The sequence below is a fragment of the Pristiophorus japonicus genome, chromosome 9, assembly GCF_044704955.1.
Source record: "Pristiophorus japonicus isolate sPriJap1 chromosome 9, sPriJap1.hap1, whole genome shotgun sequence".
In the NCBI taxonomy this organism is placed as follows: domain Eukaryota; kingdom Metazoa; phylum Chordata; class Chondrichthyes; family Pristiophoridae; genus Pristiophorus; species Pristiophorus japonicus.
In genome coordinates, this window is record NC_091985.1 from 206875287 (window position 1) to 206937193 (window position 61907).

The window sequence follows — 61907 nt, forward strand, 5'->3', positions numbered from 1 at the left end:
AAATTCAAGACGAGGTTTGCAAGCGTGATGCTCTATTGACACATCGAAGGTGCGAGATGCTGTGGGGCACACGCAAAGTCCAGTAGCTGAAAGTGATTAACAGATTGGGTTTTGTGTTTCGTGATCCCAGGCATGTTACCGATATCATCGCTGCATCCCAAGGATAGGAGAGGTACTCTGGGAGGTATGGGGAGCTGGGACTTGTCCACGAAGTAACTGAAGGTATGAAAACTGAAATAATGTAGAGTTAGAAAGGAGAAAAGGCCCAAAAATGTAGCAGTCAGTAACAGGACATCAATTAGTCACCTCTTATCTTGGAGACATTAAATATTGACAAACTGTGTTATTTGAAATATCAAAACATTAAACTCCAGCTCAGTTAAAAGATTATCAACACCAGCAGAAACAAACTCCAACAGTCAGAATGAACATGATTCAATCCAGGATGTGATTAACAGCAGCAACAACAGCAGAATCCAAACCTTGCAGTCACTTATGAACTCGCTGGTGTTTCAGCAGGTGGGATGGCTGATTGAACCCCTTCCCACATTCAGAGCAGGTGAACGGTCTCTCCCCAGTGTGAACTCGCTGGTGTCTCAGCAGGTCGGATGACTGAGTGAAACTCTTCCCACATTCAGAGCAGGTGAACGGTCTCTCTCCAGTATGAACTCGCTGGTGTTTCAGCAGGCTGGATGACTGTGCGAATCCCTTTCCACATTCAGAGCAGGTGAACGGCCTCTCCCCAGTATGAACTCGCTGGTGTATCAGCAGGTGAGATGACCGATTGAATCCTTTCCCACACTCAGAGCAAATGAACGGCCTCTCCCCAGTATGAACTCGTTGGTGTATCAGCAGTTCGGATGACTGAGCGAATCCCTTGCCACACACGGAGCAGGTGAATGATCTCTCCCCAGTATGAATTCGCTGGTGAGTTACAAGGTGGTATGACTGAGTGAATCCCTTCTCACACACTGCAGGTGAATGGTCTCTCCCCAGTGTGAACTCGCTGGTGTGTCAGCAGGTTGGATGAACGAATGAAACCCTGCCCACATACGAAGCAGGTGAATGGCCTCTCCCCAGTGTGACTGCACTTGTGTCTCTCCAGGTTAGACGATAGGCTGAAGCCTTGTCCACACACAGAGCAAGTGTACTGTTTCTCCCTGCTGTGAACGTTGCTTTTAGCTTTCATGTTCAAAGGCCGATCATATTTCCGTCCCGATGTATCGAGTAACTCCATGAGATCTTGATATGAGATTTGGTTTGAGATTTCCGTCTGCAAATCCTCCCCTTTTGACACCCTGTAAAATTAATTTCAAACAGGAAAAAGGAAGCTTGAGAGAGAACCTACCAAAACATAAAGGCAGGTTGTGAAATTGAGCTTAATGAATTTGGTCATTTGTAGGGCTGGCACTGGAGAAATGTCACCATAAAAGCTGCCAGATTGTCGTACATCTCTATCAAATCTCCTTTTATCCTTTTTTGCTCTCCGGAGGAAACATTCTCCAATCTCTCCACAAAACTGAAGTTCCTCATCCCCTCCTTGCTTTGGAGGCAGTTCAGAGAACGTTCACTAGGTAGATTCCAGAGATGTGGGAGTTGTCTTATGAGGAAAGGTTGAGTACTCATTGGAATTAAGAAGAATGAGACGTGATCTTATCGAAACATATAAGATTGCGAGGGGGCTTGACAAGGTGGATGCAGAGAGGATGTTTCCACTGATGGGAGAGACTAGAACTAGAGGGCATGATCTTAGAATAAGGGGCTGCCCATTTAAAACAAAGATGAGGAGAAATTTATTCTCTCAGAGGGTTGTAAATCTGTACAATTTGCTGCCTCAGAGAGCTGTGGACGCTGGGACATTGAATAAATTTAAGACGGAAATAGACAGCTTCTTAAACGATAAGGAGATAAGGGTTATGGGGAGTGGGCATGAGACACGCTGTGTAACCAGGCGAAAACAGTCTGCACATCCCAGACATCACTTGTTTCCCACTTGGCATGAAATGAATATGTTACTTGCAAGAATACATTGGATTTGATTTCAAACTGAATCATGTTTCTATGATTGTTTTCCCAACTCATATTCAAGGCCTCTCTTTTTTTCTTTCTCTGTGTACAGTCCCAGGATACCAACCCTGGGACTGTACATGGGGATTCCAATCCTGGGAGTGTACATGGGGATTCTAACCCTGGGACTGTACATGGGGATTCTATCCCTGGGACTGTATATGGGGATTCTAACCCTGGGTCTGTACATGGGGATTCTAACCATGGGACAGTAAATGGGGATTCTAACCCTGTGACTGTATATGGAGATTCTCACTCTGGGACTGTACATGGAGATGCTAACCCTGGGACTGTACATGGGAATTCTACCCCTGCGACTGTATATGGAGATTCTCACCCTGGGACTGTACATGGAGATTCTAACCCTGGGACTGTACATGGGAATTTCAACTCTGGGACTGTACATGTGGATTCTAACCCTGGGACTGTACATGGGGATTCTAACTCTGGGACTGTACATGGGGATTCTAACCCTGGGACTGTACATGGGGATTCCAAACCTGGGACTGTACATGGGGATTCCAAACCTGGGACTGTAGACAGGGCATTCCAGCCCTAGGACTATAGAAGGGGACCCATCTCTGGGGCTCTTGCTACAAATGTGTGAGATGTAAACTGAGTAGCATCTTTCGGAGAGACGGTGAGAAATCCAACGTGTGGAGAGTGAGAGAAAAGTAACTGAGGCGGTTAATCTTTCCACGGGCACTAGGACCCAGTTGGGACTAAACACTGAAGCCCCACCCACACTTTGCTACTCACTGTTTCAAGATGGCGGAGCGCTGAACCGGCCTTCCTGCACAAAGTCTGGGCCTGTGACCTGGAGAAAGCCGCGAGCTGCAAACGTGGGGCTATCAGGTTATTTTCCGGGCTTGCGGTATACACCAATTGTTTAGGAACCCTCTCCAGCCACTCGCGGATCCATTACGCCTCTCCTCTCCGCTGAATCTTACCGAGTCGTCCGCAGCCGCTTGATACTGTCTCTATCCACCATTACACGCAGCGCGCATGCTCCAAACCAAGGCGAGTCCCGCGCTTGCACGCTGGGCTCCTGTAGGCTGGGTGCGGCACATTCTCCCCCGCGGTGAATGCTGGGGAAAAGCCCCACCATTGGAAGCACACGTTAGTAAATAGACCTGGATTTATCGTGATTGCTTTGAGCATGAACCATGTTCATTCTGGCAGCTAGAGTTTGTTTCTTCTGATCTTGATAACCCCTATACCTGGGCTGAAGATTACCATTCCTCATGTTGAGGCTCGATAATTCCCGAGCGGAGCATAAACGCCGGCATGGACTAAATAGTCCGAATGACCCGTTTATGTGCCGTATACCCGATGTAATTTTGCAGTCTCAGTGTAAGCACTGCGCAGCACATTCGTCTCTGAGACAGAAGGTCGGGGGTGCACTGCACTGTAAATTGAGGCCCCGGTTGCTCTTTCAAGTGCGCTAAACGATCCCATGATGCTACATTTATTTCGAAGAAGAGCGAGGGAGTTATCCCCGGTGCCCTGGCCAATATTTATCCCTCAATCAACATAACAAAAAAACAGGTTATCTGGTCATTATCACAATGCTGTTTATGGGAGCTCGCTGTGCGCAAATTGGCTGCCGCGTTTCCCACATTACAACAGTGACTACACTCCAAAAAGTACTTTATTGGCAGCAAAAAAAACATTGAGAGGTCCGGTGGTAGTGAAAGGCGCTATATAAATTGGTGTCTCAGTGTAAGTGGTCCCTGGATTTGGTGCTTCAGTGTAACTGGTTCCTGGATTTTGTGTCACAGTATTGGTAATCCTTGGATTTGGTGTCACCTTGTGAGTGGTCCCTGAATTTAGTTTCTCAGTGTAAGTGGTCCATGGATTTGATGTCACAGGGTAAGTGCTCCCTGGATTTGGTGTCATGGTGTAAGTGGTCCCTGAATCTAATTTATCAGTGTAAGTGGTCCATGGATTTGGTGTCATAGGTAAGTGGTCCATGGATTTGAGATCACAATGCAAGTGGTCCCTGGTTTTCCTGTCGGAATGTAAGTGATCCCTGAATTTGGTGTCACAATGCATGTGGTCCCTGCATTTGGTGTCACAGTATAAGTGGACCCTTGATTTAGTGTCATAATGTAAGTAGTCCCTAGATTTGGTGTCAACAACATTTCTTAACTGGGACTGAGGACAAACCCACAGCCCAACAATGTGTTCAGCACTGAATGTTCCCACACAAATCTATTCCCAATTAACACAGTCCACATTAATTCATCAGAAACAGCTGAGCACCCACAATTAACTGCAGTACTGCACCTAACTTAAATAAACACACAATTCAAGACATTTTAAAGAGAAAATAAACCCCATCATAGTGGTCAGGCCATCAAATCCAGTTTTCTTGTTGTTCAGTACAGGCAATGACACAAACATCTTGAAGAGAAATCTTATCAATTTACTACACTTCCCTGACTTTCACAAAAATTTGCATTAATACCAGATTGCACCCAGATGATTTATGCCAATTCACCCAAGAACAATGATTTAGGAAAAAATCCAAATTGATGGTGTAATTTTCCTGTTTTCACCTTACATCTTCACTCACTTCCTCGTTAACTTTGATACAGTGGTCACCATTTCATTCATGAGCCCCGGAGGAATTTTTACTGTCAAATACAATATTATCATAATATCTTTACAACATAGATCAAACATTCCCACTTGCTCCAAGTTATAATCCATTTTGTTTGTTTAATTTTATTTAACCATTTTTACTTAACTCTTCTTGGACATTTTATTCCACAAAATATGCCAGAGAGCAATTCAGTCTGCAAGATGAAGGAAGTTAGTTACTTTTAACACAACAGTCTCCCTCCAAAAACTTCTTTCTGAATATGTAGTTTGGGCAAGACCACATAGATTGGATCTTTTCAAAAACCAAACTTGATTATCCCCTTAAATTTCAGTTAACTTTCCCTCCTCATGTGCTTGAACAGCACATCAATTTTAATTTCACAAACAAATTATGTCCAGACTTTGTGATGTTACAAAGAAGAGCAAAGTAACAATTGCATTTGGATGCAAGTCATTTATCTCCACCTTCAAGCAATGTGTCTTGGAAAACAGGATTACATGGGATAGACAGCACAAAAACATACCATTCGGCCCAACAAGCCCATGCTGACGTTTATACTCCACTCGAGCCTCCTCCCGTCTGTCCTAATCTAATTCTATCAGCATAACTCTCTATTCCCTTCTCCCTCAAATGCTTGACTAGTCTCCCCTTAAATACTTCTATACTATTCACTTCAACCACTTCCTGTGGTAGCGAGTTCCACATTCTCACCAATCTTTGGGTAAAAAAGTTTCTTCTCAATTCCCTATTTGATTTCTTGGTGACTATTGTATATTGATGGCCTCTAGTTATGCTCTTCCCTACAAGTGGAAACACTCACTCTGTATCTACTCTATCAAAACCTTTCATAATTTTAAAGAACTCTATTAGGTCACCATTCAGCCTTTTTTTTTGAATAGAAAAGAGACCCAGCCTCTCCTTATAGAATAGATATACCCTCATTTCTGCTATCATCCTTGTAAATCTTCTCTGGACCCCCTCCAGTGCATCTATATTATTTTTTTTTAACATGGCAACTAGATTTGTATTCAGTAGTCTTAAGTACAGTCTAACAATGTTCGATACAGGATAAGCATAACTTCACTACTTTTCCATTCTATAAGAATTCAATTCTGTAACAGTTCTATAACAATTGATCCCGATAATTTAACCCAATAGCGTAATCTAATGTCCAATTTTGTCAAGACACTGTGACATTCGATGTCTGCAGATAACTGGAGATAAATTCTTAAAACTGCTGGATCTCTTGCTATGCCATCAACCTCTCAACAAACTGGAGCAGGCAGTACCTAATATAGTAGTCCCTGGCTACTACATAGTCCAGAGACACAAGTCTGCATTTCCTTCAACATGCATCAAAATTAGAAGCATGTAAAAACACTGTGGCCTTCCTGTGGCAAGCACAAACCACTGGTCTTTAGACATTTCTGATCCCAACATAATATTTCTAATCTAAATATTCTACAATGGAAATATACACGGCTAATTGGTTGCAAACACCAACTGTTGCTCAGTGAACTCTCTCTCTCTCTCTATCCCAATTATTTGATGTGATCAATTTACTTTTGCGTATTTATTTTTTTAATACATTTCCTGAGTGGAATCAAATTTAAATTGAAACCATGTTTGCAGGTGTGATGCTCTGTTGAGAAATCGAAGGTGAGACGGATGCTGTGGGGCACACGCTGAAAGTGATCAACAGACTGGGTTCTGTGTTTAGTGATTCTGGGCATGTTACCGATATCATCCCTGGATACCAAGACGAGGAAAGGCACTCTGGAAGGAATGGGGAATTGGGACTTGTCCATGAGAGTAACCAAAGGTATGAGAACAGAAAAAATATTGTGTTAGAAAGGAGAAAAGGCCCAAAATTGGAGCAGTCGGTAACAGGACATCAATTAGTCTCCTCTTATCTTGGTGACATCAAACACCGACACATTGTGTTATTTGAAATATCAAAATATTAAACTCCAGCCCAGTGATAGGGGCTGTTAACATCAGCAGATTAAAGCCCAACTATTAAAATGGGCACGATGTGATTAACAGCAGCAATAATAGAACACAGCCCCTGCAGTCACTTGTGAACTCGCCGAACCCGTAGGTTGTTGTTCGGGCCTGAGGCCCACCACACCGGGTGTTTACAAAGTGGATAATGTGGAGTGTTTTCCCTTGGGTCCTGGGGCTCGGGGCTCGGGGTCTGGGGCCACACTCGGTGCTTTTCTCCCAGAGTTTCTCTAACCCACTCCCTGGAGCTCGCTCACCTCCCGTGTTACCACCTGGTGCCGCTGCCCCACAGCGCACTCTCAGCTCACACTGCCTGGTGATTACTGCAGGTCTGGACCAACTCGCTGCGTAAAATGTTTTTCTTATGTTGCCTTTGGACACAATACTCCAGTTGAGGCCGAACCAGTATTTTATACAGGTTCATCATAATATCCACACTTTTGTACTCTAGCTTCTTCTTAAGCAGTCCCTCGGAGTCGAGGATGACTTGCTTCCACATTAATGAGTTCCCAGGTGACTAATGAGTCTAATACAGTCTCTGTCACAGGTGGGGCAGATGGTGGTTGACGGGATGTTATTTGAAGGGACAGGTGGGTGGGGTGCTTGGGTTGTCGTGTGCTCCTTCTACTGTTTGGGCTTGGCTTCCGCTAGCTCCAGGCGAAGAGACTCGAGGTGTTTGGCGCCTTCCCGGATGCTTCTCCTCCACTTTGAGTGGTCTTGGGCCAGGGATTCCCAGGTGTCTGTGGGATGTTGCACCTTTTCAAGGAGGCTTTGAGGGTGTCCTTGAAGTATTTCGTCTGCCCACTTGGGGCTCATTTGCCATGTCAGAGCTCCGAGTAGAGCACTTGTTTTTGGAGTCTCGTATCGAGCATGCAGATAATGTGACCCGTCCATCAGAGCTGATTGACCAGTCAATGCTTTGATGCTTGGGCTGTTGGCCTGAGCGAGAACACTGATGTTGGTGCGCCTATCCTGCCAATAGATTTGCAGGATCTTGCGGAGGCAGCGTTGGTGATACTTCTCCACTGCTTTGAGGTGCCTGCTGCACATTGTCCGTGTCTCTGAAGCATATAGGAGGACGGGTATCACTACTGTTCTGAAGACCATGACCTCTGTACCATGTTTGAGTTCCTTGTCTTCAAACACTCTCTTCCTCAGGCAACCGAAAGCTGAAGGCGGTGTTGGACTCATCATCGATGTCTGCCCTTGTTGACAGTAGGCTCCCGAGGTATGGGAAATGGTTCACATTGTCCAAGGCCTCATTGTGGATTTTGATAATCGGGGGGCAGTACTGTGTGATCGGGGGCAGGTTGGTAGAGGACTTTTGTCTTACGGATGTTTAGTGTAAAGCCTATGCTCCCCTACCCTTCTGTGAAGGTATTGACGATGGTTTGGTGTTCGGCCTCCGAGTGCGCGCAGACGCAAGCGTCGTCTGCGTCATGTAATTCAATGACAAGTATCCTCCTCAATCGCCTTCTCCCTGTGGTTGTAGAGCTCCTCCCAGAGTCGCAATGCAGATTCCGCCCACTAAGGGGCACAATGGACATGATCTTCACAGCGCGTCAAATACAAGAGAAATACAGGGAACAATACCAACCTCTGCACATGGCCTTCTTTGACCTCACAAAGGCCTTTGACACTGTCAACTGTGAGGGATTATGCCCTCCAAAGTGTATCACCATCTTCTGCCTGCTCCGTGATGACATGCAAGGTGTGATCCTGACCAACGGGTCCACCACAGACCCAATCCACATTCAGACCGGGGTCAAGAAAGGCTGTGACATCACACCAACGCTCTTCTCGTTCTTCCTTACTGCAGTGCTGCATCACACCCTCAGTAAGCTCCCCACTGAAGTGGAGCTAGTCTACAGAACAAACGGGAAACTGTTCAACCTCCATCACCTTCAGTCCAAATCCAAGGTCGTCCCATCCTCTGTCATTGTACCCTATACCTCGAGGACCAAGATCCTGTAAGTTTGTTTAACTGCTTTCTCAACCTGCGCTGCCACCTTCAATGATTTGTGCACATATACCCCCAGGTCTCTCTGTTCATGTACCCCTTTAAAATTGTACCCTTTAATTTATATTTCCTCCTAGTTCTTCCAACCAAAATGTATCACTTTGAACAACCTTTACCCACTACTCTGTTTCCTGTCACTTAGCCAATTTCGTACCTATGCTGCCACTGTCCATTATATTCCATGGGATTTAATTTTGCTGGTATTGGTAACAGGTAACAGGTCCAGGATAAATTTCATCTATCACGTGTCCGCCCATTTCACCAGCCTGTCTATGTCTTCCTGAAGTCTTTCACTATCCTCCTCACTGTTCACTATATTTCCAAATTTTGAGTCATCTGCAAATTTGGATATTGTACCCTGCACACCCAAGTCTAAGTCATTAATATATATCAAGAAAAGCAGTGGTACCTAGTACCGACCCCTGGGGAACACCACTGCATACCTTCTACAGTCTGAAAAACAACCTTTCCCCACTACTCTGTTTCCTGTCACTTAGCCAATTTCGTATCTATGCTGCCACTGTCCATTATATTCCATGGGCTTTAATTTTGCTGGTATTGGTAACAGGTCCAGGATCACAAAATATAAAACCCAGTTGGTTAATCACTTTCAGCTACTGGACTTAGCGTATGCCCCAACAGCATCTCTCCCTCTCTCTCCTTCGATGTGTGTGAATAGAGCATCACGCGAAGCTGGTTTACATTTATATCCATTCAGCAAATGTATTTAACAAAAGCCTGTAGGCCGATGAGACACTGTTAAGATGCCAGTATGCTGCTCTTTTGCTCTGCATTTTGCCTGTAATGGAAACTAACTGAACATTTCTCCCAGTGTTACCTTTGTTGCAATGAAAAGCGTGGCAAATGGAATATTGGCCTTTATTGCAAGGGGGATAAAAGTCGGGAAGTCTTGCTACAACTGTACAGGGCATTGGTGAGGCCAGACCTGGAGTACAGGTGGAACCTCCCTTATCCAGCACCTTCGGAACCTGGCCTGTGCCGGATGAGGGGTTGTGTCAGATGAGAGGAGGTCATTGGCCCAAGGGGTGGGAGGAGGTCGCCCAAGGTCGGTGGGGGAGGAGGTTGCCCGAGGTCGGGCTCTGAAGTGTCATCGGGTCCCGAGGTGTCGGTGGGTCAAGAGGGCCCTGAGGTGTGGGCGGGACCAGCGGGCCCAGAGGTGTTCTAGGTTGAGGGGCTTCTGCTACTGCTGATCACGTTCTTTCTAATAAGTGTGTTGATTTTCAGATTAGGTGAATGATTTCATTAAATCATCAAGGAAAGGCATCACTGTTGTGCCTAAAAAGAGAATGGAAACATGGGAGGGTGGGGGCTGGGTGGGTGGGTCAGAGTTCTGCGCATGCACCACCCAATGACTGGGAATGGTGCCGGACGAGGGGTGGTGCCGGATAAGGGAGTCCTGGATGAGAGGTTCAACCTGTACTGTGTCCAGTTTTGGTCTCCTTATTTAAGGAGGGATATACTTGCACTGGAAGCAGTTCAGAGAAGGTTCACGACGTTGATTCCTGAGATGAAAGAGTTGCCTTATGAACATAGGTTAAGTAGGTTGGGCCTATTACCCATTGGAGTTTAGAAGACTGAGAGTTGATCTTATTGAAACGTATAAAATTCTGAGGGTGCTTGACAGGGTAGATGCAGAGAGGATGTTTCCCCTCGTGGGGGAATCTAGAACTAGGGGGCATAGTTTCAGAATAAGGGGTTAGCCATTTAGAACTGAGATGTGGAGGAATTTTTTCTGAGCCTCGTGAATCTGGAATTCTCTGCCTCAGAGAGCTGTGGAGGCTGGGTCATTGAATGTATTTAAGGTGGAGATAGGCAGATTTTTGAATGATAAGGGTGTCGAGGATTATCAGAAGCGGGCAGGGAAGTGGAGTTGAGGCCAGGATCTTGTGGAATGGCGGAGCAGGCTCAAGGAGCCAAATGCCCTACTCCTGCTCCTATTTCTTATGTTATTTCTTTTAATCAGCCTCAGGCCCTTGCTCATGTTTGTTGTAATTGTACAGAAAGGGGACATGTAAAGAGATGGTGTTTGTATGGAGATGTGAAACAAGGAAACGGTATGTCTGTGTGGGATAGTGACACAGCCTTGTGGTCACAGTCAGAGTGATGCACAGATATCCTTGTGGTTATGGTTTGAGCAGGGTCAGTACACAAATGCTCAAGTTAAGAGATGCCAGGGGTCAGGAGCAATGGCAGTGAATAAAATCTAAATGTAAATTCCGATATATTTCATCTTAATTTATTCCTATGTTAATAACTTTTGCCGAATGTGGCCCACACCAAGTGCCAGGATATTGGATCAGACATACCACAAGAAATGAGTTTGACATCCCTGAGGTAGACAATGTCAACCGGATTCCCCCCATCCTAACAACTCCTTTACAAACTCAAGCTAGTTTGTAAGACGTGACCTTGTTTTGTGGAAGCCGTGTTCAGTATCTCTAATGGGCCCCTTCCCTTTCCCCATGATCGAAAACAGCATCTCCTAGAATCCCTTCAAGCATCTTCCTGGTGATCACGTTGATGCGCCTTTAGTTCCCTGACTCGGATTTGTCCCCAATCTGGAAAATGGGAAGTACGTGAGCTGCCTTCCAATCTCAGGGCACAATCCCTGACTCTATTGAGCTGTTGAAGATATGGGCAAGGGGTTCACAGAGCACCCGTCCCATCTCTTTAAACACCCTTGGGTGGATATCATCTGGTCCTTACACACGTCAAGATTAACCTACACAGAGAGTTTGCTGTCGGTGAAGAGAGACGAGAAGGACCAAAGTGCCATTTGGCCCTCTCAGTGTGGCCCTGAAGGACTGTGTCCAGGCTGAAGTTCTGTTCCCACTGTACAATCCCCCCCCCCCCACCCACCGACCCCCAGATTGTCCTTACTGAGCTCCAACCAGATGATGCGAAACACTCAGGTGGGAAAGACAAAAATCTACAGCAATGTGTTGAAAGTAACACGGATTTATTTACCTATATCCCAAATATTAATACTCCTGTAACTGGACTTTATCAGCAGAAACAAACCCCAACTGGCAGAATGAACATGATTCAATCCTGGATTTGATTAACAGCAGAATCCAACTCCTGCAGTCACTTGTGAACTCGCTGGTGTGTCAGCAGGCTGGATGACTGAGACTCCCTTCCCACACTCAGCAGGTGAACGGCCTCTCACCAGTGTGAACTTACTGGTGGACAGTGAGGTGGGATGACGAGTGAATCACTTCCCACACTCGGACCAGATGAATGGTCTCTTCCCAGTGTGAGTGCGCTGGTGTACAACAGTGAGGTCAGATAAAAGCCTGAACACAGTCCCACCTGAGAGCACCTGAATAGTCTCTAGTGAGTACGAATACGTTGATGGCACGTCAGTTCCCTGGAACTTTTATCACACTTCCCACAATCCGGGCATTTAAAAGACCTCTCATCAGTGTGAACTCACTGGTATGTCAGCAGGGTGGATGACTGAGTGAATCTCTTCCCACACCCTGAACAGGTGAACAGCCTCTCCCCAGTGTGAACTCGCCAGTGTCTCAGAAGGTTGAGTGACTGAGTGAATGCCCTTCCACACACAGTGCAGGTGAACAGCCTCTCCCCAGTGTGAACTCGCTGGTGTCTCAACAGGTCAGAGGATCGGTTGAAGCCCTTTCCACACACAGAGCACGTTTACCGTTTCTCCCGCTGTGAACGGTGTTTTTTGATTCCACGTTCAATGGCCGACGATATTCAGATCCCGATGGATTGAATAACTTCAGATCTCGCTGTGATGTTTGATTTGAGCTTCCAGTCCACAAATCGCTCCCTTTTACTACCCTGTAAAATGAATTTCAAACAGGAAAAATGGAGTGAGAGAAAGAACCCACAAAAACATAAAGACAGGTTGTGAAATTGAGCTGAAAGAATTTGGTCATTTGTGGGGCCTACACTAGAAAAAAAGTGACCATGAAAGCTGCCGGATTGTCATTAAAAACCCAACTGGTTCACTAATGTCCTTCAGGGAAGGGAACCCACCTCCCTTGACAGTTTGAGTAATTTCAGTACATCCATTTTCCTCTGTAGAAATCATGATCAAATTCTAATGTTCCATATCATGATCTAATTTTAACATTGTTGGTCCTACTGGGCTCAGAAGTACTGAACCCCCCTACCCAGCTGATAGAGATAGGGCATATTCCACCGCGCGGAGTACTCTGGGTATGGACATCCGCCATAATCATAGAATTGAACAGCATAGAAGGTGAACACTTGAGCGATCGGGATTGCATTCCAGAACACAACTCGCTGCGTAAAAAAAGTTACCTCATGTTGTCTCTAGTTCTTTTGCTAATCACCTTAAATCTGTGTCCCCTGAAGACCAATCATTCTACCATTGGAAACAGTTACTCCTTATTTAAACTGGAAAGAACTGGAAGAACTGCATTTGGAGCAGCGAGCCAGTGACACATTGTGTAACCAGGTGCCAACACTCCTGCACAGTCCAGACATCATTTGTCGGAACGGCCTACAAAGGCCAGCTGTTGCAGCTGCAGCAGGGAAAGAAGGCAAAAAAGTAGAAAGAAATCGAAAGGTGATGTTACAGCCAAGGGGGTAAGTGATTGGCTGGAGATTGGTGTGTAGTTTTTTTTTCTTTTCTTTATCAGTAAGTAACCTTTAGCATTATTGTTGCCAAATTAAGTTAATCTAGGGGATAAGTCATGGCAGGAGACCTCGGACATGTGTTATTCTCCTCCTGCACTATGTGGGAAGTCAGGGACGCTTCCAGTGTCGCTGACAACTACAGATGCGGGAAGTGTATCCGGCTGCAGATCATGACAGACCGCATTGCGGCACTGGAGCTGCGGGTGGATTCACTCTGGAGCATCCATGATGCTGAGATTGATGTGAATAGCATGTTTATTGAGTTGGTCTTACCGCAGGTAAAGGTTACACAGCCAGATAGGGGATGGGTGACCAACAGGAAGAGCAGTGGAAGGAAGGTAGTGCAGGGGTCTCCTGCGGTCATCCCCATGCAAAGCAGATACACCGCTTTGGGTATTGTTGAGGGGGATGACTCATCAGGGGAGGGTAGCAGCAGCCAAGTCCATGGCATCATGGGTGGTTCTGCAGCACAGGAGGGCAGGATAAAGAATGGGAGAGCTATAGTGATAGGGGATTCAATCGTAAGGGGAACAGATAGACGTTTCTGCGGCCGCAACCGAGACTCCAGGATGGTATGTGGCCTCCCTGGAGCAAGGGTCAAGGATGTCTCGGAGCGGGTGCAGGACATTTTGAAAGAGGAGGGTAAACAGCCAGTTGTCATAGTGCATATAGGTACCAGCGATACAAGTAAAAAAAACAGGATGAGGTCCTACAAGACGAATTTAGGGAGCTAGGAGCTAAATTAAAAAGTAGGACCTCAAAAGTAGTAATCTCAGGATTGCTTCTAGTGCCACGTGCTAGTGAGAGTAGGAATCACAGGATAGTGCAGATGAATATGTGGCTTGAGGAGTGGTGCAGAAGGGTGGGATTCAAATTCCTGGGACATTAGAACCAGTTCTGGGGGAGGTGGAACCAGTACAAACTGGACGATCGGCACCTGGGCAGGACCGGAACCAATGTCATGGGGGGAGTGTTTGCTAGTGCTGTTGGGGAGGGGTTAAACTAATATGGCAGGGGGATGGGAACCTATGCAGGGAGACAGAGAAAAGTAGAATGGGGGCAGAAGCAAAAGATAGAAAGAAGAAAAGTAAAAGTGGAGAGCAGAGAAATCCAAGGCAAAAAGCAAAAAGGGCCACATTATAGCAAAGAGTATTAAAAAGACAAGCCTGAAGGCTCTGTGCCTCAATGCGGGAGTATTCAGAATAAGGTGGACGAATTAACTGCGCAGATAGCAGTTAACGGATATGATGCAATTGGCATCACGGAGACATGGCTCCAGGGTGACCAAGGCTGGGAACTCAACATCCAGGGGTATTCAACATTTAGGAAGGATAGACAGAAAGGAAAAGGAGGTGGGTTGCGTTGTTGGTTAAAGAGGAAATTAATGCAATAGTAAGGAAGGACATTAGCTTGGATGATGTGGAATTTGTATGGGTGGAGCTACAGAATACCAAAGGGCAGAAAACGCTAGTGGGAGTTGTGTACAGACCACCAAACAGTAGTAATGAGGATGGGGACAGCATCAAACAAGAAATTAGGGATGCGTGCAATAAATGGGCGACTTTAATCTACATATTGACTGGGCTGACCAAACTGGTAGCAATGCGTGGAGGAGGATTTCCTGGAGTGTATCAGGGATGGATTTCTAGACCAATATGTCGAGGAACCAACTAGAGGGTTGGCCATCCTAGACTGACTGATATGTAATGAGAAAGGACTAATTAACAATCTTGTTGTGCGAGGCCCCTTGGGGAAGTGTGACCATAATATGGTAGAATTCTTTATTAAGATGGAGAGTGACACAGTTAATTCAGAGACTAGGGTCCTGAACTTCGATGGTATGAGACGTGAATTGGCTAGAATACACTGACGGGTGATACTTGATGGTGATGGTGGATAGGCAATAGCAGACATTTAAAGATCACATGGATGAACTTCAAAAATTGTACATCCCTATCTGGAGTAAAAATAAAACGGGGAAGGTGGCTCAACCGTGGCTAACAAGGGAAACTAAGGATAATGTTAAATTCAAGGAAGAGGCATCTAAATTGGCCAGAAAAAGCAGCAAACCTGAGGACTGGGAGAATTTTGTAATACAGCAGAGGAGGACAAAGGGTTTAATTAGGGGGGGGGGGGAAATAGAGTATGAGAGAAAGCTTGGGACATAAAAACTGACTGCAAAAGCTTCTATAGATATGTGAAGAGAAAAAGATTAGTAAAAACAAACAGATTCAGGTGAATTTATAATGGGGAACAAAGAAATGGCGGACCAGTTAAAGAAATACTTTGGTTCTGTCTTCACAAAGGAAGACACAAATAACCTTCCGGAAATACTAGAGGACTGAGGGTCTAGTGAAAAGGAGGAACTGAAGAATATTCTTATAAAGCGGGAAATTGATGGGATTGAAGGCCGCTAAATTCCCGAGGCCTGATACTTAAATAAGTGTCCCTAGAAATAGTGGATGCATTGGTAATCATTTTCCAACAGTCTATCGACTCTGGATCAGTTCCTATGGACTGAAGGGTAGCTAATGTAACACCAGTTTAAAAAAAGGAGAGAAAATGGGTAATTATAGACCAGTTAGCCTGACATCAGTAGTGGGGAAAATGTTGGAATCACTTATTAAAGATGAAATTGCAGCACATTTGGAAAGCAATGACAAGATCGGTCCAAGTCAGCATGGATTTATGAAAGGGAAAATCATGCTTGACAAATCTTCTGGAATTTTTTGAGGATGTAACTAATAGAGTGGACAAGGGAGAATGAGTGGATGTGGTGTAGTTGGACTTTCAAAAGGCTTTTGACAAGGTCCCACACAAGAGATTGGTGTGCAAAATCAAAGTGCATGGTATTGGGAATAATGTACTGACGTGGATAGAGAACTGGTTGGCAGACAGGAAGCAGAGAGTCAGGATAAACAGGTCCTTTTCAGAATGGCAGGCAGTGACAAGTGGAGTGCAGCAGGGCTCAGTGCTGGGACCCCAGCTATTTAACATACACATTAATGATTTATATGAAGGAATTGAAAATAGGTGCACGAGTAGGCCATTCGGCCCTTCGAGCCTGCACCACTATTCAATAAAATCATGGCTGATCATTCCCTCAGTACCCCTTTTCTGCTTTCTCTCCATACCCCTTGATCCCTTTAGCCGTAAGGGCCATATCTAACTCCCTCTTGAATATATCCAATGAACTGCCATCAACAACTCTCTGCAGTAGGAAATTCCATAGGTTAACAACTCTCTGAGTGAAGAAGTTTCTCCTCATCTCAGTCCTAAATGGCCTACCCCTTATCCTAAGACTGTGTCCGCTGGTTCTGGACTTCCCCATCATCGGGAACATTCTTCCCGCATCTAACCTGTCCAGTCCTGTCAGAATCTTATAAGTTTCTATGAGATCCCCCCTCATCCTTCTAAACGCCAGTGTATAAAGGCCTATTTGATCCAGTCTCTCCTCATGTCAGTCCCGCCATCCGGCAATCAGTCTGGTGAATCTTCGCTGCACTCCCTCAATAGCAAGAATGTACTTCCTCAGATTAGGAGACCAAAACTGGACACACTATTTCAGGTGAGGTCTCACCAAGGCCTTGTACAACTGCAGTAAGACCTCCCTGCTCCTATACTCAAATCCCCTCGCTATGAAGGCCAACATACCATTTGCCTTCTTCACCGCCTTCTGTACCTGCATGCCAACTTTCAATGACTGATGAACCATGACACCCAGGTCTCGTTGCACCTCCCCCTTTCCTAATCTGCTGCCATTCAGATAATATTCTGTCTTCGTGTTTTTGCCCCAAAGTGGATAACCTGACATTTATCCACATTATACTGCATCTGCTATGCATTTGCCCACTCACCTAACCTGTCCAAGTTACCCTGCAGCCTCCGAGCATCCCGCTCACAGCTCACACCGCCACAGTTTCAAAGCCTCATTTATTTTTTTCCTCTGAGCCCCTGAACCTCATCTGGCAGTGTAATGTTGGCGAGAGGTGATTGATTGCACTTGGAACCAACAGGGAGAGAGGCCAGAGGGCATGTTCTGCAACCAATCGTGGAACTTGAGGGGTGGAACCTGAGTCAGACAATCAGGTGAGTCAGTGTGAACCCATTAAACAATTTATGGTTTAAAAACTAACGCAAGATTTCTTTTGTCAACCAAACAGGTTAACATTTGTCACTATTTTGTTTCCCTGCTGCGATGTTAAAGCTCTTTCCACAGGCAGTGGAGTTTCAGACACTTCAGTGCCAAGTGGACCAGGTGTTGAAAAGATCATTCATTTCCCTTTTTCCATGTCGCTGTGAGTTAAAGGCAGAGATTGATTTCCCCTCATTATGCAGCTGTTTGAGGGCAAACAGTGACTGGGGCCTGAAACCCAACATCACGCAGTACCTTCAGGAGTGAAATGGAGCAAAATCAGAGCATGATTTGAATCTGGATTTCAAACAGAGGATGTGACGGGGAGAGTGCGCGTTGGAAGGGGGACTTGCAGCTTAGGGACAAGAGATGAAAGAATGTTTCAGAGAAACTAGAACTATGTGTTCAGAGTTTCTACCCTGTACTTAGTGATGACTTTTATAAATTATGAGGGCAGGTTGTAGAGACTCGGCTTGTATTCCCTTGCCTATAGAAGATTAAAGGGTGATCTAATTGAGGCGTAATACGATTAAAAGAGATGATGGAGTAGATTAAGAAACTATTTCCTACGGTGGGGGAGTCGAAAACAGGAGGTCATAACCTTAAAATTAGAGCTAGGCCATTTAGTGGTGATGACAGGAAGCAATTCTTTACACAAGCTGGAACATGTCCGAGAGTAACCGAAAGTATGAGAACTGAAATAATCTAGTTAGAAAGCAGGAAAGACCCAAAAATGGAACAGTCTAATCGGACATCAGATAGTTTCCTCTTATCTTGGAGACATCAAATGCTCGACAATGTGTTTGAAAGAAAGTTGATTTGCTTGACATATCAAAATATTAAACTCCAGCCCAGTTTTAGGGTTATTATGAGCAGAAACAAACTCCAACTGTCAGAATGAACATGGTTCAGTCCTGGATGTGATTAACAGCAGAATCCAACCCCTGCAGTCACACGTGAATTTGATGGTGTCTCAGCAGGTGGGATGAACAGGTCAATCTTCCCACACAGGGAGCAGGTGAACGGCCTCTCCCCAGTGTGAACTCCCTGGTGTCTCCGCAGGGTATATGACCGAGTCAATCTCTTCCCACACATGGAGCAGGGGAATAGTCTTTCTCCGGTGTATATGTTGATGTTTCAGCAGGTTGGACGAATCAGTGAATCCCTTCCCACATTCGGAGCAGATGAACGGCCTCTCCCCAGTGTGAACTCGCTGGTGTTTCAGCAGGTTGGACGAATCAGTGAATCCCTTCTCACAGTCAGAGCAGGTGAACAGCCTCTCCCCAGTGTGAACTCGCTGGTGTGTCAACAGGTGGGATGACAATGAGAATCCCTTCCCACACACCGAGCAGGTAAACGGTCTCTCCCCAGTGTGAACTCGCTGGTGTTTTAGCAGGTTGGATGACTGAGTGAATCCCTTCCCACACTCGGTGCAGGTGAATGGTCTCTCCCCAGACTGACTGCGTTGGTGTGTCAGTAGATCCCTTGTGCTTTTAAAGCTCTTCTCACAGTCAGAACATTTAAAAGGTCTATCATCAGTGTGAGCAAGTTGGTGTGAAGTGAGGTTGGATAACCGTGTGAATCCCTCCCCACACACAGTGCAGGTGAACGGCCTCTCCCCAGTGTGAACTCGCTGGTGTCTCAGCAGGTGGGATGGCAGTGTGAATCCCTTCCCACACTCTGAGCAGGTGAATAGCCTCTCCCCGGTGTGACTGCAGTGATGAGTTTCCAGATCAGACAGGGAATTGAATCTCTTCCCACAGTCCCCACATTCCCACGGTTTCTCCATCGTGTAAGTGTCCTTGTGTCTCTCCAGGTTGGATAATCAGTTGAAGCCTCATCCACACACAAAACACGTGTACGGTTTCTCCCCACTGTGAATGGTGCAATGTTTTTTCAGGCTGTGTAACTGGTTAAAGCTCTTTCCACAATCAGTGCACTGGAACACTCTCACTCGGGTGTGTGTGTGTGTGTGTCTCGGTGCTTTTCCAGTCACACTGATGTTTGAAATAATTTCCCACAGACAGAACAGACAAACATTTCTTCTTCCACATTCAAAGGCAGATGATATTCAGATGAATGGAGTAACTCGGTCAGATCTTGATGTGATGTCATGTTTGAGTTTCCCATCTGCAAATCCTCCCCTTCTAATGCCCTGTAAAAGGAGTTTAGAAAAACCATCACTGAATGCAGGATAGAAATTCAGAACAGACAATTCTAGTTTTCATAGAAATTTACATCACAGAAGGAGGCCATTCAACCCAGTGTGTGTGTGCTGTCTGACAAACAGCTGTACAGTCTAATCCCACTTTCCAGCTCTTGGTCCGTAGCCTTGTAGGTTATGGCATTTCAAGTGCATATCCAAGTATGTTTTAAATGCTATGAGGGTTTCTGCCTCTTCCACCCTTTCAGGCAGAGTGTTCCAGAACTCCTCCAATCTGTATGGAAAAAATTCTCCTGAAACTCCCTCTAAACCTTCTACCAATTACTTTAAATCTATGCCTCCTGGTTATTGATCCGTTTGCTAAGGTGAATAGGTCCTTCCTATCCACTCGATCTAGAACCCTCAATTTTATGCATCTCAGCCTCCTCTGCTCGAAAAAAAACAACCCCAGCCTAGCCAATCTTTCCTCATAGGTAAAAATTCACCAGTCCAGGCAACATCCTCATATCTCTTCTGTACCCTCTCGTTCCTGTAATGTGGTGACCAGAACTGCACGCAGTACTCTAGCTGTGGCCTAACTCATGTTTTATACAGTTCAAGCACAACCTCCCTGCTCTTGTATTCTATGCCTCGGCAAGTATTCCGTATGCCTTCTGCCTTCGTAACCACCTTATTCTATCTGTCCTGCTACCTTCAAGGATTTGTGGACCTGCACACCAAGGTCCCTCTGTTCCTCTACACTTCAATGTCCTACCATTTATTGTGTATTCCCTTGCCTTGTTAGAGCTCCCCATTACCTCACTGCATTACCTCACACTTCTTGAATTCCATTTGTCACTGTTCTGCCACCTGACCAGTTCATTGATATCTTCCTGCAGTCTGCAGCTTTCTTCTCATCAACTACACAGTCAATTTTCATATAATCTGCAAACCTCTTAATCATATCCCCTACATTCAAGTCTAAATCATTGATTATATACCACAAAAAGCAAGGGACCAAGTACTGAGCCCTGTGGAACCCCACTGGAAACAGCCTTCCAGTCACAAAAACACCCATCAACCATTACCCTTTGCTTCCTGCCTCAGCCAATTTTGGATCCAACTTGCCACTTTGCCTCAGATCCCATCGGCTTTTACTTTCGCGACCAGTCTGCCATTTGGGACCTTATCAAAAGCCTTGCTAAAATCTATATAGACTACATCAAACGCACCACCCTCATCAACCCTCCATGTTACCTCCTTAAAAACTTCAATCAAGTTAGTCAGACATGACCTTCCCTGAACAAATCCATGCTGACTGTCCCTGATTAACCCATGTCTTTCTGAATGAAAATTTATCCTGTCCCTCAAGACTTTTTCCAATAATTGAAAGTCCAAATTGGGGGATCTGAATTGTATTTTGTCATCCCATTGAGATTAGGGGCAAAGGGACAATAAATAATAATAAATTATTTTAAAAATCAGTGAGCAGACAGACCTGCAGTATGTTCACTATTCAAGCTGACCAAAATCAGGCCGTTTGGATTGGATTTGGAGACCAAAACTGTAACAAACCCTCAGTGGAGACTCACACCCCATTGAGTAAACTCCAGAAGATATTTTTTCTGGTGATTTCTATTAATTTCGATTTAATGAATGCCGTAACCGACAGGTTCAATTAATGTTTATTTTCCAAATGCAGCTTGTAAGAGCGAAAAACTTTAATTAGGGGTAAAGTAAATCATTGTAATTAAAATAAAGTAAGAACAACTGAGAGTAAGGTTTAAAATGCGTTCATGGGAGAATAGTTGAATTAGGCAGAATCACTATGGTCAGAGAAATTCTCTTGGGAGATAAGAACACCCACAAGATTTATGTAGACAGCTCAGAGAAATAATGAGAGGAGGCCATTATGTTCCAGCCACAGGAGATAACAGGGACAATGCCTCTTTTAAGCAGAGGGTAGCCATATGTCTGCCAAGGACATTAGTCTGAGAATTCGCCTGGGAAGACATTCCCAGAAATGTAACACATAACCTGTAGGGGGCTTTTCCCTAGCAACGGTCGTCAGAACTGAATGTACCAATGGAATCATTAGAAATGACTGTAACCAATAAAATTAATGTAACTGAAGTTTCATGTTCAGCCATGAACTCATTGAATGGCGGTGCAGGCTGGAAGGGCTGAATGGCCTGCTCCTGCACCTATTTTCTATGTTTCTATGTTTCTATGTAACTGTAGCACCCAATGAAATTGCAGTAACCTGTATTAACCAATGGAACACTTCCCCGCATAGTTCCATCATTTTGACTATCTAAACTGTATAAAAATGTAATTACACAGCTTGTCCTGTGAGATCGATGTTGAGAGTTGAGAGCACTCAGTAACAGTACTGATGAGGCCGGATCTCCCTTGATTAATCAGTTTTTAATAAACAACTCTTTTGCTCTATAAAAGACCTTTCATGTGAGTGTTATATTTTTAATACCCCACAACATTATGGCGCTGCAAACAGGGTTACAAGGGGCAGCCTACAGACAAACGTATACGAATCTATCACGAGTGAGTATCTTCAACTACCACTCATAATCTGACGTGAGCCATTACGAGACGTGCCTGTTTCCCCGGGGTACTTGAATCTGTGAAAGGTCTGCTATGGTGTAAAAGACTTTGGGGAATTGGGAAGTCACGATAGACACTATCAGAAGGCATCGATGTGGATATGGCCTCCAAGTTCAAGGGGAACCGGGTAGAGGAACCATCAGTATCTAGAATACAGATAAATCGATAAGGGTGTCAATGGGATTGCAGGCTCCAGGGGTAGGGTAACTGACTGGAGGGACAGTCAGTATCTAAAATACAGTTTAATCGATGAGAAGTCAGTGGGACTGTAGACACCGGGGTTAGGTGATAGAAGTGGGAAGACAGTCAGTATCTGAGAATACAGTGAAACCGATATAAGGGTAGACGTATCAAAAACTGAGTATGACGTGTAAAGATATGCTGGATACTGCTCCCTTATGGGGGGACTAGGATATTTTTCAGACGACCATAAAAAACCTGATAGTGACTATCTTAAGTGACGTATGGATCCAAAAATAGAGCCGGCCAAACAATTAATAAACTTTGTTGAATGAAAAGAGGCTTTTGTGAATGTCTGTCTTTGAATGAAATAGCTTGTGTGATTTTTGACTGCGGAATATTTGAGATGGGAATTAATGAATTTTTCATGTGTCTGAAAGCCTGTTTGGAAAAAATGGTGGAGCTGTCTGTTTGTTTTAGCTCCACCCACTTTTTCGGACAGTGAAAGTTTTTTTTTTAAACCCTTTGTAGTGTTGTCCTGTATGTGGGAAGTTTTAAGAAAGTGTGAACCTAGAATTGAATTACATTTTAAGTTAGAAGCACAGGTGCGGATTTATTTGGATGATAAGTTACGGAGCTAGGAAATTCACAAAAGATAGGTTTGTTGAGCAAAAGGTCTAAAATGCGTGGTCCCGTTGGTTTTAAAAGAAATTTCGACACACTCATTTACTTGTCAAAAGAAAACATATAATCATCGATTACATTGGGTTGAAAGACAATAAATTTAGTCTAGGAATGAGATAAAGAACGGAGAAGAGAAATTGTAATGCCTTTAAAAAAAAAAGCCTGCGTGGTTCTCTCGAGGCTGCAGGCTGGGGAACTACGCCCCCATTTTCCTTGTGCAAAACCTTGACATGAAAGCTTGTAGCTCAGTAAAAAGAGTTTTAAATAAAAGATTGGCAGTACAATATTTGAATTGTGATTTTGAGATATTTCAGGTGATTCTGCTTGATAAACATTTTGGTTGTATTGGAAAATCTTGGGTTTGGAAGCTTTTTAATAAAATTACACAACTACTGCGTCAGAAGCTGAAGCTTAAAAAGATGTAATTTATGAAATACTGTATCACAAAATTGAAGTTACAGAGCAAAAGATTAGAGTTTTTGATGTTCAGCTTCTAAAACAGAAATTGGGCACACAATTATAAAACAAGTACTTTGCATTCTGTGATCTGTGAATCACTAGAAGCATAAATGAGAAGTCCGATTAAAAAAACAGTATTACCATATTTGACATTTTGTAATCCAACAATAAATACAAATATTACAAAAGGGGAGCCGAGATTAGGATGGGAACAGTGAAGAGTTCATTTTGTTGTGAAGGTTTCAAGTAGCATGGGTTAAGAGAAGGCACAACAAAATACTGAGATACATTCAAAATAAAATGTTAAATCTGATCTCTTTTTGAAAAAAGAAATAAAACTAAAAGATTTGGAAACAATCTAGAAATACCTTGGGGGAACAGAGTAATTTTGACAGGCATGCTAATGTAGGAAGTGCCCAACTACCCGATAAAACCAGAAGCCGCACAGGCTGTGAGACAGATAGTGGAGGGGGTTACTGGAAAGCGGTATACTCAGAGGTAGAGGGAACAACAAATGCCCCTGTCTGGCCCATGCAAAAGCCAGACGGATCATGTCAGTTAACTATTGATTATATTGCCCTCAATAAGGTGACTCCCTGTCAACATCCCATCGTGGCCAGCCCAGTCACAATAGTTAATGAATTAAAACCAGAGCATAAGGTCTTCACTGTATTAGACATAGCCAATGGATTCTGGTCCATACCCCTGGCAAAATGTGTGTATGTTTTCTGTACCCGTCAGTTGCTATTATATGAATGTTGATTTCATTCTGTGCCTTTAAGTGTCTGGTACAGCTATGGTATTGTGGGTTTGACATTGAATCAGTCAGTCACTTTCAGGTGAGTGTTGATTTTGCTCTGTCACTCTCTGATATGTGTTTTATTCTGTATCTGTCCGTCTCTGAGAAGTGAGTGTGGGTTTCATTCTGTATCTATCAGTGTCTGATATTTGAGTAAGGGTTTTAATCAGTACCTGTAAGATTCTGTTACAGGAGTGTGGTTTTTAGTTTGTATTTGTCAGTCTCTGGAATGTGAGTGTGGGTATTACTCTGTATCTATCAGTCTCTGGAATGTGAGTGTGGGTATTACTCTGTATTTGTCAGTCTCTGGAATGAGAGTGTGGGTATTACTCCGTATCTATCAGTCTCTGGAGTGTGAGTGTGGGTATTACTCTGTATTTGTCAGTCTCTGGAATGTGAGTGTGGGTATTACTCTGTATCTATCAGTCTCTGGAGTGTGAGTGTGGGTATTACTCTGTATTTGTCAGTCTCTGGAATGTGAGTGTGGGTATTACTCTGTATCTATCAGTCTCTGGAATGTGAGTATGGGTATTACTCGAGCTGTCAGTCTCTGGAATGTGAGTGTGGGTATTGCTCTGTATCTATCAGTCTCAGGAATGTGAGTGTGGGTATTACTCTATCAGTCTCTGCAATGCAAGAGTGTTTTTTTTCTGTACCTGTCAGTTTCTGGTGAGTGACTGTGGAGTTCACTCTCTAACTATCTGTCTCTGGTATGTGAGTGTGAGTATTTGTCTGTAGCTGTAAGGGCCTGGTATGGGAGTGTGGGTTTCACTGTCAATCAGTCAGTCAATCTCAGGCACTGGAAGTGATTGCGATTCTCTCAATCTGTCATTCAATGTGTCTGAGTATATGAATCATTATGTTTCTCTCAGTCTCTGGTACTGTTTGAGAGTGTGGGATTGATTATGTATCTGTTCGACTGGTGATGTGTAGGATTGATTATGTATCTGTTAGACTGGTGTATGTGTGTGAGTGAGATTCATGATGTAATTGACAGTCTCTTGTACTGAGCTATTCTTGCTCTGTGTGACTGTTGGATTTGGTTCCTTCTCCACCTGCTGTAGGCGGATGATAGTTTGCGATTATCGATGACCGTCTCAGGAGGAGGTTTGGTTCAGTCCATTACCTCCGTTTCTCTGCTCTTGTATGTTAGCTGTTGGGTTTGAGAGTCATTGTACAGACACGAGTGTGAATTGACACTGTGTCAGTGTCTATCTGTTGTGTGTGTGAGTAAGGGAATGAAATTGGATCTGCCTTTCAATGCGATATGATTGGACATTGATTGTACTGCTCCAAGTGACTGTGGGATTCATAATATAACTCTGGGAATTTGGATCACTGTGGGATTGACAGCTTCTGCTGCCTGTGACAATATGATTGAGTCAGTTCTGTGTCTCTGCACTCAGTGATAATGTACTTACTGTGTGTGAGAAGGAGCTGCCTGCATTGTTCCTTGTGTTCCGGGTTGAGGAAAGATCAAATTTATTCTGGCTTGGTGAAGTATTTTGCACTGAGAATAATAATAGGAAAACACTATTAGTTATGATATGGACAGCCAATGGAGAGAATATAAAAATAAAGTTATAATTCATGTGTTTGTATTCAATAAAGTAAAGTATCTGGCGAGAGGAATCTGCGATACAAACAGTGTCATTGTCTGATCTCACTGCAGTACAGCGACACTCAGATTCCCCACACCAGGTGTATAGGACGGTTCTCTAGAAAGTTATCAGCATCCAGACACAACCCAAACCCAGCACTGGTCCATGAATGGGACCACCCGATGGGCACAATTCAGGTTGATATCTCCCGCTTCCATGGGACTACCTGTAAAATTCTGAATTGCCTCCTGAAATATAACCACAGGTACCTGGGCTGTACAACAATTGTTCTCACTCTATTGAAACAGTGTTAACGGCCTGTGTCATTAACAGAATGTCACAGTTACCAGATACTGATGTATCTGAGGGGGCGATAATGTATCGCTCGATCACCAGCAACATGGTTCTGAAGAATTCAATGCACCGAAACAAAATAACCCATTTTTGAAATGTCTCCGATCACATTCCTCTTCTGGTGCCTGCAATAGATGCACTTTGTGACACTCCTCACATCCTCACTCTCAGGCTGTGATTCCACTGTTCAATGTCCAAGAACAACAGGCACTGTGAGATTGGAACTGAATCAGCAACATTCACTACTGATTTGGGGAAAGAAAGCAACAATGATTTGAAAGAGCAAGGTGATTTACTTTCTCTGTTACCTTACACCGTACACACACAGCCCGAGAATGGGCTCCCCCTTCCCCCACTCACTCCATGTTCCAGAACTAGTTCCTACTCCACTCTGCCTCTTACAAACAGCCCCCGACTGCCGCTGAACTTACCCCGACTCAAAGCCCATCTGCGGACACAATTCCAATGTGATGAGCTGCTGTAAGGAGGCCGCTGTTTGCTCCCTTACTCGGGCCTGGATATCTCTGCTCCCTGATGTGTTCAACGATCATCAGCACAGCACAGAGGAAACGGCAGCCGCTGACAGAGCTGGAGGAGGGGAGCTCGCATGGGCCCTTCCTATCAGTTTAAACACTGTGTGCGGAGGGGAGGAGCAGCATGTATTTAGCGTATGCTCAGACCATCTTTTTGTCACAAATTAAATTAGCAAAAATGGGATTGTTTCACAAGTTGCTTTTATCACTAATTACATGGGCCACATTGAAAAAACGATTGTGAGAGCCTGACATTGGAGAAAGGGTGCCTAAACTGTTCTACTCGTTCCATCAGTCTCTGGTGTGTGTGTGTTTCCCCGTCAGTTTCCAATAGGCGAGTATGGGTTTTACTTGCATATTATTGCTCAGATACGTGGGTGTGGGTTTCATACTGTACCTGTCAGTTTCTGCTATGTGAATGTGGGATTTATTCTGTACTTGTCAAGTTTTGATGCGAGTGTAGGTTTTATTCTGTATCTGTCAGTTTCTGGTATCTAAGCGAATCTTTATCTGTACCTGTCAGTTTCTGTTATGTGAGTGTGTGTTTTATCATGTACCTGTCAGTTTCTGTTATGTGAGTGTGTCCTTTAACCTATATCATCAGCTTCTGGTATGTGAGTGGATATTGACCAGTATGTCAATTTTTCGGATCGGAGTGTGGATTTTATTCTGTACCTATCAGATTCCGGTATGATAGTATGGGGTTGAATCGGTACCTGTCAGTTTCTGATATGTGACTGTGGTTTTAATCTGTACCAGTCACTTTCTGGTATCTAAGTGAGGATTGCATTCTGTACCGTCAGTTTCTGGAATCTGGGTGTTGATTGTATTCTGTACCTGTCAGTTTCTGCTTTGTGAATGTGGGTTTTATTCTGTACTTGTCAGTTCCTGCTGTGTGAGTGTAGGAATTAATATGTACCTGTCAGTTTCTGGGATGTGATTGTGTTTTTTTTTCAGTTGTCAGTTTGTGGTAGATGTGTGGGGTGTCAGTTTCTGGTATCTGAGTGTGGATTCATTGAGCTCCTGTTTACTGCCCGATGCTATTTCCAAAACAACGGGGAAGAACAGTCCCTGGATCTGGGAACTTGAGGAGGCCTTTCAGCACATGGAACCTGTTAGAGGAACATGTCAGTTTGTGCAATGTGAATGTGGGATTCATTATGGATCTCTCATTCTGGGGTAAGCAAGTGTGTGTTTCCTCTGTACCTGTTAGTTTCTGGTATGAGAGTGGGGGATTTATTCTGTACCTGTCAGTTTCTGGTATGAGAGAGTGGGGTTTATCCTACATTTGTGAAATTTACAGATCAGAGATGACCCCAACAGACAATAGTTTTGCACATTATATTGGACGAATGCGATTCAGAAATATTTGGAGTAGAGACAAGCTATTAGTGCATAATATAAACGATATCTCTCAGTGATGCAGTGAGTGTGGGATTCACTCTGTATCGGTCATAAATGCAAGTGTTTGTTGTTGCTGTAGAAATGAAGATTTTCAGTTACTTACGTGGTTAACATTTAAGCAGAAGAAAATGTCAGAAGCAGCCTCTTGGATAACAGTCGGGAAAGTGCTGTTACTGGTGAGATCACGATTTGCTTGATGCAAACTTGGCTAATAACCCTAGAGGTGATGGAAAAGAAAGCAACATTTTGGGACGTTTGAGCGAGATGATAAAACATAATCAGCGTGAGGAGAACCGATCAGAGAGCTGGTGCACAAGAAGCATTGAGCTTCTGTTTACTGCCCGATGCTATTTCCAAAACAACAGGGAAGAACAGTCCCTGGATCTGGGAACTTGAGGAGGCCTTTCAGCACATGGAACCTGTTAGAGGAACAGAACTCCCTCCCTAACAGCACTGTGGGAGTACCATCATCACACGAACTGCAGCCATTGATGAAGGTGGCTCACCATCATCTTCTCCAGGGCAATTAGGGATGGGCAATAAATGCTGGCCTTACCAGCAACACCGACATCCAGTGAACAAATTTAAAAAAGGCAAATCATCCCTTCGAGCGTGTTACATACAGAACAGGAGGAGGCCCATTCAGTCCCTGGGTCCTGTTACATAGGAACAGTCAGCCATTCTGCCCCTCGACTCTGTTACATTAGGAACTGGAGTGGGCCATTCAGCCCTGGAGTCTGCTTTACAGGAATAGATGGACACCATTCAGCCCCTCAAACCTGTTATAAATGAATAGGAGGCCCTTCAGACCCTCGTGTTTGTTGCATTGAAACAGGAGGTGAGCATTCAGCACCTCAGCCTTGCGAAAAGGAATTAGTGGTGGCAATGCATCGACTGGATACTGTTACACAGGAATAGAGGAGGCCATTCATCCTCTGGAGCCTTTTACTTTCGAACAGGAGGATGCCATTCAGCCGCCTCGAGCCTTTCACATCGGAACAGGAGCAGGCCATTCAGACCTTCAAGCATGTTACGTAGGAACTGGAGGAGGCTATTCACCCCCTCCGAGAAAGTTCTAGGAACTGGAGGGGGCCATTCTACTCCTCGAGCCTGTTACATTAGGAACTGGAGAGAGTCATTCAGCCATTGGAGTTAGAAAGCAATAGGAGGAAGCAATTCTGCCCCTCAGGTCTGTTACATTATGAATAGGACAAGGACATTCATCCCCTCGGAACTGTTTCATGGGAACAGAAGGGCATTCAGCCCCTCGAGCTTGTAACATTGGAACTGGAGGAGGCCATTCAGCCCCTGGAGTCTGTTACACAAGAAGTGGCTTTTCAGCCCCTGGAACCTGTTACATAAGAACTAAAGGAGGCTATTCATCCCATTCTAGTCTGATACATAGGTACAGGGGAAGGTCATTCTGCACCTAGAGCTTGTTACATATGAATAGGAGGAAGTCTTTAAGAACCTCGTGCTTATTACATTAAGAACACGAGAAGGTTACTCAGTATCTCCAGTCTGTTACACTAGCAACAGGAGGTGGCCATCAGCCCCCTCAGGCCTGTTGCACAGGAATAGAAGGAAGCCATTCAGCACCATAAACATATTTAATTTGGATAACCTGTCTGTGTATCCGCGCACTATCGGTACCGTACCTACTGTGTGTGAGAAGGGGCTGGTTGCACTGTTCTTTATGTCTCAGGTGGAGGAAGCTTCACATTTGTTCCGGTTCCTTCAATTCCTTGCCTGTAGGAGGAGAAGGTATCTCTGATCATTCAAGAATAAGAGAGGTAGAAAAGACTAAAGTGATGAATGTAATCATTCAATTAGTAATCATTATGAACATTCACAAAGGGAAGCCAGCGAGACAAACAGTGTCAGTGTCTGACTCCACTGCAGTACTCAGCTTCTGCACACCAAGTGTGTTGGGCAGATTTACAGCAATTTACTGACATCCAGACACAACCCAATCCCTGCCCTGCTTCAGGAATGGGACGACCCGATGGAGCACGGACCTTTACACAGTTCAGATTGCTGCTCCCCTCATCAGGGCACTAACCGTTCAACCAAAAACAAAGAGCCGCTGTTTAAAACGTGTCCTTCACATTTCTCACCCGGTGCCTGCAATAGATGCTCCTTGTATAAATCCTCAGTGTCCGGCTCTGCTTCCACTGCTCACTGTCCAATGATCATCATCATAGTCAGTCCCTCGGAATCGAGGAAGACTTGCTTCCACTCCTGAAGTGAGTTCTTTGGTTGCTGAACAGTCCAATACGAGAGCCAGAGTCCCCGTCACAGATGGGGCAGATAGTCGTTGAGGGAAGTGGGGTGGGGGGGCGGGACTGGTTTGCTGCACGCTCTTTCCGCTGCCTGCGCGTGATTTCTGAAGGCTCTTGGCGATGAGACTCGTGGTGCTCAGTGCACTCCCAGATGCACTTCCTTCACTTAGGGCAGTCTTGGGCCAGGGCCTCCCAGGTGTCAGTGGAGATGTCGCACTTTATCAGGGAGGCTTTGAGGGTGTCCTTGTAATGTTTCCGCTGCCCACCTTTGGTTCGTTTGGGTTGAAGGAGTTCCGAGTAGAGCACTTGCTTTGGGAGTCTCTGACAACAAACACTGTGAGACTGGAACTAAAGCAGGAACGTTCACTACTGGTTTGCAGGGAGAAAGCAGGAATGATTGTAAACAGCAGATCCTTCCCATTCTGTCTCCCTTACCTGGGACACACGCTGTCCACACACAGCCCAAGAATGGCCTCTCCCTTCCCCCACTCACTCCACGCACTGAGACCAGTTATTGCTCCACTCCGCCTGTTACACACAACCCCCGACTCCCCCTGAACTTCGCCTGGACTCAGTGCCGATCTCTGAGCCCATCTGCGGACACGCTCCCAAAGCGATGTGCTGCTGTAAGGAGGCTGCTGCTCGCTGCCTTACCCCGGGGCCGCGGTGTCTCCATTCCCAGCTGTTTAAACCATCTTCTTCCGCTCACTGAGTGAATGGCGCTCACAGGCAGGGCTGGAGGAGGGGAGGGCGCATGTGCTCTTCTGCTTCCTGGAAATCCACTCAAGGGACGGGGCTGATCCGCGCATGCGCAGTCTATAATCAGCAAAGTGAACTTTCCCAATTCACGTTAATCAGAATATGAGCAAAGGAACTGGGCCTAGGGAGCAAGGACAGAGATTGTTTAAAGTCCCTTTGAGATGCTCAATTTGGGATCATTCCGTGCACATTGTTTTTCTATTCATGAGCCTGTCCTCACAAATCAATCCTGCTGAAACATCGGAGGGACGAGGGAGCAGGAGTGTTTGCTGGGACCGTGCAGCAGTTAATATCTGACAGAAACAGTCCCAGATTAATTTAATCAGAGTGAAACACTGGGTCACAGAGTAATACCGAACAGCCCTGAGCTGCAAGATTACAGAGAGTACAACAGGCAAGCGAGGGTTAAATGTGAGACGTTGTTTTTTTCACTCTCTGACACTGTCCCGCAGTGTGGGATTAATAATGTGTCTGTCTGTAGTACAATTATCAGTGAGAGACTTTAACTTCTGTCCCTCCAATGGGGACTTTCAGGATAAAAGCAGACTTCACAGGTCAGTCTGGAACTGATACTGTGCATGTTTCTGTGTCTCACCGTCCTGCCTCGATTTCGATCTCTCTCTCTCGATCTCGTACTATTTGTGAAGGCGGGATACTGTTATTTCACGTGATGTGGACACACTTGTGAGTACAACACTGGCACATAGAAACATAGAAAATAGGTGCAGGAGTAGGCCATTCAGCCCTTCGAGCCTGCACCGCCATTCAATGAGTTCATGACTGAACATGCAACTTCAGTACCCCATTCCTGCTTTCTCGCCATACCCCTTGATCCCCCTGGTAGTAAGGACTACATCTAACTCCTTTTTGAATATATTTAGTGAATTGGCCTCAACAACTTTCTGTGGTAGAGAATTCACAGGTTCACCACTCTCTGGGTGAAGAAGTTTCTCCTCATCTCAGTCCTAAATGGCTTACCCCTTATCCTTAGACTGTGACCCCTGGCTCTAGACTTCCCCAACATTGGGAACATTCTTCCTGCATCTAACCTGTATAAACCCGTCAGAATTTTGAACGTTTCTATGAGATCCCTTCTCATTCTTCTGAACTCCAGTGAATACAAGCCCAGTTGATCCAGTTTTTCTTATGTCAGACACTGTTTCTCTCTCTGGTGCTATACATGACAGTGTGGCACTGTTACTGAGCGTAATATGGAGACATTGATGCCAAGTGTAAGACTGATAATGTGTGTGCTCTCTCCCCCCACTGGTGTTATACATGAATGTGTGATACTAGTATTGACCCTAATATGCAGACACAGTTCGGGTGTTTAAGGCTGATACTATGCCTGTCTCTCTGCCGCTCACTCTGATAGCCATCTCTGGGTGATGAGGATGGGATGGATAGATCACTGTTAAATGTCCCTCAGTTTTGGAGGAGAGACAGACAGAGAGAGGCTGGTAGGGCGGTGAACACAATTAATATTTTCACGTTAATCAAACATATTTGCATATATGAAGGGGAAGTAATGTTTGACAAATTTGCTAGAATTCTTTGAGGATGTAACGAGAAGGGTGGATTAAGGGGAACCAGTGGATGTGATGTATTTGGACTTCCAGAAGGCATTTGACAAGGTGCCACATAAAACATTACTGCACAAGATAAAAGTTCACGGTGTTGGGGTAATATATTAGCATGGATAGAGGCTTGGCTAACTAACAGAAAACAGAGTTGGGATAAATAGTTCATGCTCTGGTTGGCAATCAGTAACCAGTGGCGTGCTGCAGGGATCAGTGCTGGGACCCCAACTATTTACAATCTATATTAACAACTTGGAAGAAAGGACCAAGTGTAACGTAGCCAAGATTGCTGATGATACAAAGATGGGAGGAAAAGCAATGTGTGAGGAGGACACAAAAAAATCTGCAAAAGGACATAGACAGGCTAAGTAAGTGGGCAAAAATTTGGCAGATGGAGTATAATGTTGGAAATTGTGAAGTCATGCACTTTGGCAGAAAAAAAATCAAAAAGAGCAAGTTATTTTATAAATGGAGAAAAATTGCAAAGTGCTGCAGTACAGCAGGACCTGGGGGTACTTGTGCATGGAACACAAAAGGTTAGTATGCAGGTACAGCAAGTAATCAGGAAGGCCAATGGAATCTTGGCCTTTATTGCAAAGGGGATGGAGTATAAAAGTAGAGAAGTCTTGCTACAGTCCTACAGGGTATTGGTGAGGCCATACCTGGAATACTGCATATAGTTTTGGTTTCCTTATTTATGAAAGGATATACTTGCTTTGGAGGCTGTTCAGAGAAGATTCACGAGGTTGATTCCGGAGATGAGGGGGTTGACTTATGAGGAAAGGATGAGTAGGTTGAGCCTCGACTCATTGGAAGTCAGAAGATTGAAAGGTGATCTTATCGAAACCTATAAGATTATGAGGGGGCTTGACAAGATGGATGCAGAGAGGATGTTTCCACTGATAGGGGAGACTAGAACTAGGGGGCATAATCTTAGAATAAGGGGCCACCCATTTAAAACAGAGATGAGGAGAAATTTTCTCTGAGGGTTGTAAATCTGTGGAATTCACTGCCTCAGAGAGCTGTGAAAGCTGGGACATTGAATAAATTTAAAACAGAGATAGACAGTTTCTTAACCGAGAAGGGAATAAGGGGTTATGGGGAGCGGGCAGGGAATTAAACCAGAGTCCATGATCAGATCAGCCATGATCGTATTAAATGGCGGAGCAGGCTCGAGGGGCCTCATGGCCATACATTTGCTCCTATTTCTTACGTTCTTATGTAAATTTGAGGTCATCCAAAACTCGGCAGCCCATGTCCTAACTTGCACCAAGTCCCGATCACCCATCACCCCCGTGCTCGCTGACCTACATTGGCTCCCAGTTAAGCAATGCCTCGATTTCAAAATTCTCATCCTTGTTTACAAATCCCTCCATGGCCTCACCCCTTCCAATCTCTAATCTGTAATCTCTTTCAGCCTCACAATGCCACGTGATGTCTGCGTTCCTCAAAATTGGCCCTCTTGAGCATTCCTGATTAGAACTGTTCAACATCGGTGGCTATGCCTTCAGCTGCCTGGGCCCTAAGCTCTGGAACTCCCTCCCTAAGCCTCTCTGCCTCTGGACATTTCTTTCCCCCTTTAAGATGCCCCTTAAAGCTACTCTTTGACCAGATTTTGGTCATCTGCTGTAATTTCTTCTTATGTGGCTAGGTGTCAAATTTATTTGCTTTGTCTTATAACACTGAAGTGCCTTGGGACATTTTACTATGTTAAAAGCGGTATATAAATAAAGTTGTTGTTGTTGAAAGCAATGGGAGCTCATACAACCAGAGCTCCCATTATTATCAATGAGAATACTAGATGTCCATTGGTGGTCCGGGTCCACGTGATCCTAGGATACAAATACATACCTGGAAGACATGTTCCTGTACACTGCACTACGAAACTCAGACTCCGACCACAATCCTATGTTCCTCTGAGACCACCAGGCAATTTTTTTTTAAATTCTGGACAGATGCGGTCACCCAAAAGAAGCTTCCAACCACAATTTTCCACCCAAAGTATTTGTTTAATTTCTTTGCCATTTCCTTGTTCCGCATTATAATTTCTCAGCCTGTAGGGGACTCACATTTACTTTTGCTAATTTTTCCTTTTTAACATACCTACAAAAGGATTTACATTCTGTTTTTATGTCTCTCGCTAGTTTACTCTCATTTTCTATTTCCCCTTTCTTGATCAGTTTCTTGGTCCTCCTTTGCTGAATTCTAAAATGCTCCCAATCCCCAGGCTTACTGCTCTTTTTGGCAACATTATAAGCTTCTTCCTTTGATCTAAAACTATCTTTAACTTCACTTCTTAGTCACGGTTGGACCACCTTTCCTGTGGGGGTCTTGTGCCTTAAAAGGAATGTAATTATTGTAAATTATGTATTAATTCTTTAAAGCAAGCCATTGCTTATCTATCTTGATACCTTTTAATGTAGTTTCCGAATCTATCTTAGCCAACTCACCCCTCATACCTAAAAAGTTTGCTTTGTTTAAATTTAAGACCCCAGTTTCGGATTTAACAAAATCACTTTCAAACTTAATGTAACATTTTATCATATTATGATCATTCTTCCGTTGCCAGCACGTCCCATGTACAAATAAACAAAATAAACAAGACTCACTGTTAAAAGTTGTTGCTGTTAATAATCACAAATCACTTTTTACAAATCACTCCAGGGCCTCGCCCCTCCCGATCTCTGGAATCTGTTGCAGCCCACAAGATGTCTGCACTCCTCAAATTCTGCCCTTTTGTCCTGATTATAATCGCTCCACCATCGGTGTCCGGCCCTTCAGCTGCCTGGGCCCCGAGTTCTGGAACTCCCTCCCTAAACCTCTCCGCCTCTTTCCTACTTTCAGACCCTCCTTAAAACCTGCCTCTTTGACCCAGCTTTTGGTCATCTGCCGCAATTTCTTCTTCTGTGGCTCGGTGTGAAATGTATGTTTTGTATCCGGCGCAGGCGCACGGCGAGCGGTCCCGCCCCACAGCACCGACGCCACCTGTGACGTCTCTAGGTAACGGTTAAACGGCCGCAATTTTTGAAATCAGGAACAACGTGACCCTCGAGCTGCCCAGCGCGCCTTCATCACAGTGGGCGGGGCTCTGCGGCGCTGCCGACTCCTATTGGTGAGAGTGGCTGGCAATCTGCTTCGTGCAGCCAACAGACGACCGGGAATTCTCTGAAGGTCATTAATTTATGCAGAACGCGCTCTGTGCTCGGTGCCACTCTCCATCAGTCCCCGGATGCCGGGCAGTTTACTGTAACCAGCGGTTGGACAATGTGGGGAACCGGGGGCAGCAGGGAACCGGACTGATGGTGGGCGGCTGGGGCCGGGGCAGAGCGCACGGCCGGCGGGCGGGGAGGGTGCGGTGAGTCTGTGAGGGAAAACATCGAACTGAACACACAGCCCCGGAGCTCGGTTTGGGGACATGCGGGAGATAGACTGAAACTTCCAGTGAGATCAGACAGTGTGTAACCCGGGGGCCCGGTGAGATCAGACAGTGTGTAACCCGGGGGCCCGGTGAGATCAGACAGTGTGTAACCCGGGGGCCCAGTGAGATTAGACAGCGTGTAACCCGGGGGCCCAGTGAGATCAGACACTGTGTAACCCGGGGCCCAGTGAGATCAGACAGCGTGTAACCCGGGGGGCCCGGTGAGATCAGACAGCGTGTAACCCGGGGGCCCAGTGAGATCAGACAGTGTGTAACCCGGGGCCCAGTGAGATCAGACAGTGTGTAACCCGGGGGCCCAGTGAGATCAGACAGTGTGTTACCCGGGGCCCAGTGAGATCAGACAGTGTGTAACCCGAGGGCCCAGTGAGATTAGACACTGTGTAACCCGGGGGCCCAGTGAGATCAGACAGTGTGTAACCCGGGGGCCCGGTGAGATCAGACAGTGTGTAACCCGGGGGCCCAGTGAGATCAGACAGTGTGTAACCCGGGGGCCCGGTGAGATCAGACAGTGTGTAACCCGGGGGCCCGGTGAGATCAGACAGTATGTAACCCGGGGGCCCGGTGAGATCAGACAGTGTGTAACCCGGGGCACAGTGAGATCAGACAATGTGTAACCCGAGGGCCCAGTGAGATTAGACAGTGTGTAACCCGGGGGCCCGGTGAGATCAGACAGTGTGTAACCCGGGGCACAGTGAGATCAGACAATGTGTAACCCGAGGGCCCAGTGAGATTAGACAGTGTGTAACCCGGGGGCCCGGTGAAATCAGACAGTGTGTAACCCGGGGGCCCGGTGAGATCAGACAGTGTGTAACCCGGGGGCCCGGTGAGATCAGACAGTGTGTAACCCGAGGGCCCAGTGAGATTAGACAGTGTGTAACCCGGGGGCCCGGTGAGATCAGACAGTGTGTAACCCGGGGCACAGTGAGATCAGACAATGTGTAACCCGAGGGCCCAGTGAGATTAGACAGTGTGTAACCCGGGGGCCCAGTGAAATCAGACAGTGTGTAACCCGGGGGCCCGGTGAGATCAGACAGTGTGTAACCCGGGGGCCCGGTGAGATCAGACAGTGTGTAACCCGGGGGCCCGGTGAGATCAGACAGTGTGTAACCCGGGGGCCCGGTGAGATCAGACAGTGTGTAACCCGGGGGCCCAGTGAGATCAGAAAGTGTGTAACCCGAGGGCCCAGTGAGATTAGACAGTGTGTAACCCGGGGGCCCAGTGAGATCAGACAGTGTGTAACCTGGGGGCCCAGTGAGATCAGACAGTGTGTAACCCGGGGGCCCAGAAAGATCAGACAGTGTGTAACCCGGGGGCCCGGTGAGATCAGACAGTGTAATCCGGGGGCCCGGTGAGATCAGACAGTGTGTAACCCGGGGGCCCAGTGAGATTAGACAGTGTGTAACCCGGGAGCCCGGTGAGATCAGACAGTGTAATCCGGGGGCCTGGTGAGATCAGACAGTGTGTAACCCGGGGGCCCAGTGAGATCAGAGATTGTGTATCCCGGGGGCCCAGTGAGATCAGACAGTGTGTAATCCGGGGGCCCGGTGAGATCAGACAGTCTGTAACCCGGGGGGCCCAGTGAGATCAGACAGTGTGTAACCTGGGGGCCCAGTGAGATCAGACAGTGTGTAACCCGGGGGCCCGGTGAGATCAGACAGTCTGTAACCCGGGGGGCCCAGTGAGATCAGACAGTGTGTAACCCGGGGGCCCGGTGAGATCAGACAGTGTGTAACCCGGGGGCCCAGTAAGATCAGACAGCGTGTAACCCGGGGAGGATGGGCCCAGTGAGATCAGTTAGTGTGTAATCCAGGGAGAATTCTGGTGATTTTCTGTAAGTCCAGACGGGCGGGACAGGAATCTTGAGGAATAGGATAAAATCAAACAGAAATACTGGACATAGACTTTTCTGAAACATTGGAAAAACACTTTATACTACATTCCACTTCACAACATTAATATTCTTCTAATTTTCTGCCCTGCCATAATTAGATCTCCCAGTGAATGGCGGAGTGATTGAGAAAGTTCCACAGCTGGAAGGAAACAGGGATTGTGGACTGAGGAACAACAGCAGGTGAACCAGCACAGGATTGTGAGAGCACCAACCAGTGAGCCCCTTCCGATTGAATGCGATTCAATACATTGACTGGGGAGAAAGGTAAGAGAAAGTGCCATTTACTCAGATACACACCGGTCCTGTAGACAGTACACACAGGTTACAAGGTAAGGCAGGAAATGAGACTGGGAGAGACTGACCACCGAGCACAATTATCCAGCATGAGGCCGTGCAATGGGATGTGAAGTGAGATCACTTTCTGTCTCTAAACACACAGTCACAGTGAATCTTGTGTGTGTTTTAGAGTAAAGGGCTTTGATCTAAGAGGTGACTCCAGTTTGAGGCAGAGACCAGCAGATGGACCCGTCTCTGTACATTCGGTGGGGCTGAACTCACACCGACACCATCAGATCTCAATGTTCAAATATTTCCCATCTGGTGAGAAAGCCATTGGAAAGATTGAACTGGAAGCATCATAGTCAATTCATTGATCACGATGCACAAACCAATCTGAAATACCAGCACGGCCTATTACTGACAGAATCAATTATTCATTCATGAACATTTGGAATTAACAGAAAATATATTGATAAGTACTACTATTGAAGCATTGATCACTCGAGGTATGTAGTATTCTAATATACTGAAACACAGATATGGAGAGTTGCAATTTATTAATTGGCGTCGTACTTGACCCTGAGATGAGCTTCCGAACCCATATTCCCTCAATCACCAAGTACGTTTACTTCCAGCTCCATAACATCGCCGGTCTCTGCCCCTTCCTCAGCTCAACTGCTCAAACCCTCATCCATGCCTCTGTTACCGCTACATTGGACTATTTCCAATGCTCTCCTGATCGGCCTCACACCTCGCACTCTCCGCAAGCTTACGCTTATCAAAAACACTCCTGCCCGTATCCTTACTCAAGAACACAAGAAGTAGCAGCAGGCGTAGGCCATACGGCCCTTCCGTCTGCTCCGCCATTCAGTAAGATCTCTATTCAATACAGAATTTCAAAGATTCACAACTCTTAAGTGAAGAAATATCTTATCTCAGTCTTAAATGGCCGATCTCTTATCCTAATACTAGGACCACTAGCTCTAGACTATCCAGCCCTTGTCAATTCTATGTTTCAATGATATCACCTTCCATTCTTCTAAACTCCAGAGAATATAGGCCTATTCGACTCAATCTGTCCTCAGCCCTCTCATCCCAACTTGTACCAATTTCCATTCACCCATCACCCCTGTGCTCACTGAACTACATTGGCTCCTGCTCCATCGATTTCAAAATGCTCAACCTTGTTTTGAAATCCGTCCAGGACCTTGCCCCTCCCGATTGCTGTAACCTCCTCCAGCCCTGCAACCCTCAGAGATATTTGCATTCCTCCAATTCTGGCCTCTTGAGCAGCCCCAATTTTCATCCCTCCAATATTGGTGGCCATACCTTCAGCTGCCGAGGCCATAAGCTCTCGAATTCCCTCCCTAAATCTCTCCACCTTCAAAATGCTCCTTAATACCTATCCTTTTGAACAAGCTTTTAATCCTGTTGTAGTATTTCCTTACGTGACTGGGTGTCAAATTCTTTTTGCTAACGGTCCTGTGAAGTGCCTTGGAACATTTTACTATGTTTAAGGCTCGATATAAATGCAATTTGTTGCTGATAACTGAAGATATTTTAAATTGTAAAATAACAAAACTGCAGGTATGGGGAATTGCAATAGACTGATAACTGCAGAGGAAGAGGATTGTTTTGTATTGCTAACAGCATGAATTATTTTAACGTGAGGTGGCCATTGCACACCGGCTACCACAAGGGCTTGGCAGAGCAAGGTCTTGGTCCAATGGCAAGGGGATCCAAGACGGCTGGACACCAAGCTCTGCTGCTTGTTTCCTCTGGTACTGACACTCACGGGTACATTTTTCTCTGGCACTGACTCTCACTGGGGAACAGTTTCCTCTGGCACTGACTCTCACTGGGGTACAGTTTCCTCTGGCACTGACTCTCACTGGGGTACAGTTTCCTCTGGCACTGACTCTCACTGGGGTACAGTTTCCTTTGGCACTGACTCTCACTGGGGTACAGTTTCCTCTGGCACTGACTCTCACTGGGGTACAGTTTCCTCTGGCACTGACTCTCACTGGGGTACAGTTTCCTCTGGCACTGACTCTCACTGGGGTACAGTTTCCTCTGACACAGATTTACTGTGTATCTAATTCGTGCTGTCCCTGCCCTGGGAGTGCTTGATGGGACAGTACAAAGGGAGCTTCGCTCTTTACCGAACCCGTGCTGTACCTGACCTGGAATTGTTTGTTGGGACAATGTAGAGGGAGCTTTGCTCTGTATCTAACCCGTGCTCTACCTGCCCTGTGAGCTTTGATGGGTCGCTGTAGGGGAAGCTTTCCTCTGAATCTAACCTGTACTCTACCTGCCCGAGTTGTATCTGATGGGACAGTATAGAGAGAGATTTACTCTGTATCTCATCATCATCATTAGCAGTACCTTGAAACATAGAAAATAGGAGCAGGAGTAGGCCATTCGGCCCTTCATGCCTGCACCACCATTCAATATGATCATGGCTGATCATGCAACTTCAGTGCCCCATTCCTGCTTTCTCTCCATACTCCTTGATCCCTTTAGCTAAAAGGGTCACATCTAACTCCCTTTTGAATATAACTAATGAACTGGCCTCAACAACTTTTTGTGATGGAGAATTTAACAGGTTTACAATTCTCTGAGTGAAGAAGTTTCTCCTCATCTCGGTCCTAAATGGCTGACCCCTTATCCTTAGGCTGTGACCCCTGGTTCTGGACTTCCCCAACATTAGGAACATTCTTCCTGCGTCTAACCTGTCCAATCCCGTCAGAATGTTATATTTTTCTGTGAGATCCCCTCTCATTCTTCTAAATTCCAGTGAATATAAGCCTAGTCGATCCAGTCTTTCTTCATATGTCAGTCCTGCCATCCCGGGAATCAGTCTGGTGAACCTTCGCTGCACTCCCTCAATAGCAAGAATGTCCTTCCTCAGATTAGGAGACCAAAACTGTACACAATATTCAAGGTATTGCCTCACCAAGGCCCTGTACAACTGCAGTAAGACTTCCCTGCTCCTATACTCAAATCCTCTCGCTATGAAGACCAACATGCCATTTACCTTCTTCACCGCATGCTGTACCTGCATGCCAACTTTCAATGACTGATGTACCATGACACCCAGGTCTCATTGCACCTCCCCTTTTCCTAATCTGTCACCATTCAGATAATATTCTACCTTACTGTTTTTGCCACCAAAGTGGATAACCTCACATTTATCTACATTATACTGCATCTGCCATGCATTTGCCCACTCACCTAACCTGTCCAAGTCACCCTGCAGCCTCTTGGCATCCTCCTCACAGCTCACACTGCCACCCAGCTTAGTGTCATCTGCAAACGAGGATGACTTGCTTCCACGCCAAAAAAGGATGAGTTCACAGGTGTTTCAATGAAGGACCTAATATTCCAGATCCTGAACTACATCCTGAAGGGTGGAAGATGCCTGTGCGTGGCTTTTTTTAACGTGTGGTGGCCGTTGCACGCCAGCCACCACATGGGAAACTCAGTATCTAATCTGTGCTGTGCCTGCCCTGGCATTGTTTGATGGGACAGTGTAAATGGAGGTTTACTCTGTATCTAATCCGTGCTGTTACCTGCCTTGGGAGTGTTTGATGGGACAGTGTAAATTGGGCTTTATGCTGTATCTAATGTTTACTGTACACGCCTTGGAAATATTTGATGGGACAGTGTGGAGGGAACTTTACGCTGTATCCAATCCATGCTATATCTGTCCTGTGAGTGTTTGATGGGACAGTGTAGAGGGAGCTTTGCTTTGTATTTAACCCGTGCTGTACCTGCCCCTGAAGTGTTTTTGGGACAGTGCAGAGGGAGCTTTACTCTGCACCTAACCCGTGTTGTACCTGCACTGGGAGTGTTTGATGGGATAATGTAGAGGGAGGTTTACTGTATATCTAACCTGTGCTAACCTAGCAAGTTGTGAGGAGGACGCAAAGAATTTACAAACAAATATAGATAGGCTAAGTGAGTGGGCAAAGCTTTGGCAGATGGAGTATAATGTGGAAAAATGTGAGGGTATCCATGTTAGTAGGAGTAATAAAAAAGCAAATTATTATTTAAATTGTGAGAGATTACAAAATGCGGTGGTACAGAGGGATCTGGGGGTCCTTGTACATGAAACACAAACATTTAGCATGCAGTTACTGCAATTAATTATGAAGGCAAATGGAATGTTGGCCTTTATTGCAAGGGGGATGAGTATAAAAGTAGGGAAGTCCTGCTCCAACTGTACATGGTATTGGTGAGACCACAACTGGAGTACTGCGTACAGTTTTAGTCTCCTTATTTCAGGAAGGATATACTTGCACTGGAGGCAGTTCAGAAAAGGTTACGAGGTTGATTGCTGAGATGAAGGGGTTGTCATAATGAGAAAGGTTGAGCAGGTTGGGCCTGTACACATTGGAGTTTAGAAGACTTAGAGGTGATCTTATTGAAACGTATAAGATTCTGAGGGGGCTTGACAGGGTAGATACAGAGAGGATGTTTCCCCACGTGAGGGAATCTAGCACTAGCGGGGCATAGTTTCAGAATAAGTGGTCGCTCATTTAAAAGGGAAATCAGGAGGTGTTTTTTCTCTGAGGGTTGTGAATCTTTGGAATTCGTTACCTCAGAGAGCTGTGGGGGCTGGGTCATTGAATGTACTTAAGGTGGGGATAGACAGATTTTTGAAAGATAAGGGAGTCAAGGATTATGGGGAGCGGGCAGGGAAGTGGAGTTAAGGCCTGAATCTGATCAGCCATGATCTTATTGAATGGCGGAGCAGGCTCGAGGGGCCAAAATGGTCTACTCTGCTCCTATTTCTTATGTTCCATACCTGCCCTTGTTGATTCCTGGATTCTTTTATCTCAATCTGGTTCAGCAAAATTACTGAAACGAATACCGTTTGTGCTTTAAACAAAGCAAGCTTTTATTTAAAAAGCAAATCCCGATCGGGGACTTTATCAGACAGAAGGAATGCAAGTCTGTTCGAACGCACTCACTTCCTACGGACAAAGTGACGTTACATTGTAAAGGGACGATGGTTATACATTTTCGGCAAAAGATAACAAGATAGGGCCAGAGTGACATCCCAGCTCAGCCCATCTCTTTTGATCCCTCCTTCCCTTTGTCCACTCATAAGCCGACCCAAGCATGGTCCAATTTTAAACAAAGACCTTCTGTCAATGTTTCAGGTTAATAACATGATTTAATAAGACCTTAAGGTTTTTCTGCAAACTGTGGGTTTTGTTTCAATATGTGTTAGTGTTGTAACATTTCCAGTCTCGAGTCTGAGATGTCATGGCTATTCCTCCATGAATTTTTTGTTAGCTTATACTGTCCCTATAGAATTCCCACGTTCTCAACTTCAATGTCTCTATACATTTTTAAACATTCACACCCTTGGAGTGATGGATGGGACAGTGTAGAGGGAGATTTGTTCTGTATCTAATACTTGCTGTACCTGCCCTGGCAATGTTTGATGGGACAGTGTAGAGGGAGTATTACTCTGTATCTAACCCATGCTGTACGTGCCCTGGTACTGTATGATGGGACAGTGTAGAGAGAACTTTACTCTCTGCATAACCCGTGCTGTGTGGATATGTGAAAATGTATAAGCAATAAAGACAGTGAAGTGAACTGGATATTAAATGTATACAGACATTAAAGTCGAGAAGTTGAGAACGTGGGAATTATATATGGACAGTATAAGCTAACAAAGAATTAATGGAGGAATAGCCATGAAAATCTCAGACTCGAGACTGCAAAATGTTACAATACTAACACATATTGAAACAAAACCCACAGCTTGCAGAAAAACCTCAAGGTCTTATTAAATCATGTTATTAACCTGAAACATTAACAGAAGGTCTTTGTTTAAAATCAGACCATACTTAGGTCGGCTTATGAGTGGACAAAGGGAAAGAGGGATCAAAAGGGATAGGCTGAACTAGGATGTCACTCTAGCCCTATCTTGTTATCTTTTGCCGAAAATGTATAACCGTCGTCCCTTTACAATGTAACTTCACTTGTCCGTAGGAAGCGTGTACGCTCTATCAAGAGAGTACTCCTTCTGTCTGATAAGTCTCGGCCGGTAAGAAATAAAGACTGCTTTGTTTGAAGCACAATCGGTATTCGACTCAGTGATGTCACTGAACCAGATTGAAGGAAAATAACTCAGAAATCAACATTTGGTGTCAGAAGTGGGATCTCAACGGACGACTGCCGAAAACTTGCGAATTAAGAGCCAGACTAGCCTTGGACGAGACGAGGGGAAAGTGGCCACTGGAGTAAGTATATTTTCAATACTGCTCCAGTTTCCCCCGGTTTCAAAAGTCTGAGGAAAGTTTAGCCACTTGCTGGTTCTCAGGTAGTGTCTGAACGAGATCCAGGACAATCTGATGAATACCTTTCAAACTTAGAATAGGGATAGAGATAGGGAAATTGCGCGGTGACGCAAACCAAGCGGCGACTCGGAAAGATAAGTTAGAATAGGTAACCTGCCTAGGTTCGAGGCCCAGTGTCTGTGTGGGTTCGAGGCCCAAGTAAAACCGCGCGGCAACGCGGAGAGAGAGAGAATCGCGCGAACTGCGTAGGGAAACGCGGAGGTTAGGGAATTACGTTAAATTAAGCCGCGGGACTGTGTAAATTTTAAATTGTACTTGCGCCAGGTACGGCGTCGATCTTGTATATCACTTGGTCCGCCTAGGCTCTGGGTAAGATAACTGAAACCACCACGGGGCGACGTGGAGACAATCAGGACTAATTAGGACCCTGATCCAACGTGCGGCGACACAGGATGGGTAATTTAGATAAAACTACGAATTCCCTGAAAGGTCATGGATCTAAAAATTAATAGGAAAGAAGAGAGACTCTTGTGAACATCTGTTTTAAATGAGAAATGCTTGTGTGATTTTTACTGTGGAAAAAAAAAAGCCGGGGAGTTGTGGTTTGTTTTAGCTCCACCCACTTTTTCAAACAGAATAAAAGATTTTTTTAACCCTTCGTAGTGTTGTCCTGTATGTGGGAAGTTTAAGAGTGTGAACCTTATTGAATTACAAAGTTTGAATCGGGATTTTGAGATATTCAGAGAAGGCACAGAAAATACTGAGATGGATTCAAAAGGATTCAAAAAAAAATATTATATTAAATAACACGACCTTGAGGCTGGAACAATTGAGATAACGAAAAGCAGTCCACAGCCTACGTGTAAATGTCAACAATTGTAATTAAGTGCTGTTTGGAGGGCAGTGTCATTTATTTAAAATTTTGTACATCAACAACAATAGCAGGAATCAGTGAGTGTAGATGAACGTGCCAGACTTCCCTCCAGTTATGGAAAAGACGGGAAAAAAAGATGTAACGTACTAAATAGGTGCTGGAAAAAAAAATGTGTTCTGAGATTTTAAATTATGAGAAAAATTCCACTGCAGTCTTAAAAAAAAATCACTCCTGTCGAGTTGGCAGAAAAACTCCATTAAATTAGGGCTTTCATTGACAGAAGGAAGACATATTAAAAACCGTAGACGTCTTAAAGAAAGAGTGCACGCACGAGAAATGTATTCAGAGTTCCACTGGGACCTCTGAGAAATGTATCGATAGACTACTTAGTTAAAATGGTTGGCTTTGCATTGACCGAGGCTGATGACCAAATTGAATTTCAGTAAATAAATAGCTATTAAAAATTTGTGGTCTCGTTTTAAATCAATTAAAAAAAATATCTTTGGCAAGTACTTGAATAAGAAGTTAAAAAATATTGGCGTTTAATCAAATGCTGCCTTTCCTGATGAAAAGATTTTTTTTTCAGATGGTTACGTGAAGTCACGTAATGACATCAGGTCTTCTTACAAACCTGTAAAGGAGTTAACCCTTTCCATTGACAGCCGTTTCATACTGAACATTATCAATTTGGATTTCTTAATAGAAAAAAGACTCACCTAACAGAGGAATGGTGCGATAGTCAGAATAAAAATAAAAACAGAACTAGCTTATGTAATAATACTTGCCTGATACAATAAAGAAATAGATACTCAAACAAAACAAATTGAAGAGTTAAAAGGCTATGATAAATAAGCTGAAAGGGATCCACAAACCCAACTTAACCCTGACCTCCGATTTCACGGAGTGACCTCGACATGCATGGATATAATGCAGAATCAAGGGACCTGTGGGCCCTGGTAAAGCAAACCCTGAGCCCAACTGAGCATGCCCGATTTCTAACTCACCTAGGACGTGCTACTCATGATGCATTGTTGGTTACTCACCCTAACGATGTCCAGGATTGCCTAAACGCTATCTTTAATGCTCTCACCACGACCCTTCAGAAGCCCATCAGTATGGCCGCAGTATTAGAAACTAAACCCAAACGAGAAGAAACTGCCGATGAATTCATGGAAAGATTTATTGAAATATACGGAAGTCAATCAGGAGATAATGCCTTCAGGGCAGGAGAGGATTCTCCTCAATTCTGCGCTATCCTACTTCAGTGCCTGCCCAATTCTATTGCTCACGCTATCCGGACAAATAATATGAATTGGGCAGATATCAGTAAAGCGCAGATGGAAAGGGCGGTTAAATATTATTGGCAGGAAAAGAAAGGAGAGGGGGGAGGTACGCCCCCAACCCAGGTCAAGACTGAATACATGACTAGAAAGGAAGAGCCGCCTCGGGTGGAAGGACCAAAACCCGACCCAAGGTGATACCAGATGGAACCGCAGTGTTGCGTGCAGGGTTGGGTGGATAAACAGGGATACGGTTATATCAAACACCCAAATGGCCCGGGCCCTGCTAATTAAGGACCGCCCTACTGTCCCCGGCCTGGTATGGGAAGACGAGATGGATGCTTTATTTGTGGGCAAGAAGGACATTGGAATAGAAATTGTCCCTCCCGTCAGCACGAAAAAGGAAGAGGCGGGGGGCAAGGGGGGAAGAGGACGGGGATCTTACACTAACTTCTCCCAGAACAACCCCTTTGGCCAGCCGTCCCCCGATTCTTATTGACTACGCAACTTGATTGTGCAGGGACCCTCCCCGGATGACAAACCGATGATATTGTTAAAAATTCGGAATGAGTGGCAACCCTTCTTGATAGATACGGGAGCCTTCATGTCTTCTGTACAATCAAAGCTTAAACTCCCCACCTTCACTGAAACACAGGAACTGTCAGGATTCCTGGAACAAGTATCTACATTCCCGGTGTCAGAACCGGTTAAAATGGGTTACCAGGAAGAATCGGTGGAACATCGATTTGTTATCACAACCAATCTGGACTGCAACTGTGAATGTTTAAAAATGTATCGAGACATTGAAGTTGAGAACGTGGGAATTGTATAGGGACAGTATAAGCTAACAAAGAATTCATGGAGAAATAGCCATGACATCTCAGACTCGAGACTGCGAAATGTTACAACACTAACACATATCGAAACAAAACCCACAGCTTGCAGAAAAACCTCAAGGTCTTATTAAATCATGTTATTAACCTGAAACATTAACAGAAGGTCTTTGTTTAAAATCAGACCATACTTAGGTCGGCTTATGAGTGGACAAAGGGAAAGAGGGATCAAAAGGGATAGGCTGAACTAGGATGTCACTCTAGCCCTATCTTGTTATCTTTTACCGAAAATGTATAACCGTCGTCCCTTTACAATGTAACTTCACTTGTCCGTAGGAAGTGTGTACGCTCTATCAAGAGAGTACTCCTTCTGTCTGATAAGTCTCAGCCGGTAAGAAATAAAGACTGCTTTGTTTAAAGCACAACGGTATTCGCCTCAGTGATTTCACTGAACCAGATTGAAGGAAAAGAACTCAGAAATCAACATTGTACCTGCCTTGTGAGTGATTGATGGGACACTGCAGAGGGAGCTTTCCTCTGTATCTATTCCGTACTCTACCTGCCCTGTGAGCTTTGATGGGTTGGTGTAGGGTAAGCTTTCCTCTGTATCTAACCCGTACTCTACCTGCCCTCGTTGTGTTTGATGGGACAGTGTAGTGGGAGCTTTCTGCTATATCGAATCCGGACTGTACCTGCCCGAGGAATGTTTGATGGGGCAGTTTAGAGGGAGATTTGTTCTGCATCGAACCCGTGCTGTACCTGCCCTGGCATTGTTTGATCGGGGAGAATAGAGGAAGCTTTACCCTCTGCCTAACCCATGCTTTACCTGCCCTTGGAGTGTTTGTTGGCCGGTGTAGAACAAGCTTTACTCTGTATCTAACCTGTGCTGTACCTCCCCTGGGAGTGTTTGTTAGGGAAGTGTAGAGGGATTTTTACTTTGTACCTAACCTGTGCTGTACCTGCTCTGGCATTGTTTGATGGGCCAGTATAGAGGTATCCAACTTGTGCTATGCCGGCCCTGGGAGTATTTGATGGGACAGTGTAGAGGGAGCTTTACTAAGACCCGAGGTTGCAAGCCATCAGATCCAGTGGGCTTTTCCACCTTTCATCCCATTATTTTACTGAGCACTTTTTCTTTAGTGATTGCTTTAAGTTCCTCCCGCGCTATAGCCGCTTGATTATCTATTATTGGGGTGTTTTTAACGTCTTCTACCGTGAAGACTGATACAAAATATTTGTTCAAAGTCTCTGCCATTTCCCTGTTCCCCATTATTAATTCTCCAGTCTCATCCTCTAAGGACCAACGTTTACTTTAGCTACCCTATCCTTTTTACATACCTGTAGAAGCTCTTTTTATATTGCTTGCTAGTTTACTCTCATAATCTACCTTCCCTCTCTTTATTATTTCTTTAGTCATCATTTGCTGTTTTTAAAAACATTTGCTAATGCTCTGGCCTCCCACTAACCTTGGTCACTTTGTATGCCATTGTTTTCAATTTGATCCCATCCTTTACTTCCTTCATTAACCGCGGATAGTTCTCTCGTCGCTTAAAGTCTTTCCTTCTCACCAAAATATATTTGCTCGTGGCTCAGGTAGTAATCCAGAGATTATTGCCTTTGTGGTTCTGCTTTTTAATTTAGCCCCTAGCTGCTCAAAATCCTTCAGCAGAACCCCTTTCTTTGTTCTACCTATGTCATTGGTACCTACGTACCACGACAACTGGATCTTCCCCCTCCCATTCCAATCCCTCTTCAGCCCAGAGGAGATGTCCTGAACCTTGGCACTGCGCAGGCATCACAGCCTTCGGGACTCACGCACTCGGCTGCAGAGAACAGTATCTATCTCCGAAACTATACTGTTTCCGATCACTACAACATTTCTTTTTACTCCCCCTACTTGAATGGCCTCCTGTACCACGGCACTGTGGTCAGTTTGCTCATCCTCCCTGCAGTCCCTGCCCTCGTCCAAACAGGGAGCAAGAATCTCGTACCGTTGGACAATTGCAAGGACTGAGGCACCTCCATCACTATCTCCTGGGTCCCCACAGCTGCCTCGCTTGTAGCCACACCATCCTGTCCCTAACCACGGACCAAATTTAAATTAATTAATCTAAGGGGTGGGACTGCTTCCTGGAACACAGGGTCCAGGTAACTCTCCCCCTCCCTGATGTGTCGCAGTGTCTGCAGCTCGGACTCCAGCTCATCAACGCGGAGCCGAAGTTCCTCGAGCAGCCAACACTTACTGCAGATGTGGTCACCGTGGACCTCAATGGGGTCAACCAGCTCCCACATGCAGCAGCAGTAACACATCGCCTGCCCTGCAATCTCTAATGTATTTAATTAATTTTTCACATTTTGAAAGTTTAGATTTTTAATCCCAGCTCTTAATTTAAACCAATGCCGAAGAAAAGAGAGAAAAACTGACCAACCAATCACTTCCCTGCTTTTCTGCGACACCACATTTTGAATCTTTTTACTTCTTATCCTCCCAGGTCACTTGGTGCTGTTTCAGCTGTCTGCTCGGCTGACTCACACCCTTTGTAGGCTTACCGCTGCTCCCACTCTTGTGCCCTTTCCAAAGGGATGGGCGCAAGTCTTTTTTTCCACTCGTGTTGATTCTTTCATCATCTGCTGCAGGCACAGTCTGGCAGCTGTCCTTCAGCACTCGGCCAGCTCAGTCAGTAGTGGTGCTACCGAGCCAGTCTTGATGGACATTGAAGTCCCCCACCCAGAGTACATTCTGTGCACCTTGCTACTCGCAGTGCTTCTTCCTAGTGGTGTTCAACATGGAGGAGCACTGATTCATCAGCTGAGGGAGGGTGGTGGGTGGTCATCAGCAGAAGGTTTCCTTGTCCATGCTTGACCTGAAGCCAGGAGACTTCATGGGGTCCGGAGTCGGTGTTGAGGACTCCCAGGGCCACACTCTCCCGACTGTATACTACTGTACCGCCACCGGTGGGACAGGACATATCCAGGGAGGTGATGGAGGAGTCTGGGACATTGGCTGAAAGATATGATTCTGTGAGTATGACTATGTCAGGCTGTTGCTTGACTAGTCTGGGCCATCTCTTCCAATTTTGGCACAAGTCCCCAGATGTTGGTGAGAAAGACTGGGCTGGGTGTGCCGTTGTCGGGTCTGTAGCCGGTGCGGAGGTCGATGCCGGGTGGTCCGTCCGGTTTTATTCTTATTGTTTTTTGTAGCGGTGGATCAATTGATGAATCAATATGATCTTATTGAATGGTGGAGCAGGCTCGAGGGGCCAAATGGCCTACTCCTGCTTCTAATTCTTATGTGCTTATTCCCTAGCCCTGTCTCTATATTAAGAGCAATGATCCCAACACTGACCCTGGGGGACACCACTGTTTACATCCCTCCAGTCTGAAGAACATCCATTAACCACTACTCTCTGTTTTCTGCCCTTTACCCAACTTCCTCTCCACGCGGCCCCACTCCCTTTAATACCATGAGCCTTAATTTGATCAACAAGCCTCCTGTCCAGCACCTTATCAAACACCTTTTGACAATCCATCTACACAACATCCACTGTATTTCCTTTCTCACTGCACTGTGTTATTTCCTGCAATAATCCCTGCTGTCTGTCCTGAATGAATCCCTTTCACTACCAAATGTTGCAACGTTTACTTCTGTAACCAGAATCTACCCGCGCAGGGATAAAGCGCTCTATCAATGACACCAGGAGCCCGGACACGGGACCGGGCTGCGCTCTGAACAGGAGCAGTGCCAGTGGTGGAGGTGGTCTGAGGTGGAAGAGACATTCCGCGAGTCAGTAGGAGCTTGTGGGCTCAGCGGAGGAATTAGACCCCTGGGTGGGCTGGGCAGCTTCATAAACACCTGGTGTAGGCCCCAGGCACCTAATATGAGCCGGCAGGACACATGTTTGACTCGCGATGATGGACCCGACTGCTCGGGGTAACTAGCCGAATTATTAGACATGATCAGCGTGCCTGCGCGGCCATCTTGGTACAGGAACAGAGGGTGGGCGGGGCTTTAGGGTCCCAGTGACCTCGAGAGAAAATCATTTCCTCATTTATTCTCAGTCTGCACAGACGGGATGTAGAACTGAACCCAACCAGAGAAGAGGGAGTGAGAAAACTGCAGATGGAAGAAAGAAATGATGGAGGTGGTGCGATGAGTTTGGATTTCAGCACAGGGTGGAGGGAGAGTGTGTGGGATGGGAATTTACAGCTTTGGGGAACAAGAGAGGAAAGAATGTTCCATAAAAAGTAGGATTGTCTGTTCTCAATTTCTATCCTGCACTTCCAGTGCTGACTTTCGTAAACACCTTTTACAGGATATTAGAAGAGGAGGATTTACAGACAGGAAAATCGAACCAATTGTATCAAGATCTGACAGAGTCACTCGATTCACTTGAATATCATCGGCCTTTGAATGTGAAAGGAGAAACGTTTGTCTGCTCTGTCTGTGGGAAAAGATTTCAAACATCAATGTGACTGGAAAAGCACCAAGACACACACACCCGAGTGAGAGTGTTCCAGTGCACTGATTGTGGAAAGAGCTTCAACCAGTTACACAGCCTGAAAAAACATCGCACTATTCACAGCGGTGAGAAACCATACACGTGTTCTGTGTGTGGACCAGGCTTCAACTGATCGTCAAACCTGGAGAGTCACAAGGACACCTGCACCATGGAGAATCCGTGGAAATGTGGAGACTGTGGGAAGGGATTCAATTGCCCCTCTGCGCTGGAAACTCATCGACGCAGTCACAGCAGGGAGAGGCCGTTCACCTGCCCCGCGTGTGGGAAGGGATTCACTCGTTCATCCAACCTCACTGAACACCAGCGAGTTCACACTGGGGAGAGGCCGTTCACTTGCACTGTGTGTGGGAAGGGCTTCACTTATTCATCCAGACTGCTGGCACACCAGCGAATTCACACTGGGGAGAGATCGTTCACCTGCTCCGTGTGTGAGAAAGGATTCACTTGTTCATCCAGCTTGGTGAGACACCAGCATGTTCACACAGGGGAGAGGCCGTTTACCTGTCCCATGTGTGGGAAGAAATTCGCTGCATCTTCACACCTCATTGAACACAAGCGTGTTCACACTGGGGAGAGACCGTTCGTCTGTCCCGTATGTGGGAAACGGTTTGCTAAATCATCTCATCATCTGAGTCACCAGCGAGCTCACACAGGAGAGAGGCCATTCATCTACTCTGTGTGTGGAAAGGGATTCGCTAATTCATTCGAGCTTCATGCTCACCAGCGTATTCATACTGGGGAGAGACCTTTTACCTGTTCTGTGTGTGGGAAGGCATTCACTCGTTCATCCCACCTCACTGAACACCAACTTGTTCACACCAGTAAGAGACCGTTTAAATGTTCTGACTGTGAAAAGAGCTATAAAAGCAGAAATGAACTAATGAAACACCAACGCACTCACACTGGGGAGAGGCCGTTCATCTGCTCCGAGTGTGGGAAGGGCTTCACTCTTTCATCCAACCTGCTGACACACCAACGCATTCACACTGGGGAGAGGCCATTCATCTGCTCCGAGTGTGGGAAGGGCTTCACTCGTTTATCCAACCTTCAGTCACATCAGCGAGTTCACAAGTAACTGCAGGGGTTGGACTCTGCTTTTATTGTTGCAGTTAATCACATCCAGGACTGAACCATGTTCACTCGGACAGTTGGAGTTTGTTGCTGCTGGTGTAATTAATCCCTATAACTGGGCTGGAGTTTAATTTTCTGGATATCATAGAATCATAGAATGCTTACAGCACAGAAGGAGGCCTTTCGGACCATCGAGCCCGTGCCGGCTCTCTGCAAGTCCCACTCCCCGCCCTTTCGCTGTAGCCCTGCAATTGTTTTATTTCAGGTACTTATCCAATTCCCTTTTTGAAAACCACGATTGAATCTGCCTCCACCAGCCTTACAGGCGGTGCATTCCAGATCCTAACCACTTGCTGCTTAAAACAAAGTTTTTTCTCATGTCGCCTTTGGTTCTTTTGCCAATCACCTTGAATCTGTGTCCTCTGGTTCTCAATCCTTCCGCCAATGGGAATATTTTCTCTCTACTCTGTCCAGACCCCTCATGATTTCAGAGCACCTCTATCAAATCTCTTCTCAACCTTCTCTGTTCTAAGAAGAACAACCCCAGCTTCACCAGTCTATCCATGTAACTGAAGTCCCTCATCCCTGGAATCATTCTTGTAAATCTTTTCTGTCAAACAACGATCAAATAAATCAGCTTTGTTTCCTACATACAGTGAGTCGATTCCTTGATTTCTCCACGAGGAGACTAATTGATGTCCTGTTATCGACTGTTCCTTTTCTCCTTTGTATTTATAAAGTGCCTTTCACGGCCTCTGTTTTAGTGATGTTGGTTGAGGGATAAATGTTAGCTTGGACACCAGAGAGATTTCTTCGAAATAACGTCATGGAATCTTTTACGCCCACTTGAGAGGTCAGATGGTTCTGATTCTCAGAAGATCAAGATGTAGGTCAGTTTGGGTGGAGATAAGAAATAATAAGGGAACAAAGTCACTGGTGGGAGTAGTCTATGGGCTCCCTATCAATAGCTACACTGCAGGACAGCATATATATCAAGAAATAATGGAGGCTTATCAGAAAGGTACTGCAATAAGCATAGACGATTTAAATCTTTATATTGATTGGATATATCAATATAAAGATTAGGTGGCCTTGAGGAAGAGTTCATAGAGTGTATTCGGGATGTTTTCTTAGAACAATGCGCTATGGAACCAACCAGGGAGCAGACTATTTTAGAATTGGTAATGTGTAATGAGACTGGGATTAATTCATGATCTCATAGTAAAGGATCCTCTTGGGAAGAGTGATCATAGTATGGTAGAATTCCAAATTCGGTTTGAGGGTGAGAAACTTGGGTCTCAAAATAGTGCCCTGAAAAATAAAGGCAATTACAAAGGAGGGTAAGACAGTAGATAAGGAGTAGCAGACATTTAAGGAGATATTTCATAGCTCAGCAAAGATATATTCCAATGAGAAAGAAAGACTCTAAGAAGGATGAACCATCTGTGGCTAACTAAGAAGTAATGGGTGGTATCAAATTGAAAACAAAGGCATATAATGTTGCGAAGATTAATGAAAGGCCAGAAGATTGGAAACTTTTTAGAAAATAGTAAAGGACGACGGAAAAAAAGGGAATAGATTGAGAGTAAACTAGCAAGAAATATAAAAACAGACAGTAAGAGCTTCTACAGGTATATAAAAAGGAAGCGAGTAGCTAAGTTGGTCCTTTTAGAAGATGAGACTGGGGAATTAATAATGGGAAACAAGGAAATGGCAGAGAATTTGAATAAATATTTTGTATCGGTCTTCACTGTAGAAGACACTGAAAGCATCTCAATAATTGATAATCAAGGGGCTATTGGGAGGGGAGAACTTAAAACAATCACTATTGCTAGGGAGAAAAGGTACTAGGCAAACTAATGGGACTAAAGGTGGACAAGTCCCCTGGACCTAATAGCCTGCATCCTAGGATCTTAAAAGAAGTGGCTGCAGAGATGGTGGCCACATTGGTTGTAATCTACCAAAAATCCCTGGATTCTGGAGAGGTCCCAGCAGATGTAATTCCCCTATTTAAGAATGGAGGGAGACAGAAAGCGGGAAACTGCAGACCAGTTAGACTAACATGTCATTGGGAAAATGCTGGAGTCCATTATTTAGAAAATCATTATGCAGTCAAGCAGAGTCAGCATGGTTTTATGAAAGGGAAATCATGTTTGACAAATTTGATGGCGTTCTTTGAGGATGTAACGAACAGGGTGGATAAAGGGGAACCAGTAGATGTCATGTATTTGGATTTCCAGAAGGCACTCGATAAGGTGCCACATAAAAGGTTACTGCACAAGATAAGAGCTCACGGGATTAGGGGTAATATATTAGTATGGATAGAGGATTGGCTAACAAACAGAAAACAGAGCGTAGGGATAAATGGGTCATTTTCAGGCTGGCAAACTGTAACTAGTGGGGTGCCACAGGGATCAGTGCTGGGCCCTCAACTATTTACAATCTATATTAATGACTTAGATGAAGGGATCGAGTGAATGTAGCTAAACTTGCTGATGATACAAAGATAAGTGGGAAAGCAAGTTGTGAGGAAGATGCAAATAAAGGGATATAGATCAGCTCAGTGAGTGGGCAAAAGTTTGGCAGATGGAGTATAATGTGGGAAAATGTGAGGTCATCCACTTTGGTAGGAAAAATAAAAAAGCAAATTATTATTTAAATGAGGAGAGATTAGAAAATGCTGCAACACAGAGGGATCTGCGGTACTTGTGCGTGATACACAAAAAGTTAGCATGCAGGTACAGCGTAATTAAAAAGGCAAATGGAATGTTGACCTTTATTGCAAGGGGGATGCAGTATAAAAGTAGGGAAATCCTGCTACAACTACACTGTTGGTGAGACCACACCTGGAGTACTGCGTACAGTTTTGGTCTCCTTATTTAAGGAGTGATATACTTGCATTGGGGGCAGTTCAGAGAAGGTTCACGAGGTTGATTCCTGAGATAAAAGAGTTGTCTTATGAAGAAAGGTTGAGCAGGTTGGGCCTATATTCATTGGAGTTTAGAAGAATGAGAGGTGATCTTATTGAAACGTATAAGATTCTGAGGAGGCTTGACAGGGTAGATGCAGAGAGGATGCTCCCCCCCTGTGGAGGAATCTAAAACTAGGGGTCATAGTTTCAGAATAGGGGGTCGCCTATTTAAAATAGAGATGAGGAGGAATTTCTTCTCTCAGAGGAACATGAACCTTTGGAATTCTCTGCCCCAGAGAGCTGTGGAAGCTGGGTCATTAAATATATTTAAGGTGGAGATAGACAGATTTTTGGGAGTCGAGGGTTATGAGGAGTGGGCAGGGAAGTGGAGTTGAAGGCAAGATCAGATCAGATCAGCCATGATCTTATTGAATGATGGAGCAGATTCGAGGGGCCAAATGGCCTACTCCTGCTCCTATTTCTTATGCTCTTATGGGGCCTCATGTGAAAGACGGCACCCCTGACAGTGCAGCGCTCCCTCTGCACTGCATTGGAATGTCGGCCTAGATTTTATGCTCCATGCTCTGGGAGTGGACTTGAACCCACAACCTACTGACTCAGAGACTACCACTGAGCCACGACTAACACCGCATTGCTCGGGATTATTTGAGTTCTCTTGCCGTCTGTTACTCCCACAGACAAGTCCGAGCTCCCCATACCTTCAAGAGTGCCTCTCCTAGCCTTGCAATCAGAGAATCATAGAAATTTACAGCACAGAAGGAGGCCATTCAGCCCATCATGTCCGTGCTTGCTGACAAAGAGCGTTCCAGCCTGATCCCACTTTCCAGCTCTTGGATCGTAGCCTTGTAGCTTACGGCACTTCAGGTGCATATCCAAGTACTTTTTAAATGCTATGAGGGTTTCTGCCTCTACCACCCTTTCAGGCAGTGAGTTTCAGACCCCCACCACCCTTGGTGAAAATATTTCTCCTCAAATCCCCTCTAAACCTCCTACCACTTACTTGAAAGCTATGTCCCTTGGTTATTCAACCCTCTGCTGAGGGAAATAGGTCCTTCCTATCTGCTCTATCTAGGCCCCTCATAATTTTATACACCTCAATTAGGTCTCCTAAGCCTCCTCTGTTCCAAAGAAAACAACCCCAGCCTATCCAATCTTTCCTCATAGCTAAAATTCTCCAGTCCAGGCATCATCCTCATAAATTTCCTCTACCCTCTCTGGGGCAGTCACATCTTCCCTGTACTGTGGTGACCAGAACTGCACGCAGTACTCTAACTGTGGCCTGAGTAGATTTTTATACAGTTCAAGCATAATCTCCCTACTCTTCTATTCTGTGCCTCGGCTAATAAAGGCAAGTATCCCGTATGCCTTCTTAACCACCCCCCTTTGTCCCTCTACACTTCTCAGTGTCCTACCATTTATTGTGTATTCCATTTCCATGTTAGCCCTCCCCAAATGCATCACCTCACACTTCTCCGGATTGAGTTCCATTTGGCACTGTTCTGCCCACCTGACCAGTCCATTGATATCTTCCTGCAGTCTACCGCTTCTTCATTATCAAGCACAGGGCCAATTTTTGTATCATCTGCAAACTTCTTAATCATACCTCCTATATTCAAGTCCAAATCATTGATTATATATATATCACAAAAAGCAAGGGACAAGTACTGAGCCCTGTGGAAGCCCACTGGAAACTGCCCTGGGATGGTAGAGAAGGAGATTTATTCTGTATCTAAACCAGGCTGTAGTTGGCCTGGGCGTGTTTGATGGGGAGTATAGAGGGAGCTTTCCTCTATATATGTAGAGGGAACTTAACTCTGTACCTTGCCTGTGCTATATATGACCTGGGAATGTTTGATGGGACAGTGCAGAGGGAGCATTACTCTGTCACTAACCCATGTTGTATATACCCTGGGAGTGTTTGAAGTACAGGCCATCCACACTGCGACATACGTGCGCATTAGGTCCATGCAGCAGAGCTGGTCTCCAGTCGTTTTGGTTAATCCTTGCCACTGGACCAAGACCTAGCTCTGTCAAGCCCGTGTGGTGGCTGGTGTGCAACGGTCACCACACGTTAAAAAAAATCCATGCACAGGCATCTTCCACTCTTCAACATGTAGTACGGGACCTGGTATTTTAGGTCCTTCATTGAAACACCTGTGAACTTTTTGACGTGGAAGCAAGTCATCCTCGATTCGAGGGACTGCCTATGATGATGATGAGGGAGGGAGTGCCAGGATTTTGACCCAGCGACGAAGGAACGGTGATATTCTTACATATCAGGATGGTGTGCGACTTGGAGGGGATCGTGCTGGTGGTGGTGTTCCCATGTGCTTGCTGCCCTTGTCCTTCTAGATGGTAGAGGTCGCGGGTTTGGGAGGGGCTGCCGAAGAAGCACTCATATCTTCACCTGTTTCTTTCTCAATTTCTCTCTCTCCCCCCACCTTGTTCTCTCTCTCTCTAATTCACATTTGCTCTATTAAGAACATAAGAAATAGGAGCAGGAGTAGGCCATTTGGCCCCTCGAGCCTGCTCCGCCATTCAATAAGACCTCTACCTCTCTCATTTCTCTCTGACTCACTGTCTCTCACTCTTTCCACCTTTCTCTTCTCTGCTTCTCTGTTCCTCTTTCTGCTATGCTCTCAGTCTACCTCTCACCGCCTCTTTCGCCCCTCTCTCTTCTTTTTGCCCCATTCTCTTCTCCCTTGCCATCCCAGCCAATACCTTCTCTTCCTTTCCTTTCTTTCTCTGCCTCATTCTGTATCTCCCACTCCCCCTTTTGGATTTAAGTCTCACTCTGTCTCACTTACTTTGCTGTCTGTTTGATCTCACTCTGTCCAGCTCTCTCTCCCTTCCGTGTCAATCTTTGTCTCACTCATTCGCTCTCTCTCCCTTCGTGCGGATTGGAAGGTACCAAATATAACCCCACTATTTAAGAAAGGAGGGAGAGAGAAAACAAGGAATCACAGACCAGTTAGCCTGACATCAGTAGTAAGGAAAATGCTAGACTCTGTTATAACGATGTGGTAACAGGGCACTATTAAAAATAATAACAGGATTGGGCAGAGTCAATACGGATTTATAAAACTGAAATCATGTTTGACAAATCTGTTTACATTTTTTGAGGTGGTAACTAGCAGAATAGATAAGGGGGAAACTAGTGGATGTGGTGTATTTGGATTTTCAGAAGGCATTCGACAAGAGATAATTAAACAAAATTAGAGCTCATAAGATTGGGGGTACTATACGCGCATGGATTGAGGATTGGTTATAAAATCATAAAATAGCACAGGACAATATAAGCTTCAACCAGAGTGAGTAATAGAATAGGTTAGATTATAATGTGTGATGTTTATACCTATAATTATGAAACTATAAGAAATAACTAACAGCAGGCAGGGGAGTTTAGGGATAATCAGAAAATTGCTGAAGAAAAGTAACTGCTGGGAACCAGGGAAAGTGTCCTTGTAAATCACAGATTAGAGAAGTTCCAGCTGTCTTTTCCCAGCTTCCTGCCAAAACCCAGCAGAGAAGACAAAGAAGAGTCAGGTGCCAGAGATGGATCACTGCAGGATATAAAAGTGAGGGGAGACTGATGTAAGGGGGCAGTCGGGACTGGAGACACCGGAGATCAAGCTCAGGGCGCCCGAGGTTCCATCCAGCGGGCTGACCTTGTGTCATTTACAGCGGACACGAGCATGGATTGAGGATTGGTTAATGGACAGAAAACAGAGTCGGAATAAACGGGTAATTTTCGGGTTGGCAGGCTGTAACTAGTGGAGTGGTACTGTAGGGATCAGGGCTTGGGCCCCAGCTATTCACAATCTATATCAATGATTTGGATGATATCCAAGTTTGCTGATGATACAAAGCTAGGTGGGAATGTAATTGTGAGGATGATGCAAAATGCAAAGAAACTTCAAAGGGATATAGATGGGCTAAGTGAGTGGGCAAGAAGATGGAAAATGGAATATAATGTGAAGTTATCCACTTTGGGAGGAAAAATGGAAAAGCAGAGTAGTTTGTAAATGCTGAAAGATTGGAAAATGCTGTTGTTCAGAGGGTCCTGGGTGTCCATGTATATGAATCGCTGAAAGTTAACATGCAGGTACAGGAAGCAATTAAGAAAGCAAATGGTATGTTGACCTTTATTATAAAAGGATTTGAGTGTAAGAGTAAAGATGTCTTACTGCGATTACATACTGCCCTGGTGAGACCACATTTGAAGTATTGAGTACAGTTTTGATGATCTTGCCTAAGAAAGGATATACTTGCCATTGAGGAATGGAGGTTCACCAGACTGATTCCTGGGATGGGGGATTGTCCTATGAAGAGAGATTGAGTAGATTAGGCCTATATTCTCTGTAGTTTAGAAGAATGAGCGGTGATCTAATTGAAACATACACAATTCTTAAAGGGCTTGACAGGGTAGATGCAGGAAGGATATTTCCTCTGGCTGGGAGTCTGGAACCAGGAGTCACAATCTCAGAATAAGTGTCGGCCATTTAGGACTGAGATGAAGATAAATTTCTTCACTCAGAGGATGGTGAATCTTTGGAAGTCTCTCCCCCAAAGGGCTATGGATGCTCAGTGTTTGAGTATATTCAAGGCAGCTTGATACATTTTTGAATATTAAGGGGTGAAGGGATATGAGGAAAGTGGAGTTGAGGTAGAAGATCAGCTATGATATTATTGAATGGTGGATCAGGCTCGAGGGGCCGAATGACCTGCTCCTATTTTTTGTGTTCTTATAACATAAGTGGATTGGAGTCACTGTTAATCTAGTGGAAAACTTGCTTTAGGTTCTAACCTCTGCTGCACCTCTGACACAGTTGACTACTCCATCCTCCTCCAACGCCTCTCCATCAATGTCCAGCTAGGTGGGACTGCACTCGCCTGGTTCCATTCTTGCCTATCTAATCGTAGCCAGAAAATATCGTGCAATGGTTTCTCTTCCCACTCCTGCATTGTTACCTCTGGTGTCCCCCAAGGATCTGTCCTTGTTTCCCTCTTATTTCTCATCTATATGCTGCCCCTTGGCGATATCATCTGAAAACACGGAGTCAGTTTCTACATGTACGCTGACGATACCCAGCTCTATCTCTCCACCACTTGTCTTGACCCATGCTTGGTATCTAAATTGTCAGATTGCTTGTCCGACATCCAGTACTAGATGAGCAGAAATTTTCTCCAATTAACTATTGGGAAGACCGAAGCCATTATCTTTGGTCCCCGCCACAAACTGCGTTCCCTAACCACTGACTCCATCTCTCTCCTTAGCATCAATCTGAGGGTGAACAAGACTGTTCACAACCTAGGTGTCATATTTGACCCTGAAATGAGTTTCCAGCCACATATCCGTGGCATAACTAAAACCACCTTTTTCCACCTCCATAACATTACCCACCTCCGCTCCTGCCTCAGCTCTTGTGCTGCTGAAACCCTCATCCATGCCTTTGTTACCTCTAGACTTGACTACTCCAACTCACTCCTGGCCGGTCTCCCACATTCCTCACTACGTAAGCTTGAAGTCATCCAAATCTCAGTCCCCCATATACTAACCCACATCAAGTCAAGATCACCC

General features: G+C 45.2%; 2 protein-coding genes across 2 annotated transcripts; one reads left to right on the forward strand and one right to left on the reverse strand.

Annotated features, from left to right (window-relative positions):
* Positions 1–339: 339 nt before the first annotated feature.
* Positions 340–35887, reverse strand: LOC139273497 (zinc finger protein 16-like). The gene is made up of 6 exons (XM_070890396.1): positions 35497–35887; positions 29929–30015; positions 28370–28483; positions 25796–25884; positions 18623–19642; positions 340–930 (listed from the first exon to the last, which is right to left on the reverse strand). The coding sequence occupies exons 5-6, from the start codon at positions 19274–19276 to the stop codon at positions 490–492; spliced, it is 1095 nt and encodes a 364-aa protein (XP_070746497.1). The 5' UTR covers positions 19277–19642; positions 25796–25884; positions 28370–28483; positions 29929–30015; positions 35497–35887; the 3' UTR covers positions 340–489.
* Positions 35888–36144: 257 nt separating this feature from the next.
* Positions 36145–54043, forward strand: LOC139273504 (zinc finger protein 436-like). Its single transcript, XM_070890411.1, has 3 exons — positions 36145–36242; positions 38316–38481; positions 52117–54043. Exon 3 carries the CDS (start codon positions 52472–52474, stop codon positions 53396–53398), a length of 927 nt encoding a protein of 308 aa, XP_070746512.1. The 5' UTR covers positions 36145–36242; positions 38316–38481; positions 52117–52471; the 3' UTR covers positions 53399–54043.
* Positions 54044–61907: the final 7864 nt, after the last annotated feature.

Bases quoted from the DNA above. Each gene is read 5' to 3' on its own strand.
- LOC139273504 (XM_070890411.1), top strand. From the start codon at position 52,472: ATGGAGAATCCGTGGAAATGTGGAGACTGTGGGAAGGGATTCAATTGC.
- LOC139273497 (XM_070890396.1), bottom strand. From the start codon at position 19,276: ATGGAGAAACCGTGGGAATGTGGGGACTGTGGGAAGAGATTCAATTCC. The intron at 931-18,622 runs CATCAACATATA...CACCTTGTAACT, and splicing joins ATTCGTCCAACCTGCTGAAA to CACCAGCGAATTCATACTGG.